At 47.5% G+C, this 72,089-nt stretch overlaps 3 protein-coding genes across 4 annotated transcripts; 1 reads left to right on the top strand and 2 right to left on the bottom strand.

Moving 5' to 3' along the window:
• Nucleotides 1-48,786: 48,786 nt before the first annotated feature.
• Nucleotides 48,787-52,510, bottom strand: LOC109778686 (uncharacterized). Its single transcript, XM_020337243.4, has one exon. The coding sequence runs from the start codon at nucleotides 52,420-52,422 to the stop codon at nucleotides 50,974-50,976; it is 1,449 nt and encodes a 482-aa protein (XP_020192832.1). The 5' UTR covers nucleotides 52,423-52,510; the 3' UTR covers nucleotides 48,787-50,973.
• A 1,736-nt stretch (nucleotides 52,511-54,246) lies between these two features.
• On the top strand, nucleotides 54,247-57,128 carry LOC109778687 (uncharacterized). 2 transcript variants are annotated; one of them, XM_020337244.4, is made up of 3 exons: nucleotides 54,247-54,505; nucleotides 56,115-56,716; nucleotides 56,805-57,128. In XM_020337244.4, the coding sequence occupies exons 1-3, from the start codon at nucleotides 54,411-54,413 to the stop codon at nucleotides 56,870-56,872; spliced, it is 765 nt and encodes a 254-aa protein (XP_020192833.1). In that variant the 5' UTR covers nucleotides 54,247-54,410; the 3' UTR covers nucleotides 56,873-57,128. The 2 variants fall into 2 exon arrangements, with proteins under 2 accessions (XP_020192833.1, XP_020192834.1); XM_020337245.4 differs by having other exon boundaries at nucleotides 54,255-54,505; nucleotides 56,121-56,716.
• Nucleotides 57,129-61,717: 4,589 nt separating this feature from the next.
• Nucleotides 61,718-62,342, bottom strand: LOC141021895 (uncharacterized). The gene is made up of 2 exons (XM_073497748.1): nucleotides 62,130-62,342; nucleotides 61,718-62,005 (listed from the first exon to the last, which is right to left on the bottom strand). The coding sequence occupies exons 1-2, from the start codon at nucleotides 62,340-62,342 to the stop codon at nucleotides 61,718-61,720; spliced, it is 501 nt and encodes a 166-aa protein (XP_073353849.1).
• Between the last annotated feature and the right edge of the window lie 9,747 nt (nucleotides 62,343-72,089).

Genomic DNA, 72,089 nt, shown 5'->3' with positions numbered 1-72,089 from the left:
TCGTCAGGGCACACAGTTCAACAAACCAACCTGTTGGCGATAATGTAGAAGATCTCTGTCGAATACATATTAATAACCGTCTGCGATGAGATTGACAGGATAAACAGAGATATATACAGTCTGCTTAATTTAGTCTTTCTTCTTCTTGATGTTCTTGTTGGATGGCCCCACGACATCGTCTTGGCGAGGACGCTTCTTGCCGCTGACCATTGGCTTTTCATCGCCGCCACCGTCGTCATCGTCGTTGCTGTCGTCGTCCTCCTCCTCCTCGTTCGACCATTCCTCCTCCTCACCATCGTCGTCCTCTTCTTCGTCCTCCAACGGCTCCTCGTCCGTCTGGTTGTCGTCTGACGACTCCGGAGGAGGCATCCCTTCCATGAACCGGATGTAATCGAGGTCTGGGCTCGACGCCGGACTCATGGAAGACGAGCGGGATGATTCCGATGTTGACGTATCATCGGGCGCCAGACTGCTGGCCGAACTGTCGTCCTCGCTATCCCTCGACATGGCTGCAGAGTGTGTGCCAGTGTGTAGCGCGGCCTGCCGGGGACGATGAAGATGGTGGACACTTAAGCGGGGTATGCCAATTGAAGCGGGGATTGAAGCGGGGGTTGACGTATTATCTAACCGCTGATATAATCAACCGCAATTATTTGTACCCAGTCGCTCCAAATTCCCGGGGTTGCGCAGGACTCCTATTGGCTATTTGGTCGGTTTCCTTTTTCAGGATAAAAACAAGGAACGAGTTTTGGGATTCTGCACCGGTACCGGTACGAACGGAGTAGGACAGTTGGCAAGCAATACATTGAGCTCTTCTTATTGATAAAGCGTGTAATACTCAAACTAGAAAGGAAAAGAAAAAAGACAAAGAAAAATATCTGCACGAATCTCCGCGTAACATCAATGGCATAGGACCTAGATGTGCATTACTTAGAGCACATCTAGATGTGCTTTAGCAATACTGTCAAACAAAACCCCTAATCATCATTGCAAACAGCGCATAGAACATGGCTAATGCGACAACCACAACTACACATGCTAGTTCCTTCTTGTCTCTTGCTTTCATCTGTTGCCTGTGATTGATTCTTTCTTGCTTCATCGTACTGATTGTACATTCCATATCAGCCAGTTTCTTCTTCAGCTTTACGTTATCTTCTGCGAGCTTGGTGATAACACTCCGAGCCCTGCCATGCCATTCTTCATCCAGCCAGTTAACAAAGGCACAAGCCTCGTATCCCTGCCAATGTTAAACAGTATTCTGGATGAGCGGTGGCATTAACTGAAGTAAAATGATGAACTTCATTAGCACTAACCTCTAAGGGGCAACTGAGAAACCGCCTGCCAATGTCGAATCCCTCCGTGCATACACGTCGAGCGGGAGTGTGCCCGTGTTGCGGGAGTCTGGAGTCAAGCTCTGGATCTGGCGGCAGATCGCTTTCCTGGGGGGGGGGTCATTCAGGACGGATTCAACAAGGATCTATACTTTGGACATGCTAAAAAAGATCGGGATAGATTGGAACCTGACAGGACGATTCGGATCTGTAGTACACCTGCCTTCTGATGACCTTAGGCAAGTGCTCGGCGGAGACCGCCGTCGTGGCGGCGATACGAGCAGGAGCAGCCGCACCGAAACCATCAGCACCACTCGTCCGCATTCCCGCAATGTCAGCGCCAGGCGAGGGAATTTGGAGGCTATGTAGAGATTTTGGGGAAATGGGGAAACTGTGGAGATAAGCTAACGGTCGGGAACTACTAATGGCACTATATATATGTTGTATACAGCACACTGTTTGTACATGTCGTTTGTGTTGGGTATTACAACATCACACATGATTTCCGCACCAAACCGTGTTAGACACGGTTGCCGTTACATAACCGTATGTGATATACTACCCTGTCCATATAATTGAGTTACGGTGAGATACCGTGTAAACAGCCGCTCCACGGATATCCATAAAAAAATAGCCGCTCTGCATATAGAGATGGCGGCGGTGGCCTAGGCAGCGGCTACCGGAGAAGAGGCCAATCCTCGGTCGGTGGGCGGTGGCGGCGTCATAGGAGGTCAATCATCGGTCTGCGGCGGGAGATAGGAGGAGCTCAACCATCAAGGTCGGCGGCGGCGTGATTCGAGCACATCCATCGCGGTCGATGGTAGGATAGTGGAGGTCGAACTTCAGGCGGCAGCCGCACTAAGCTTTGCTCCTCGACCCTGCTGTCTCGGCGTGCCGCCGCATCGCGCTTGTCTGTCTGCTGGGTGGAGGTCGCCGTGCGGCTAAATAATTAAGGTATTCTTTTCGTGAGTGGCTTAATTAAGGTATTCAATTCCTAAGTGTAGTGTTGTACTAGTACTCTGCGTGTGTAAATTGACTGGCCATTAATTTTTGTCATTGCACGTTTGGATAACAACATGGAGCGCCCTTAGTAATTATTAAAATAAAACCTTGTGATTTATGCATGCATCTCTGGGCAGCAGTTAATCCGTGTATTAATGTTGTTGTTTTGTTTTTAATTACCATTCGTCTGCTGCAGATGGAACAATCTCGATGGATGAAGAATCGGAGAACCGCAGATTTTATCAGTGGCGTGACAGAGTTCACGAATTTGGCTGAAAGTACAAAGAGGAGAATTGGTGATGCGGATTACATCCTGTGTCCATGTACTGATTGTGCCAATACAGAGTCACATGAAGTTGCAGATGTCCAGATGCACTTAGTCTCTAGGGGATTCATGGATGGATATACACGTTGGACCAGACACGGTGAAGAGGAGGTCATGGATGAAGATACCCAGGGCAGCGAGATGCCAAACACCGATCAGTGTCACATGGATGTTGAATCTAACATCGGGGCAGAGGCGTCAAGCTACCAATGGAACACTAGAAAGCCGAAATGCCCACTGGAAAACCAAGACGTCCACACAGATGATGACGATCTTGATATGCCAGATTTTGCTGCTATTATTGCAGATTTCGAGGGCCCAGAAAAGGATATGATTGGGTACAATGATCTGCCAACCATTGATGCAGACTCCTAGAAAGAATTGTATCCAGGTTGCAAAAAGAAATATTCCAGGTTGAGTGCCACCCTGGCGCTTCTCAGATTTAAAGCAGCAAACGGTCTATCAAATAAGGGCTTCACAGAGATCTTAGGTATTTTCAAAGATATTCTTCCGGAAGATAATGTGCTCCCTAGAAGCATGAATGAAGCGAAGAAAATTGTTTGCCCATTGGAACTTGAAGTACAAAAGATACACGCTTGTGTGAATGATTGTATATTGTACCGTGGTGAGTACAAAGATTTTCGTGCATGTCCCACATGCAAGCATGCACAATACAAGCGCAGGAGAGCAAAAGGCAAGTACAAATTGGACGACGAGATCAAGACAGGAATCCCGTTCAAGGTTGTTTGGTACTTGCCTTTAATTCCAAGGTTGAGGCGTTTGTTTACAAACCCTAGAGAGGCAAAGAGGTTGTGGTGGCATCATGATGAGAAAATTGCGGATAGGTTTATGAGGCACCTGAAAGATGGGGCTCAGTGGGAATTAATCGACAACAAGTTTGAAAAATTTGCCAAGGATCCTAGAAGTATAAGGCTCGGGGAGTGTACTGACGGGATGAATCCTTTTGGCAATATGAGCACCAATCATAGCACATGGCCGGTGCTTCTGTGCATATATAACCTAGCTCCTTGGTTGTGTATGAAGAAAAATACATTATGATGTCAATGATTATCCAAGGCCCAAAGCAACCTAGAAATGACATCGACATTTACTTTCAGCTACTGGTAGAAGAACTGCTGACAGTGTGGATAGATGCGCCTGCTCTAAATTGTTATGATGCTTACAGAAAGGTGATTTTTGATCTACATGCAATGCTGGTGCACACCATTCAAGCTATGCCGGCATTGGGCAACACATCGGGGCAGAAAACAAGGGGAAATGTAGGGTGTGTCACATGCATGGATAGGACAGCTAGCAGAAGACTTCCCAACTCGCGCAAAACAGTGTATTTGCGTCATCGTAGGTTCTTGCGGATGAATCACCCATACCGAAAGATGAAAACTGAATTTGATGGTACGGCAGAGGAAGGTGTGGCCCCAAGACCCTATGACGGGGAGGTGGTCCACAACATGGCTAAAAAAATTAATGTTGTGCTTGGCAAGAACCACCCTTTGACGGTGAAACTAACACCGCAGGATCAAGTGTTTAAGAAGAAACCGGTGTTGTGGAAATCACCCTACTGGGAGATTCTACATGTATGTCACTGCATCGATGTCGTCCACGTAGAGAAGAACGTATGTGAAATCATCCTTGGTACTCTGCTCAAGATTAAAGGTAAAAGAAAGGATGGTGACGGTTCACGGCTCGATATGCTTGCTGATCAATCACAACGCAAGAGTGAAGCACAAGATGATGACAAATTCATCAAAGCTCGCCAGAGTTACAATTTCAGTACAAAAGAAGCAACACAGTTCTTCACCTATTTGTTGTCAGTTAAGACACCCTCTTCCTACTACGCAAACATCAGAAGTCTCGTGGATGTGAGCTCAGGTAAAATGAAGTTGGGACACATGAAGTCACATGATTGCCACGTAATGTTGACACAAATCCTCCCGGTGCCCATCAGGAATCTGATGGACAAAGATATAAGAAACACACTCATTGACCTCTGTGATTTCTTCAACAAACTATGGCAGAAAGTTGTAGATCCTGAAGAGTTGGATAATATGCAAGATGATATTGCAAGAATATTGTCCAACCTAGAGATGTTTTTCCCACCATCATTCTTTGATGTCATGGTCCATCTCACTGTGCACCTTGTCGACGAGATAAAGTATTGTGGTCATGTGTTTCTTCACAACATGTATCCCTTCGAGCGGTTCATGGGAATACTGAAGCGCTTTTGTCGGAACCGAAACCATCTAGAGGCAAGCATCCTAAAAGGTTATACCGCGGAGGAGGTAGTTGAGTTTTTCACCGAATACATGAAACAAAGACCTATAGGTTTGCCCCTCTCTCGCCATGAGGGAAGGCTAAAAGGTAAGCCGGTCCTTGCTGGCACGCAAATGGCTGCACCCAGAGAACTGGCAGATAAAGCCCATTTGACGGTACTACTTAACAGCCCAGTTCTCATCGCTTATGCCGAAGAACACTTGGCGGAGATACGCCAAAGCTTCTTACCAATGGTGCCTTCATTAGAAGTGGAGATGAAGGAGCACACTAAGAAGTACACCGAATGGCTGAAGAATCGTTTGGCACAAGGATCCATCGATGACATTGCTACGTGGTTGGCACAAAAGCCATCACCTACGGTGTTGATGTACCAAGCATATGACATAAATGGATACACGTTCTACACTGAGGAACGTGATAAGAAGACCTCGTATCAGAACAACTCTGTTTGAATAGAATGCATGACTGTAAATGAAGCTGATAAAAGGGTATACTGTCGAACCATCAAAGAGATTTGGGAGCTTGACTATGTGAAAGTTAAGGTGGCATTATTCAGGTGCGCATGGATCCCTCTTGGTCAGGTAAGGATTGATGAGTACAAGAAGACCTGTGTTAACAGGACAACGATGGCATATCACGCGAACCCATTCATTCATGTCAGCGATGCTACCCAGATTTTCTTTGTGGAAGACCCCTTGCATAAGAACGGCCATTTAGCGATGCATGGGAAGAGAAGGGTACTGGGTGTCAACGATGTTGCCGATCAGGACGAGTACGATGAACTTGATGAGTTGCCAGCCAAGGGATCGCGCACCAGTGCAACAGGGAAGCGTAAAATCATCAAAAACCCCAAGTTCATTCGGGGTCAACTTAATGATCCCAGTTCCCCCATGTACATGGGAATTAAGCCGTAAGACTAGTCTTTATGCCTACCCTGCAACTTAATTCGTTCAATTTAGAACTATCGCGTGTACTGAATTTGTGAGTTATGCCCGGTTTTCTTATGATGTAAGAACCGTTAATATGTTGACCTTGATATGCTGTCAGCTCAGGCAATGAATATGAACTGTTTTTTGCTGTTATTATTATTATTATATCATAGAGGTAGCACACTCAATCGATCTCACTACAGTATGTGTGAACAAAAATATGCAATCTAGTTTGCGAATAGCACACGGTTCGTTGATGAAAGTTGTGTACCGACCAAACCCCGCCACCCCGCCCATGATCTGAGTCATGCTTTCTGATTGGCCAGAACCCAAACCCCACGGATCATACGTCTGCACCGTTGGATGCTCCTAGATCGAACAGCGATCCTCATCCCTTTCGACAGCACATGCAGTTCCGGTTGTAATTTTATTTTTATGCACAAAATGCACGTTAATCTCAAAAAATGTCTTAAATATAGCTAACGATACCCGAAATGCGCCAGAAAATCAAACCCGTGGTATAATGGTGATAGCGTGCTGTGGAAATTTTTATGAGGCCAAACGATGAAGTCACCGACCACAGGAGTTTGAATTGACACGTCTCCTTTTGGAAAACCATGATCCTTCATGTGAGATGCTCCGGTTTGGAAGGAGCGGTCATCAAAACTTGTGCCAAACTTTACCAAATTTTTTCCACGGGGTCATGAGAGCACGCCACAGGCACACATCGATTTTGATGATGTCCGAACTCCATCTGAATTTTCTGTAATTAAAATACCAACTAGGCCTACGCCAGTGGCCGCACCTCGCGGCCAAAATGTTTGAAACTTCTTCCCGCTTTCTCAAACAAACGGATGAAAACTCACAAAGCGACGCACAAATGATCTGTACACCTTTGCTAGGCTGATAGTAAGGGGGTATCATAGCTAGTATCATGCATGCCAACTAGGCAATTTTGATGAGCTGTCATAGAATTAATTAAATGAAGAAAGAGAGGGTTAAGTATCATATGATGAAACCGTATCATAATAAATGTTATGCTACTATGTGTCATGCATGACAATATAAATAAAGTACTACATATGATACTAGCTACTCTATGATACTATGCATTAGAGCAAGTAAGTACACAATAGAGTGACATAAGACTAGCGACAATGGGTAGTAACATAGAATGTTACTAGTCTATGTTACTACCTCTATAGTGGGGAGTAACATATGTGTAGTAACATGCAACACTTCATTTATTAGGCTATAGACTCATTTTTCCTTGAGATGTGTGATGTTACTCAGACTAGCCACAATGGGTAGTAACATAGACTAGTAACATGCCCATGTGTTACTAGTCTATGTTACTACCTCTATAGTGGGGAGTAACATATATGTGTGGTAACATGCAACACTTCATTTATTAGGCTATAGACACATCTTGCCTTGATATGTACATGTGATGTTACTCATACTACTAGTAACTAGCTACGTTACTACTTTCCTCTCTTTCTTCATTTATTGCTTGCCACATCATCTACTTAATTTATCTAGATATGTGTGATGTAACTACCTATGTTACTCCCATTGTGGGTAGTCTCATACTATAGTAAGACTATACCCACAGTGGGAGTAACATAGGTACGTAGTAACATCACACATATCCACTTTCCTCCATTTCTTCATTTATTGCTTGCCACATCATCTATTTTATCTAGATATGTGTGATGTTACTACCTATGTTACTCCCACTGTAGGTAGTCTGGCTATAAGGAATTGAATAATATATGTGTGCTTGGGCTCTTGGTTAGTAGAGCCAGCTGCAACACGAGACCCAAGACACTTTGTGAGGATGTAAGGTGGGCCAACTATTGATAAACTAGTACGTATATAAAACTTATTATTGTACATGCCCGCTAAGAGGTTGGCTGTATATGACATGGCAACTTCTTATAGCCAACCCTTGGCTGTATTATTAACCATGCTCTTAGTGAGGTAGCTATTATATCATAGACGACTAGCTAGTATCAGACTAGCCACAGTGGGAGTAACTTCAGCAGTAACACCGACTCCAACTCAGCAAACTTGCTTATGTGGCAATAAGTTAATGAGGAGAGAGATAGTTTCAGTAACTTAGCTAGTTACTGTAGCATCACATGTCCCAATGCAATATGAGTCTGTAACCTAAGAAATGAAGCTTTGCATCACACTACACTTATGTTATTACCCACTATGAAGGTAGTAACATATATAGTCTAGGGATATGTGTATGTTACTAGTGTACTACTCTCCATTGTGGCTAGTCTCATGCTCCCTCCTTTCCGGTTTAGGCTGGTTGTAATGGTATTATCATAAGCGGTATCATGCATGCCAACTAGACTTTCTGGATGATGTGGCACACAAGAGAGGATGTGGTATCATATCATGATACCGTGTCATATTAAATGTTGTACTACTACTTTGTGTGATGCATGACAATTAGTAAGGCAACCTAAGATGTTAACTTATGATACTATGCATTACGGAACTAGTATCCTAGCTACACTATCATATATATGCATGCATGATACTACTAGTATATATATATGTATATAATACTCCCCATTACAAACAGCCTTATAGGGCTCAATTCATAAATACGGTCATCTATGATATATACTCCCTCCGTAAACTAATATAAGAGCATTTAGGTCACTATTTAGTAATCTAAACGCTCTTATATTAGTTTACAGAGGGAGCTAGTACTACTCTATGATACTATATATGCACTATGAAGGTACGTATGTAGTATCATACACTAGTATCATATATATGCATGATACTATATATATATAGTATATGATACTCCCCACTATATAAGGCTGGCCATAGTGGTGGTATCATAGCCGACGATGTCATGCACTCGGAAATAGCAAGTATGCTGATGTGGCAAAGAATTAAATATATATAAAGAGGGTTAGAGTAACATATAGTAGGTAGATACCGTATCATGTTAAATGCGATGCTAATTTGTGTCATGCATGGCATTAAATATGATCTATATATGATACTATACTCTATGTATTATACTATGCACTATAATTAATTAAAGGTAGTATCATATGTACTGTATATTCATGATACTAGTATATGACACTCTCCACTATACTCATGATTTCTTACCGTGAAAAAAATTGGAGGCGAAACGATGAACTCATGTTTTCATTCGAACAAAAATATGATGTTAGGTAATGTAAATGTTTTCAAAGAGCACACGGTTCACTCATGAAAGCCGTGTGTCCACTAAACCGTGGCCGATGCACCCCCCACCCCTCTGCCACGCGCGCGATCTAAGCCGTGCGTTCTGATTGGCCAGAACCCAAGCCCCACGGATCGTACGTCTGCATCGTTGGATTCTCCTTGATCGAACGACGATCCTCATCCCTTTCGACAACACATGTACATGTTTTCAAATAGCCCCTCCCAAAAAAATTGTTTTCAAATAGCACACGGTTCACACACGAAAGCCGTGTGCCTACCAAACCATGGCCGATGCCCCCCTCCTCGCTGTGCGCGCGATCTGAGTCGTGCGTTCTGATTGGCCAGAACCCAAACCCCACGGATCGTATGTCTGCACCGTTGGATGCTCCCAGATCGAACGGCAATCCTCATCCCTTTCGACCAGGAAATGCAGTCCGGCTAGGAATTGATTTATATGCCAACATGCACGGTAAATGCCAAAAAATGTCTTACATATAGCACACGAGACCTGAAATGCGCCAGCAAATCAAACCCGTGGTAAAATTGTGATTGGTTTCCGTGCGAAAAATTTAGAGGCGAAATGATGAACTCACGTCTTCATTTAAAATTAGTACGTCTTCATTTCAAACGAAATTATTCTGTTTGTGCACACGAGCGCTTAGAGACAACCGTTTGCATAAGCCTTTCCGCGCGTGCGGCGACCGGGGATATTTTTCACCCTTTTCACCTAGGCCGCCAACACCCGCCACCCTCCACCCGCGTTTCACTCAACTAGTCCACCCAATCTCCTTCGCCAGCTCCCCCTCCATCCATCGCAGAACCCTCTCCGGCGCCGCCGTGCTCACCCCAGCCGTGTGCCCGCTCTTCGGCGTCAAGCCTACCTCCACTGCCGTTAGCAACACGCGGCAGCCCGCGGCTCACCGTCTTCGTTTGCTCTCCAGCCACCCTCGAGCATATTGATGCAGTAACCCTCGCCTCTCCTGTGGTCCGGCCGGGTTTGCATTAAGAAACCTATTAGTTACTGCTCTCCATTGCGGCGAGGCATATTTTCTCGTAATCCCTCTTCCAATTACGTTCCGTATGTTCCCAAATTGGCTATAAAATAACGGAGAGCGTATATATGTTCATTATCCACCTTCCTTACTACATATAAGCTGTGTTTGTTCCAATAAGTTACTGCCTATTTACAGATCACGGGCGCCCGAGTCACACAAACTTAACAAATTAGCCGTACATTTTCTAAATTATTGCATGGCATGTTTAGAAAGCTTGATACCAAGTTGTTAGTTTTATGCTTATCCTCCTTTCCTGAGTTTCACATGTGTTCTCTGTAGATGCCGAGTAGCAGCGACAGCACTCATTCAGACCATGTATCTTCATCTGATTCGGACAACCCTAGGTCTTCAGCAGATTGTGAGGGATCAAGTAGTCTTGAACGGGATAGAGCTGCAGCAATTACCCTTCCGGTCGGGACACGGAGGAACGCTCCAAGGAAGCCCACACACCAGCCTAAAGGTGTATATGAAGCAACCGAGATTGATTTAAAGTCCTGGGCTCCAACTAAACTAGATAAAGAACGCATGAGGTTCAGGAGTGTGTGTGGATTTGTTGGCAGGGCAAGGCTCAACATTAATCTGCCGAGGTTTTGGAAGGCTGGCACGGAAACACGACGAAGTATAGTCCGGGAGATCATGGATCACTTCAACGTTCCAGAGCAGTGGAGAATGCAGGTGGAACATGCTGCACTGAAGAAGGCTAGGGATGCTTGGAGAAACTAGAAGCATGTGATGTACAAGAAGTACTTGAGTGAAGGCAAGGACCCAATCCCCGCATACCCCCAAATTACAAAGGTAGACTGGGCAGAATTCAAAAGGGTCAGGGCAACTCCAGAGTTTGCTGCGAAGAGTTTCAAGCAATCGGAACTGCAGAAGAAGAACATACACCCCCACCGTATGGGTGTGGCAGGATACCACGGCATGAAACTGATATGGGAATAGGAGGACAAAGAAGCAGTAGCGGCGGGTGGGAATCCGGCCTTTAGTGAAATCAAGGGCGAACGCGCTAGAGACTACTTTCAGGCATGTGCAAAGAGGCGCGATGATGGAACTCATTACTTTGAAAACGCACGTGACGCCAAACTGTAAGAAGTGATGGTAGAGGCTTCCAAGATCCCTGGAAGGTTCTACAGGAACTCAGGGCCATGTGACATTCTGTCCATTGCTGTGGACACAAAAGAGCCCCCTGGCCGTGCAAGGGGTATAGGTGTTAATGTCCCGCACAAGAGGGCTTTCACACTCAGCAAAGAAGAGAGGCTCAGCATGAAAAAAGCGAGGAGTGAAATGAAGCAGAATGCATTGTTTGAAAAGTTGAAGAAGGAGATTTATTCGGCTGTTCGAAAGGATGTTGAGGAGTCTATGATGATGCAGAAGACTCTAACACTGACAGATAGCCAACAGATGGGAGGGGAGGCGGGCATGGATGATGTTGCTTATTGCGCGACAACACTGCACAAGAGTAGCTGTGCATCAGCTGACCCGAGCGACACTAAGACTGCAGCTGCTCGTGATGATGCTATATCTGATCTATATGGAATGAAAGACAGACTGAAGGGCGTGCTTACACATTATGAAGGTACATTAAAATGTGCAACAACTTGGGTTTGCCCACCCTTCTTGGAAGATGGCCTCTTCTTGGACAATGTGCCATTGAAGCCGGACTGTGTGAAGTGCTACGTGACTGAAGTAAAGCCTGGATTCAATGAATTTGCCCTGACGAATGTCCTAGGAGACTTTGATGAGCAAAGGACCTTGGGAGAAACACGGTTACATCACATCCAGTGGCCACGAAAGGAAATAGAGTTCATCGATGAGATTCCTGAAGCCGGCCCAAGAGCAACCACTGTTGCCCCTCAACCGGTGACGCTCTCTGACGGTGTCCTGGACTAGGGGGTACTCACCACGTCATCTCCTGACCAGGTGGATCGGGCCGAGGACCCCCGTGGCGGTTCTATTATGGGCCACTTCGGACAGCCCATGCCGCATATAAGGAAGATTCCACAAGACTTGGCGCCCAAGACAAGGACTCTCCTAAACCCTAGGCCTCTGGTGTGTTATATCAACCGAGGCCAGGCTACTCAATAGATAATCTAATATTCATTACTATCATCTTGTGGTAGAAACATGTACTCTGCACTACACCCATATCAATACAATCAAAAGCAGGATGTAGGGCATTATCTCTTCGAGAGAGCCCGAACCTGGGTAAAACCCTGTGTCCATGTTACCATCGCTCCAAGACGCCTAGCTTAGGATCCCTACTACGAGATACGCCGGATATAGAACCAACATTGGTGCTTTCATTGAGAGCATGCTGGGTGTTCGTTGCGGATCGATGGGATGATCAGGTGCTATTTTTTCAGTCAGATCCGTTTCGTATGAATTGATTTCTTTAAGAATTATGGCAGTCGGATTGCTGTTTTATTTCGTAGGTTCTTCCGTGATTAGTTTCAATCTAAGATCAGGCAAAGAGGGTTTGTTTGTCGGTACCCGATGAGCATCTACAAATTTGCACAATGGCGGACCGTGTGGCGGTGGTGGCCAATACCAGTACAAGATGCATTATGCGCATGTCAGAAGAGCGAAGGCCTCATGCTATACGTAGCTGAGGAGATCGCCCAGAACTCCTGCCCACGCGGAGTAGTGCAGGCGGGCTGGCTGACAGGAATTCTGATCTACGGCCGTACACAGGGAGATTCCATCCTTCTTTTTCTCTTTATACTATTGTTTAATGGCAGTCCTTCGGTTAGTGGTCTGTCTTCCGTGCATACTGCACATATTAGATTGATTGATTTTACCCTACCGAGTAGTAGCACTATTACTTTGACTACTTGCTAGCACTTGCGTGAGATGCTAGATCTCGTATGCCATGTTGATTCTAATCTGATGACTAATAGCTACTTCATCCGCTATTGTTACATCAGGTCAAGTCCTTCCTAATAATTTCGTACAATATAAATTATTTGTGCGACCATATTTTCTGCCAGCCTTTCAAATTTTACTTGCAGATCATGGCCGGGATCCGGACAATATACGGACGATTGGCCTAATCCGATGTGTGTTGGAACTCCCGCACGAGGCTGACTGATGGCGGCGCTCCCGAGGTACTGGTCCGGTGTGTTCCTACGCCGTCTAACCCTGCCGATGTGTGTTACTCGAAGTACTCGCGCGAGCGCACCGCACGCAGAGCTGAGAAGATCCCTGCTCGGCGTCATCCACCAGGGAGATCCTCTCGCTTCTTTACTTTACAGTAAATTATACAAGTATCAAGGCGGTTGGCTACTCAGTAGTATTTTTTGTTAAAGCATGCGTGCTCTATTCGTTTGATAGTACATGTTGGCTAAGCTATACGGAGTACTAATCTACATAAAAGTTCTGTGTCAGCTTTTTACTTTTCAGGTGCTTCGTAGGCTACTTGGTTGTGTTTATGTCCACAGTACAGGTGCTTCGTAGGCTACTTGGTTGTGTTTATGTCCACAGTACGGTGGACAGTGCGTCCGTAACTCGGCCAGCCTCCTCACCATAACATGTCATGATGCACCATCGCGCGACCTGTTAGGCTTCTCGTCGGCATGATCCGTACCAAATTCGTCATAGCGCCATTGCATCAGGCCAATATTGTCGCCCTGCAAATTCGGATCATATCACGCGACATCGTCATCCCGTGAATTTGGGCCGAGCTGCGCCAGCACCGTCGCGTCACCACTCCGACAAGAGAACCTTGGTGAACATGCTATACTTCTTAAATTACTTATTTTGCATAGATAAATTACATAAAGGGATTTTTCATTTTCCCATCCTGCACTACCTTATGTATGCAGGAAAATTAATAGTGGTACACTATGCTGCCACCTCTCCAAACCGACGTCGTCGTCCCAATTGGCGTAAATCAGCTCGCGTGATCATTTTGTTGGTCAAAATTGCCATACCAGCATGCTCGGTTGCCTCGGGGACTTCGGCATCATTGAGAGAGCTCTACATCATCGAGTGTTCGGCTCACAGGCCATATTTCTTTTATTACTCACTTTGCATAAATTATTAATTATGCAACATTTTTTTAATTACTATTATCTCCGGCTTGCGCTATTTTCTGTGCACAGGTAAATGATCCGGGTTGGGTAGCTCTGTCACCTCGGCGCACCGACGTACCACGTCACCTCGGCTGGACCGGGGTTTTCGTCATCACTTCATTAACCTACGCCGGGGACTTCGGTGTCATACTGCCGGCCTGCTCCATCGCCTCGGTCGGACTGTGGGTTCCACCTCGCCGCACTGGTCATGCTATGTCGCCACTTCGGAGTGTCGAGCTCTTCGCTCCGCCTCCTCGGGACTGGCTTGGGGGCTGGAACCTTGTCCCGCATCAAGTTCGGACCGCGTCATCAATGCCGAACACATTGACCAGCTAAAAAACTTCCAGTTTTAAATTTTGTTCGGTTCGACCAAGCATTATACTTTTTTGGAAAAAAATTGTTTGTGAAAAACTTCCTTGTCAATTTTTTTTGTGACACACAAATTCAAATACCCCGTTTACTTGGGGGCTTCCTTTATGAAGCCTTTCCTCTTGCATATGATTATACTTGTATGGCTTCGTTCCTTGTTCGTGTATTACGCCACAATATGCACCATGTTGACTTAAGTGTTCCGCAAGCTGGGTTGCCTTGCTCCTGTGTTTACCCCTATGTTCCCGATTGTTCGGCTAGGGAGTAAAGGGAGCACCTCTGCGATTGTCACGATCGGGTCATCCGAGCTCGGACCTCAGACTGGGTGAAGCCGAAAGCTAGCGCTCTTACTGTTTTCAATCATGGTCGGCACACAACGGAACTCATGAGTACAAAAAATCTGTTGCACAAGTCTCATAGTAACAATGAGCAACCGAAGAAAGGTATCGGTGCGGGTACTATTTTCTTCGAAGATGCTTCTTACACTTCGTCAGTAATATAGCATAAGTTCTCTGAGCGCGCTTTGTCTGTTACAACCTTATGGCCTGATTGCCTGGTTATCGGAAACACCGTCGATATTCTCGACAGGTGGAGAACATAACACTTTTCGGCCCTTGACAGAAGAGGGAGAAGCCGATGGTCGGTTAAGACGCGTTTAAAGTTCGGGTGAACACAGATATGATACAAGTACTTCGGTACATAGAATCATTATACATAAATTCTTTTACCCAAGTCACTTGGGGGCTCTTAAATCTATATGAGTTGTTTTATAATAAGTGTTCTTCTTCTTAGTCGTTGCAAAGTTTTTTTTATCACTCCTTTTTCGACACGAGCGTGTGGTCACTAGCCGGGGAGCCTAATTTCTCTCTCAAAGCCGCTAGAGTTTAGTTTGCTAAACTGGCCTAACGAGAAGTACTCCACCTTAGGGATAGGAGGTTGAAGCCGTAAGCTGACCCGCTTGGAGTCTTGAGATAGGATGTGTCATGTTAAAGCACGACAGAAGCATTTTTTTTCTAAGACCAATTTTCGGATTGGCACCGAACACTTGATCTAGTTCGGACGTCAAGTTTCTACTGAAGTTTTTTTGGTTTTCCAAGCCTATGGCACTTTTAAACTATTTGTGTGTTTCCAGCATAAGTCTCGCAGTGCAACGCCGGACACCTTTAGAGATTCGGCAAAAACATTCTCGATATTGCTATATATGCATCGGTTTCGAATTGTGTCTTCGGTCAATAGTTGGGTTGCCCGGCTCCTGTGCTTGCCTCCTATGTTCCGCTTTGTTCGGCTAGGTGTGCAAAGGGAGAACCACTGCGATTGTGCTTCCAGCTAGCATGGTTAAGCGCCTCAGTGGAGAAAGCCGAAAACTGACTATCACAATAAGCGTAAACTGGTCAGCGATCTGATGACTGTATTAAACTATAAGATCGATAGAGGTCACCCCGTGATATACGGTGGGCCTTTCAGAACATTGGCCGAAGTGTTATTGGCTTGACTTTGTTCAGTGCCGAACACGAACCGGGGGCTTCTAGCTAGCTTCCCCAGTTTAAAGCTCCTATGACTAAGTGAAAGTTATATAGCCCGCATATCTGATTGCCTCGTTTCCGCTAACACAACCGCCTTCGGGCACCGAGACGTCGGCTAAGGGTTGTTTTGTTATTGCGGAAACACCCTGCGTAGCATCTACAAGGGGGTGGAAGCCGACGATGGGTCACTTTCAACTGATAAACGGTCGCAACGGAGTCAAAATAAACATATCATCGGCATTTCTATTTAATATACAAGGGCTGCCTTCCGTAATCATCGTTATAAAGCCATACATATCCATCAATTTGACTTAAGATTTTGGCCAAGCTGGGTTGCCTGGCTCCTGTGCTTACCCCTACGTTCCCGATTGTTCGGCTAGGCGATAAAGGTAGCACCTCTGTGATTGTTACTACCGGGTCATCCGAGTTAGTACCTCAGACTGGGTGAAGCCGAAAGCTAGCGATCTTAAAGGATATAATTGGTCGGCAACGACGGAAGTGAAAATTTAGGTTCGCTAAAGACCACACAGTTCGGGAACTTACCCCAAACTAAATCTTCAATATTTTGCTCCCACATTGAACGGAGCTGAGGTCTCATGATCATGCTTAGCATGACAACCCAAAGAAAGGAACCGATAGCGGGACTATTTTCTTTGGAAGATGTTCCTTACGTTAAAAAATAATATAACATATCTCTCCGCGTACCTTTGTTTATAAAACCATATGGCCGGATTGCCTTGTTTGTCGTAAATCTTTTCCCTCATAAAGGCTTTATAAAGTAGGACAAACACTCCTCGGCTACTGGCCGAGGAGGTGGAAGCCGATGGTCTGTCAACAAAGTTTTGTACAATGCGGATCCGAGCATTAATGATGTAAAGTACTTGGATACATAGAATCATTACACATAAATTGTGGTTTTACTTCGGATATCGATCCTTAATTCGGCCACCTGTGCCCACATTAAGGCTCGGGGGCTACTAGGCTTCGGGCTTATCATTTACTAATATTAAAGGGGCACAACGATCCCCTGATCTAGTGTTGCCACCCGACCGGTGTCTCGGGGGCTACTGCATTGCCTATTCAATGCATTAAATTCAAAGGGCTCAGTGTTCGGCTTGAACGAACTATGGGCAAACGCGTCTTCGAACAACAATAGGTACCATCTGGACCTATCCGGCATCAAGCTAATATATTACGGCAACTTCTCAAGACCCTCTCTCAAGGGCCTGTTCGTTGATCACTATTTCCTCTAATATATTACACCGCATTTCTATTCCTAAGTATGCTGTCGAGCTGGGAATTGATCCTCAGGATGATTTTATGAATCGACCTGAGTCTCAGGGGCTACTGGGATCAGCGGTTTGATTTTTTCCTTCAGGTGCATCTCGGATAATAGGCCAACACGCACCTTGAGGGCTACTGGCCATACATCTCAGCAGAGATTACATTGCACAATTTGGAATTAAATTCATGACAATCATCCCATGGCCGAGGTGGTGCACCACCTCGGATATAGTCCGGCGTTGGTGTTCGACTACAAAACATACCTCGGAAGCAGTTTGGCATAAAGCTCAAGTGCAAGTGGCTGGCTCCATAGAGGGCTCCGGCATTAAGCTCGTTTGAACCTTTTTTAACATTTTCAAGATCGAGGTAATCTATGACACCTCGGATATAGTCCGGCGTTGGAACTCGGATACATTCCGGCATTGGAGCTCAGAAGCGGTCCGGCGTTGGTTCTCGGCTGCAAAAGATACTTCAAATGCAGTTCGGCGTTGGAGCTTGGACGCGAGAGGACACCGCCGCACGGGAAACACTTCAAACCCGAGGTGGGCGTAAAAATAACAAGGCATTGATAAAGGCCGAGAACTTAAAGGGGCTCCTCGAATACCCGATGTATAAACTCTTCGGATCCACTTCGGAAATTCTCAAGATCGAAGATGGGAAGATTTGTTGAACCAGTTTTCAAGACCGACGACTGAAGATGAAGAACAGTTCGGAAGAATCGAGCGGCATCCCTAACTTGAAGACCGGTTCAGGGGGCTACTGACGGTGTCCTGGACTAGGGGTTACTCACCACGTCGTCTCCCGACCAGGTGGATCGGGCCGAGGATCCCCGTGGCGGTTCTATTATGGCCCACTTTGGACAGCCCATGCCGCATACAAGGAAGATTCCACAAGACTTGGCGCCCAAGACGAGGACTCTCCTAAACCCTAGGCCTCTGGTGTGTTATATAAACCGAGGCCAGGCTACTCAATAGATAATCTAATATTCATTACTATCATCTCGTGGTAGAAACATGTACTCTGTACTACACCCATATCAATACAATAAAAAGCAGGATGTAGGGTATTATCTCTTCGAGAGAGCCCGAACCTGGGTAAAACCCTGTGTCCATGTTACCATCGCTCCAAGACGCCTAGCTTAGGACGCCTACTACGAGATACACCGGATATAGAACCGACACTCTCCTTGCCAGAGCAGCTCTCGCGGGCTAATACATCAACCTGTGATCAGCCGGACCGACTTTGTGGCGTACGGGCCATGTCATCCTCCGCCCCAAAGCAGCCAGTGGCAAGGCCTACAACTGTTGATGACGCACCACCGGTTCAGATGCCGGCCGCTGAAGCAGCGGGGGGAGATCCAGCTGCAGCACATGCTCAGCAGACCAACCTGGTGGAATAGACCTGATGCTTCGGAACCGCCTGCTAAGCAGTCTATAGGTCCAGAACCGACAGCTCATTAGTCCGTCGGTCCGCAGGCGCGTGATCAGCATACCAATGCGTCAGCACTTCCTGCTCAGCAAACCAACGCGTTGGCACGGCCTCCTCAGCACACTGACAAGTTGGCACCACCTTCGCAGAAACCCGACATAGCTTCAACGCATGGTCAGCAGTCCGATGCCTCTGCTCCTACAGCCCAGCAGTCCGTCACAGCAGCACCGCCAACTCAGCGGTCCGGCATAGATAAACCGTCTGCTAAGAAGTCCGTCCAAGCTTCACCATCTGCTCGATAGTCTACCGTGCAGGCAACCAGACGTTCTGCCAGAAATGCTTCAAGTACCAAGAAGGAAGTGGCCAAAAAGGCTACACCCACGACCACGAGGAAGTGCAGCGGGAAAGTGAAGAGGAAAGAGAACGATTGCCTCTTACTTAAAGCACTTGTCGGCGTTCTGGGAACGGGGGTCCCCAGACTTGCCTGCTTGCGGCCCACGGCGTGGCTAAGCCAGCAGGCCGTACGGCCCATCTTCATCAACAAGGCATCCAAGACCCTCGCGAGGGTCCAAGCCTCGCGAGGCGGACGACGCAAGACCACCTCTGGAGTAGCCTAGCCAGGCAGGCTCACAAGGAGCGGAGATATCAAGGTGGAGCAAAACCTCACGAGGCTATCGTGACGTGAGCCATGACGAACGGCACCAGGCGGGCGCCAGCACGCGCAGCGTCCTTATTTCCTCTTTGGTGCTAAGGAGGCCAGCGCAGGCGAAGAGTACCGAGGCATCAGGCAAAGGTTGCTATATTGGTCCAACGAGACCAAGACCAGGAGGACGGCAAGACGGAGGTCATCGTGGAGCCCAAGGCAGCGTCACCACTAGAGCTTTTCGCAGGCGAAGACCGCTTTTGTCAGGATAGCTTGTACTAGCTGTCCCCCTTCCCGCTCGATATTTGGGAAGAGGACCAGGGCCTATATAAGTAGAGCTAGCCACCAAAGAGAGGGGATCGGCTGGTCTCACCTCATCTCATCTTAGCTTGATCCAACCCGATCGAGAGCCTAGCCACAAGAACACCTCAACCTCAGGGGGTTGTTCTTCCCTTGTACTGTTCATCATCAGCCCAAGAGGTAATCCACCACCACCACACTAGAGTAGGGTATTACACCGCAATGGTGGCCCGATCCAGTATAAACCTCGTGTCTTTCTGTGTTGCGAGTTCGTTGAGTTCATCCGCGAGATCTTAGCGAGCTAGGGCGTAGATCGGTAGGAGGGTAAGACTTCGCGCGCACCCCAGAGTTCGAACCTCAAGGGTTTGCCGGAACCCCACATCCGACATTTGGCGTGCCAGGCAGGGGTGCATCATAGCTTCCCTTCCATCAGTTCATCGCTCCATCGCTCCGTCGTCTCTATGGCGGACGCTCGCCGTGCTCGAGCTGAGCGTCGGGTTGCCCTCACCGCCCGCGTCGCTCAGACGGCTCCCGTTGGCGGGCCACCTTGTCGTTCTCTGTCTCCCGCCGCCAACGCTGCCACCGGCCCAGCGGGGAACGAGCAGCAGGCGTCCTCGCTGCATCCTTCGGTGCGGCAGGACGGCCGCACCGCAACTCCATCACTGACCCCTGCCGGTTCTTCGTCTCACGCGCACCGCGCTCCCATGGAGGCACGGGCCGCGCTCCTCGCGGCGAACGAGCTCCTGCGCTACCGCCCCGTCGACGACCCCTACGAGGAGTGGCTCGACCGCCTCGCCGAGCTCGTCCGCGCCGCAGGGGGCTCTCCGGCGCCGTCCCATCTCTGCCTCCCCCTCGACCAGCCGCGGGCGACGGGGCTCATGGCGTGCCTCCACCACCTCAAGACGGCGTATTGGCACCAAGGCGTGAGGCTCCGCGGCGTGATCTGTCGCGCCCGACGCCCGCGCGCGATGAGAGAAGCTGCCAAGAAATCCTGCGGCCGCGAGAAGCTGCACCTGCGCTCCCCGCGCCACGTCGTCAAGACCGCGCGCCGCCCACAGCAGCGCAGCACGGACCTCGTCAAAACCAAGCTCCGCCTCTGAAGCGAGCCCCGGCAACCACGGCTGGCTGCCGCGCCTTCACCCCGGAGCTGCGTAGCATCGCTTGGCCAGGCAAGTTCAAACCGGATCTGCCTCCTCGCTACGACGGCACCGCCGACCCCGCGGAGTTCCTGCAGCTCTATGAGCTGAGCATCGAAGCGGCCAACGGTGATGAGAAGGTCATGGCGAACTGGTTTCCCATGGCTCTCAAGGATGGGGCTAGCTCCTGGCTCCTGAACCTGCAGCACGGCTCGATCTCCTCCTGGGACGAGATGCGCGACCGCTTCGTCGCCAACTTCCAGGGCACTCGCGACCGCCCGCCGGCCGCGGGTGACCTGCGCCGCATCAAGCAACAACCTGGAGAGACCCTCCAAAAGTACATCCAGCGCTTCAACAACACCCGCCTCAAGATCCCCAAGGTCACGGACGAGGTCATCATCTCCGCGTTTTCCGACGACGTCTGTGACGTCAAGATGAAGGAAGAGCTCGCCATCCACGAGGAACTCTGCACATCTCAGGAGCTGTTCAACCTGGCGACCAAGTGCGCCAGAGCTAAGGAAGGGCGCCTTTCTCTCCTCGATCTGCCAGCCGCAGGAGCGGAGGAGAAGAAGGCCAAGGCCAAGGGCATGAAGCGCAAGGAGGCAGCAGTGCTCGCAGCGGAGCCCGACACCAAGCGGGGCAGAGATCAGCCCGAGTCATCCAAGAACGGCCGACCGTTCTACGCCTTCCACAACCTAAACACCCACAACACCAGCGACTGTCAAGAGCTCAGAGCCATACGGGAAGGACGCTATGGTCGACGCCCCGAGCGCAACGACCGGGGCTATGGCCGCGGAGGAGGACGTGGAGGCGGACGATGGGACGACCGTGGCCCGCGCCAAGAGTGGCGCGACCGGTTTCGTGAGGACCGCTGGTAGGACCAACCTCGCGAGGGCGCCTGGAGGGACCCGCTCGTGAGGATCGCCCCCAGGGCAACACCGGTCTTCCCCCGCTGCCGCCACCAAGAAGGAACGATGACCACCACCAGGACGAGGGGCTGGGGGCTTCCAGGAGCCGCGTGCGATCGCCTGCATCTTGGGCGGCGCACAGGCCCCAGCCTCTCAGCGCATCTTGAAACAGTTCGCTCGCGAGGTGAACGCGGTGCTCCCCAAGCTTGAGGCCACGCACCCGCTCAAGTGGTCCCAATGCGCCATAACTTTCAACTCAGCGGATCAGATCAAGTGCGCAGCCACCGCTAGCGCCCTCCCTATGCTGTGTTCCCCAGTCATCAGCAATGTGCAGGTCACCAAGACCCTCATCGACGGCGGCGCAGGGCTCAACGTCCTGTCCGTCGACACGTTCGACAACCTTCAAGTGCCATATGAATAGCTCCAGCCCACCAAGCCTTTCTCAGGAGTGACCGACGGTTCCACCATGCCGATAGGGCAGGTCCGCCTGCCTGTCACCTTCGGGGAGCGCAGGAACTACCGCACCGAGCTCATCGACTTCGACATCGCGCACATCCGCCTGCCATACAATGCTATCCTCGGGTATCCAGCCCTGGCCAAGTTCATGGTAGTCACTCATCACGGCTACAACATTCTCAAGATGCGGTGTGCTCCCTCGAGCGCGCCTTTCAAGCCGCAGCAATCGACGACCCCGACAGCAGAAATGAAGGCCCTCCGGAGACCATCCCCAAGAAGAAGCAGCCGCGCCATGCAGGACCTCAGGAGGATGGCGTCGCGGCAGGAGCCTCGTCAGGATCAGCGCCCGCTCCAGGGGTGCCTCCCTCCATCGCATAGGAAGGCGCGCCCGGCGCCCTCCTCGGGCAGGGCTTGGTGGCTCTCTTTTGGAGGGCCTCAGACCTTGCCAACCTCACGAGGGAGGCGCTTGGGCACCACTTGGAAGCGTGCTTCGCGGCACATGTTCCTCAGGAGAGCAGAGGGCAAGGAGTGCCCACCACTCAGGAGTTCATCACCAAGACCACTCAGGAACTGCAAGAAGCAAGAGCCATGCGCGGCGACAGCCGCTCGCGAGGCGCAGCTCCGCATCCTGGCGAGGAAGCTGGGCTGCGTGTCTGCATCGACATCCCAGGGCTCAACAGGGCCGCATCTCAGGAGCGCTTCTGGCCATCGCGTGTGGGCCGCTGCGAGCGCCCACCACATAGCTACGTTCGCATGCCCTTCGGCTTGCCGAGCATGGCGTCAGCCTATCAACGCGACCTGCGGCGTATCCTGGCGGCTCAGGAGGCCAGGTACCACGCCGTCCTAGAGGAGATGAAGACGGTCTTCAGGGAACCTCCCGAGCCCCCAGAGCCTCCCGAGGCTCGGGGTCCTGGTGGCTCATGAGGAGTCATTTCTTCAACGCATGCCTTCAGCTGCACCAACTCTACTTCGTCTACAGAACTAAGTGACATCTTCCAAGCTCGTTTAAGCTGGGAGCGCCCCTCGGGCTGCATTATTCCCAGGCCGCATGGGTCCGTCCCTGTGGCGTCTATCCCTTTTGCTTATGTCTTTAGCTTACCTTGCTGGGGGCGCCCCTCGGGCTGCATCATCCCCAAGCCACTCGGGACGGACCCGGTGGCATGTATCTTCCTGCATTTACCTAAGCTGATCTGCTCTCTATGCTTAACCTGCCAACTGCTACCACCTGCCCGATCATCGCCTCCCCCGGGGCCTCCACACAGGCGCGGCGCTGGTGCATGGGTCCGTCCCTGTCACGTCGACAAACCTGAGCGGTCGAGCTCTGGCTCGTGGCACGCCCCGCGCACGTCACCTCACCAGGCCCTCAGTGCCTTCATCTCATCCTGAACAAGCAGCGGCAGGCTGACAGCTGTAACGGCAAACTGTGTTTCTTCTTGTGCCTGTTCACAGGGATCCCGTGGGAAGGATAGCAGGCGGCACCGCGGGCACCTTCTCTCTCATGCAATTCGCTTGCGCGTTAAAAGGGGGGCTCCTGAGCATCGCGACTCAGGAGCTCTTACTGGCTCTCCAGCCCTCGCCCCCTGGCCTTGACCACGGCATCGCGACCTGGCATACCAGCGGCGGCTGAGCTCGCTCGAGGGCCGGGACCTGAGGACGTAGAGCACTAAGGAGAGCATGAGGGGAGGGAAACTCGTATGGGCTGGCCTAGCTATGCCGCACAAGCTGGCGCGCAGGCCTAGTGCACCACCAGGAATTGCCACGAAACCAACAAGATAAGTCCCGCACTCGGATCGGCTAAATGTTTGGGCCTAATGGTCACTCAATGTAACGCCCCGAGACCGACGCTTCAGAAGACTTCCTTATTCTCGTGATCACCGTGTGTTCTTTCTGGTGCTTGCTCTTTTATTTTTGCATTGCATCATGTCATCATGCCATCATGTCATTAATCTTTGCATAAAAACCCACCTAAATAAATTGCATGGATCTTTGATCCATTTAAATCGAGGGAGTTCACATGGTGATTTCTCTTTATAACATATCCTCCTAATATTTATGGAGCTACCATAAATATTCCATTAGTTTGGGAATTAACCGGAACACACTTGCAAATATCCCAATGCCTTTGTTATCTTAATTCTTGGTCTCCAACCTCGCATTATATTTTTTTCATCTTATTCCGGAGCTCCACCAAAAATCCGAACATTTTTGGGCCTTCCCAACCCTCACTTCCTTCAAATCATTTGAATTAAATTCAAATGCATTTGAATTTATATCGTCCAATCAGGCCACTTCTATTTTTCCTGGATCAAGCGCATTTTTGTGATTCCAGGAGAATTGTCCGCATGCGCAAATCCTTTCTCTAACCCTCTCTTTCTTTTCCCTTTTTCTATTTCTTTTCTGCCAAAGAAATAAGGGAGAGACCCCCCCCCCCAGCCGGCCACTTGGGCCTCCTGTTAGCCGCAGCACGGCCTTCTCCAGCAGTCGGCCCAGGTCGGCCCATCCTTCTCCGCAGCCCAGCCAAGCCTCCCAGGCCTAGGCCCAGTCGGCGCCCCACCTAACCCTAGCCCATCTTCCCTCCTCTCGATCTCTCCATCTCGTCCCTCCTCCGCCGCCAGTGCCCGACCCCATCTCTCATCGCGCCCGATCCCCGTCTCCCTCCTCTCGCTCCCCTCACTCGTCCTTCCTCCTGCGCCCACACCTTGCCTCCCATGGCGCCCGAAGCCCTGCTCCCGGTCACCCTCGCCGCCACACACAGAGAGGAGCAGAGCCCCGCGCGCCGTCCTCTGCCGATGGCGAGCGCGACCACGCCGGCTTCTCCTGACCCTGCCGCGGCCACCTCTCCCCGCTTGCATCCCGCTGCCCCACCGGCGCTCCTTCGCCCGAGCACCCATGGAGAGGGCCTCCCGAGTCCTCCTCGCGCCGTGCCAGTGAACCCGCCGGCGACCTCGACCTTCAGGCCACCCCGTCGCGCCCCTGCCTCCTCGACCTCCTGACTCCCTCACGCCGAAGCCGCACGGGAGACGAGCTCCCCGCAGCAGCGCCCGACCCCGTGCTCGTCTCTTCGCCCGGACGGCCGCATTGTCCGCATCTACCTCGCCGGCGAGCAGCCCGCTAGGACAGGCCAGTCTCGCTTGGAACAAGCCTCCTCCACGCGCCAAGTCCTGCGGCCGTCGCCCCTGCATCGCGCCAAGTTCCTGCATCGCGCCCTGTTGCTGTTGACGCCAAGTCCAACAGTCATCGAGCGTGGAATTCGACAAGTACACCACCGGCAAGACTAAAACACTGAAACGACAAGGTCGACTATGTTTTGCTGCCTCTCCGGATCGCCAAGTTCCACAAGACACAAGTACCACGACGACCGTTGTTCGCCAAGTACCCTCTCCGGATCGTCAATGCTCGAATACCGATGACATGTACCGCAACCGTCGCCTTGGGTTTCGTCAAGTTCCTATACGACCCGTGTACAACTACCGTCTCCCCGAAGACTTGGATTCGTCAAGTACCTCTCCGAAAACGAACGTGTGCCACGACTTCCACTACCGTCGCCGAAGACCCGTGTAACGGAACCGTCAAGTTCGACTACCTCCGCGTGTACCGCTACTTCCACTACCGTCGCGAGAACGACTACTTCCTCTACCTCGTACCGAAGGTATAACCCCGAGACGACGCCCGTGAACGAATGCGTGTGTGTTGTATGAGATGCTCGTGGTTGCACCGTTTTCGAGTTATCATTCCATGTTCCTCCTCGTTGCCATACCATCGTACCGTGGGAACCCGGTAACCGGGATCACCCCACCATCTTGCATGACACGCTCACGCCACACTTCCTTTTGCACCGGTATCTCCGTGAACTACCGGAACCGATATGTTGCCGTGGCATCATTTTCGGATTCGTTGCCGTGGCACCCTTTTTCGTTCCACCACGGTAACAAATGCTTCATAACATGCTCGTGTCCACGTTTTATAAAATTGCATATACCTTGCATTGTCATCCGCATCATGATAACAACATTTAAAATGTCTAAAATTGATGTTTTCTTTAAAATTGCCAATTGACATATGGGGATTTTCCGGTATTGTCGTTTGTTATTTCCGGCCTCTTTTAAACGTGCCTAGATAGATAGTTTATTATGCTTCACCTCTTGCCATGGCTAATAACATTTAATATTGTTGGGTCCATAAACGAGAGAGAACTAAATAATTAAATGTGGTGTTTCTTCAATATGCAACGAGTTGCATATTGAGCTCCACTTAATTTGTAGTGTTGTTTGTTGCACTTTGCTATGCCATGCATATTTAAACTGGACATGCATCATACTTGATTGTGCATCATGCCATGTTTATGATTGTCTGTTTACTATGTTGTTTGTTTCTTTCCGGGTTGCTTCTCTCGTTAGCTTCGGTTTCGTTCCGGAGTTGTGAGGACTCGTTCGACTACGTCCGTTTGTCTTCTTCATGGACTCGTTCTTCTTCCTTGCGGGATCTCAGGCAAGATGACCATACCCTTGAAATCACCTCTATCTTTGCTTTGCTAGTTGCTCGTTCTATTGCCATGCTGCGCTACCTACCACTTGCTTTTCATGCCTCCCAAATTGCCATGAACCTCTAACCTTTGTCACCCTTCCTAGCGAACCGTTGTTTGGCTATGTTACCGCTTTGCTCAGCCCCTCCTATAGCGTTGCTAGTTGCAGGTGAAGATGAAGATTGCTCCATGTTGGATTATGTTTATGTTGGGATATCACAATAGCTCTTATTTAATTAATGCATCTATATACTTGGTAAAGGGTGGAAGGCTCGGCCTTATGCCTGGTGTTTTGTTCCACTCTTGCCGCCCTAGTTTCCGTCATACCGGTGTTATGTTCCTTGATTTTGCGTTCCTTACGCGGTTGGGTGATTTATGGGACCCCCTTGACAGTTCGCTTTGAATAAAACTCCTCCAGCAAGGCCCAACCTTGGTTTTACCATTTGCCTACCTAAGCCTTTTTCCCTTGGGTTCTGCGGACTCAAGGGTCATCTTTATTTTAACCCCCGGGCCAGTTCTCCTTCGAGTGCTGGTCCAAACCGAGCAATGTCCGGCGCCCCCTGGGCAACCAGGGTCTATGCCAACCCGACGTCTTGCTCATCCGGTGTGCCCTGAGAACGAGATATGTGCAGCTCCTATCGGGATTTGTCGGCACATCTGGGCGGCTTTGCTGGTCTTGTTTTACCATTGTCGAAATGTCTTGTAAACCGGGATTCCGAGACTGATCGGGTCTTCCTGGGAGAAGGTTTATCCTTCGTTGACCGTGAGAGCTTATAATGGGCTAAGTTGGGACACCCCTGCAGGGTATTATCTTTTGAAAGCCGTGCCCGCGGTTATGTGGCAGATGGGAATTTGTTAATATCCGGTTGTAGAGAACTTGACACTTGACCTTAATTAAAACGCATCAACCGCGTGTGTAGCCGTGATGGTCTCTTCTCGGCGGAGTCCGGGAAGTGAACACGGTTTCTGGGTTATGTTTGACGTAAGTAGGAGTTCAGGATCACTTCTTGATCATTGCTAGTTCACGACCGTTCCGTTGCTTCTCTTCTCGCTCTCTTTTGCGTATGTTAGCCACCATATATGCTTAGTGCTTGCTGCAGCTCCACCTCACTACTCCTCCTTTTCCTATAAGCTTAAATAGTCTTGATCTCGCGGGTGTGAGATTGCTGAGTCCTCGTGACTCACAGATTCTACCAAAACAGTTGTAGGTGCCGACGATGCCAGTGCAGACGATGGCGTCGATCTCATGTGGGAGTTCAACGAGGAACGTGGTCGTTACTATGTGTCTTTTCCTGATGATCAGTAGTGGAGCCCAGTTGGGACGATCGGGGATCTAGCATTTGGGGTTGTCTTATTATCATCTGGATTTTGACCGTAGTCGGTCTATATGATTGTATTTTGGATGATGTATGAATAATATTTATGTATTGTGTGAAGTGGCGATTGTAAGCCAACTCTTTATCCCATTCTTGTTCATTACATGGGATTGTGTGAAGATGACCCTTCTTGCGACAAAACCACAATGCGGTTATGCCTCTAAGTCGTGCCTCGACACGTGGGAGATATAGCCGCATCGTGGTTGTTACACTCAAGCCTTGCCGCAACCACGTTGCGGCCACGTCGACTCCCTCTCTTGCCTTACCATGGCTGCTTGAGTGTTAAGGGGGACCTCTTGAGCATCGTGCCTCAGGGGCTCTTACTGGACCTCGGGCCGCACACCTCCTGGCCTTGACCACGGCACGCGTCCTGGCATACCGGCGATGGCTGTAGCCTGCCTGGGGACCGGGACCTGTCAGCGTAGAGCAACAAGCTATCGCGAGGAAAGAAAGGGGGGACCGAGCCTTAACGGGACATGCGTTCACCAAATTCTCATAACAGGGAAGATAGACACAAAAGACATTACAGACCCTTACATGCCCCCACGGGGTGATTCATGATTCTTTGCAGGAAACAGAAGCTGATACAAAGGGGAATCCTATCTACACCCTTCCGTGGCGGACGCCATCATCAACAGTGGGCCACGGGGGGCCGGCACCAACCCCATCCAGATTAGCGGCGGCGACGGCCGAGCGCCGCAGCTCTGCCCCGAGCGCGGCGAGAGCTCGGGGGCACGTAGCTGTCGTCGCTCGTCTCCGGAGTCTCGTAAAGCTCAGGAGAGCAGCTCGATGTAGGGTAACGCAGCAAAAAGCAAAAAAATTCTGACCTACGCACCAGCCCAGGACCACTATGGAGACTGCATACAAGGTTTGATCTTTTTCGTTACCGACTCGTAGCGCAGCGGGAAGTAGAGTCGATGATGATCGGTGGTGCAGATCCCCGCAGCTAGGATTTACAACCTCCCAACCGCGAGGATGTATACCCTCATCAGCTCCTCAGACAGCCCTCCGGGAGGCGGTTGAACAGCCCCCGGGGCGGTGTCGCGGACAGCCCTTCAGGAGGACCTTCAAAACTCGGACGGTCACATGGACAGCCCTTCGGGAGGCACTCACGAACTTAGACCGATACTACGATCTCTCCACAGAGTTGCACACATACGGTGTCATCTATCCGGCAGAGCTTCGCCGTCCAGAACTAGTTCCTGCCGGAACCCAGACAGCCTTTCGGCTCTACGAAACTATTTCGCTGGGAGGGAGAGAAGAAGCCAGATCATTGCAATGGCATGTATGTGAGAAAGATTGAGTGTGGAGGGCTGCCCCTCCACCTCTATTTATAGGAAATCCCAAGGGGTAGGGTAGTTTCACACAAAAACCCAAAATGCACATGAATGAAGTCCTTCCACAAGGACCTAGGAGTGAAACCAATGAACAAGAGGGTCCCCAAGGGGGGATACCCCATGTGGCCGGCCACACCCCCATGAGGGGCCCAAAAAATGGCTCCTATCCATCCATGTCATCCCCAAGATCTTTTGGAGCAAAGCCCCAAAAGGTGGCTTTCCATAAAGTAACCATAAAGCTGATTTTCACTATTCACGACGACATTTTTCAGCGTCCGTTCTAACTGAAAATATTTGTGTGGGCTTAGAACATTTCCAGTACCCACCAAAATTATTTTCAACGCGTTCTGAAACAATTCCGGTTTAGTGATTTTCATCTGCGAAAAGCATCTGAAGTGGTTCCGGCAGCTCCGGAGCATATCCGGTTATTATCCCGAAAAATTCCAGAATGATTCTGGCACCCTCCGAGAATTATCAGGCATGTGTCGAAACCAATTTGACTTTTGGTATCCCCTGAAACAACTTTTCAGTTTCACCGGAACTCATCCGGTGACCTCTCTCTGCGGAATTTTTCCGCTCTCCGAAACTTTTCCGATGTCCGTAACTTTTTCGGTGATTTTCTCTCAGACTCCCTGTCTAGTATTCAGCAGATAGATGACCCTTAAGCGTGTGACCCTATAGGTTCGGTGAAGTATAGACATGACCTGGAACCCCTTCCAATCAATGATCAACATCGGAGCCGTGGACACCCATATTGACCCCTATACCCACACGAATGAATATTCGAGTGAACCTCCAGTTGTGGTGAGCTATTCCTGTTGCTTCACGATATTTCACAAACACCTGAGGTGAGATTTATTGCATCCCCGTGGACGAACAATTTGTCCACCATGCAAGTTACCTTGTTACCGGTTTTGTTCTCTTTTCTCGTTTCCGTGTTCCGGCATCCCCGTGATCAAATCACAAAGGTGTCTGGCCAGACGATGATGGACACCGTAACACCGAGAGGGCCTGAGTATATCTCTCCATCGTCGGAGGAGCAAATCCCAATCTCGAGCTATCAAGTTACTTAACATGCTTTCCCATGAACCCGTACGCCGCCGTAATAGCCATCCAGTTACGGATGACGTTTAACAAACCCCAAAGTTCATGAAGCAAGCATGAAGAAACTCGATACTCTCATGGTCTAAGGAATTATGCAAACATTAACTATCTCTGTGTTATAAACCATTAACTTGTGACGAATGTATCTCATAGCATAACATCAATTCGGGTCGATTCAACACAAATGTCCTTCCTGACATTGTGCCCTCAAAGTTGCTTGGCATAGACATGCCCATGATTGGGAAAACATAATCATCATGCAACACTTGAGCTAGTCTTAGAGGCACGACTAGGAATACATTTTACCGTTTATTATTCCACACGTGCATCTGGGTTCTCCCTAGAGCCTTTATGGATATACGGGCTCGGGAACCACAGCAGTTATAGCATGGAACATAAACATAATTATGAACAGGGAGATAATCAATAACATTTATTATTGCCTCTAGGGCATATCTCCTATAGACTCCCACTTGCACTAGAGACAATAATCTAGCTTATGCTAATGCACTTCACACCTGTGGCACACCGGTGTAAATATGCTTCGCTTGTGGTATAGCCTGATGTCCAACGGATTTGACGACTTCAGCTCCATGTGTATCTTTGCATGTCCTCGCGTTTTCACGTTTTCACAAAATTCATATTTTGTGTGGACTTGGCTTTGTATCTATGTGAATCACAGGTCGAACCTGGATTCCTCAGACTGAGTTATGGAGCAACTACCTGCAGTAGTGTCCCATTGTCAAAAGCCATCTTGGATCCATACTAAGTTCATGAATGAACTATATGATTCAACATCTTCTTTGTCGCTTCTAAAGCGTCAACATACTTAGCCCTTGTTATAGAATTCGCCACAGTAACTAGTTTGAACAAATTCCAACTAACTGTGCCACCACATTGTGTGTTACACAAAACCCTTAATTTAAATCGAAAATCGCATGGAGAAAAGATGAAGACTGTATCGATGTAACATTTTACAACGAACTCTTCATGATCTCTGCTTGCGAGAAAACCATGTCATCAGTACTTACTCTAGTACTCTGTGACATCTTTCACTGTTGTCCCATGATCAGTAATTTGATCACTTTGGTATCCATACTCGCAACACCTTGGGAGTATCGGATATATCTGGTTGTTTTACATACCATGGAATACATGATTAATCCAAACACAAGAGTGTGTGGAATCTCCATCATGTATTTTACTCATTAGTGTTTTGGGACACCGAGTCTTGCAAAAACTCTTTCCATGTGACTTCGGCAAGAATCACTCCTTGGCGTTTTAAATGCTAAAAGGTTTTAGCATCTTGTCAATATGTATTCATTGCTTAGCCCCATTAGGTAAATCTATCTCCATAGATCATCGTGCCTAATATTGAGGCTATTTAGCCTAAGCACTTCATCGAAAAACTATTTTCGAATGAAGTCCTAATTCATGTCAAGAAATTTATTTCCAATTAACAATGTGTCAAGCACACAAGGTTTTTAGAAATATTATTATGCTCCCACTTACTTTCTTGAATTACAAGCATCTTCGTTACCCATTGATGAAGTCAAACCCCTTTGACCATTTCATCAAAGCACGAAGATTCCAACTCCATTTTGCTCTCTTCTGTCCATCGCTGGAACTCTGAAGTTTGCACCCTTACTAGCATCCTCTGGATAGACAAAATGCCTTGGACTGTAACACATGCAAGTCCTTGGTTTCATTTCCATCAGACGGAAATCCTATTGTCATCCATGTTTCATATCTCATGATTGAAATATGTATTAATTTCTAGTTCAACCCGAACCGACTTTAAGCATCGCTACGATGAAAACAACCTCATCGTAGTCAACTCTTGAACTTGTTATTTCAACAAGTCGAGCTTTATGGATAAAACATTTTTATCCGTATCAGTTTTAAGTTCCATAAATATTCGTTAGACTCTAAGTCTTCCGAAAGGTGTATCAAGGTTTTAATCTTGAATCACTTATATGGAAACTAACTCGGGTTGTATTGGCATTTAGCCAATTCCGGAGTCAGGGCCCATCAACGCTTCCTTGTGTATCGTAGGTATATTGTTGTCTAACAACAATATCTCGTTTGCGCACCTGAGAGGTTTGCACGAGCTTTGCCTACGTGGTTCAGCTGCAAGTTCGACCGAAGTCCATACATTTTATTGTAGAGACTTCCGTATCAGTCGCAGTAGGAAACTCTGAAATTTCTTCCAAGGTCTCTTTCCTTTGATCTGATGAAGATACAGTTTATCTCGTCGAGTTGCACTATTCTCCCACTCACCTTTTAGAAAGAACCATTCTCTTTAAAAGCATACCGTTCTTTGTGGCAAACCTATTTGCCTCGGTATAGTGAGGGAGGAATACCCAATGACTTGGGATAACCTACAAAGTAGCACTTGTCTGATTTGGAATAGGTTTGTAACCTTTTACACAAGCCCCATATTCCAAATGTTAAGAAAAGATACAACATGGTTGGGTGTACCATACCATGGCTTCATTTCAAAGACCTGATGAAGCTCTTTTCAGTGTAAAAGCCGTAGTCTCTAAAGCATCACTCTTTAAAAGGGATAATGGCAAATTTATTTATGTCATCTTTGATCTTACCATGTCATAAATGGTTCGATTACATCTTCACAGACTTTCCACTTGAAGTGGTGTTCCGGGAGGTGCAAGTTTATGAAACCCCTTTCACAACTCATTAGACATTCCCTAAACTTGTAACTCAAACTTTCCTTTCTGCAATCGAATTGTAGAAACATAATTTCCTTGTTACAATAACTTCTACTTCATTTTTGAAAACCTTTCGAATGATTTCAAAAGATCCAGACTTGCGTCTCATCAAGTAAATATCAACATATCTACTTGAGTCATTTCTGAAGATAGATAAATCCACTACTTGCAACAACATTTATTGAACTACACACATCAAAATGTATGATCACCAATAAGTTTGTTACTCGTTCCTTATGGCCTGTGAACGGTATTTCAGTCACTTCACTTTTCGGAGAAAAGTTGCAAGTGTCAGATGATTCAAAATCAAACGACTTCAAAATCCATCACAATGGAATTTTTCCATGCGTGTCTCTCCAATGTGACCAAACACAGTGCCACACATGTGTGGTATTCTCATAGTCTTGCGACATTTAGCGTCAGTGTTATGGATGTATTATATTACCATCAATATTCATAACATACATCCATCTTGGATGGAAGCATGGCCCTTCATGTTATTCATAATACTTAACAACAATTGTTGTTTTTATGAACAACTCTTTTGCAACAAACATTGTGCAATGGGCTAGAGTGTATGAAACTCTAAAAAGAATTATGAAAGTAAACCCAGAGGTATTGTATTATTATCAATATTCATAACATACATCTCATTCATAATGAAAGTATGGCCCTTGTGTTATTCATAACATCGAACATAAAAAGTTCTCTTATGAACAACCTTCTTGCAAGATACCTTATGCAATGGGATAGAGTTTGTAAAACTCTAAATGAATTATGAAAATAAATACAGACGGCAATACACCGATGGAAGGTATAGTAACATTTACTATGTTCCCTGTGTATACCTTAACCTCATTTCTGGCTAGGCTTTTAGGCCATAGTAGTTCTTACATCGAGTTGCAACAGAATGCAATCGAGCGGGCATTTTTTGTGATTAACTCACAATACCCAAGAATTAGTGATTAACATGTTTAACCATAATTCGCAAGAACTATATCTTTGACCAGCCTTCTATACATCAAAAACTTGTATGACATTCATACATGAGCTGGATATTCCAGTCTTCTTTCCTTTTCTCCTTTATACTTCTAACAGTTTAACTTTTAGTATTTCTCCTACTCTCAGAAGAAGCACCCAACTTAAGAGTGGCATTAGCCCCGGACTTCCTAGGCGTGAAAGTCTTACTAACACCCTTCGGACACTTCCTTTCTCTTTAAGTTGTTGTTTTATTCACCTTTCATCATATGGCAGGCGTTCTCCTGGATCCCTCTTTTATCAGTCTAATGCATAGTAAACACTTTTACTAATAGTTTGCAAACAAACATTGCTTTGGATATCTCATATCTTTTAGCTTTTGTCTGTCTCTGAAAATGATTTTCAGATTCCATGAATATCACATAACTATCCAAACTTTTGAAGTTCGGGTCTCATGGAAGCAAACATATTGCACTTGACAGAAACGGAATTATAGCTTTTGGATCGAAGGACGAGAGTCGCATGATCCATAGCATTAGCGGGAGGATACGGAAAGCATGCGATAGGACAAAGTCCTTCTCGGTGCTTTTGAGGACAATCCTCATATTACGTGACTAATCGTAAAGTTTTAACCAGATATTTAACAGCTATTCAATTTTAATAGGGAAGGTGGAAATGCGAGCCATTATTCTACAACTATTATGCAAACCACACTTAGACAGTGTTCAAAATTGCATTGAGAATTAAACATGTTAATTCAACAGTGCGCTCCCACTCAAATCAATATCTCTCAAAATTGATTGTGAGTGATACAAGACCCACATTTCAATTGTTCGCCATTGGTGTAACACCACTGATGACGAAAAATCTCAACCGGTAGGCCAACTTGCCAATCACATCTCTATGTGACTCTTGTTCATCTTTCGATGCGTGTGTTCCGAGCTGATGACGGTCATGCCTGAACGTCAAGACAACCAAGTGATCTCGCTGCGAGGTCTCAACTCACCCGCCTCACACTTCTCTAATCGTTTGTACCCGTGTGACACGGCGCACCCCGAAAAGATAGGTGCCGTGACGGTGCTACACTTGGGAGAACACTAACTACTTGGTATTTTTGTGAGAGATCACCCTAATAAAAAGCGACTACCGCGCAATCAAGAAGGGTGCATCATAAGGGATAAACATCTCAGGCAATTCATAATAGCATGATATGGTATAGCCCTTTCTGACGGAGAAGTATTTCATTTCTTCGTCTTCGGCATTCGTGTTGGTGTCCACCTTCGCGAAGATTTCCACCACCTTGTCGATGCACCAGATAATATTGCTATCTCCATAGCGTATAAAATTAATGCATTACTTAAGGTTGACACGCAGGTCATTAAAGTGCAATCATATGGCTCCAGCCATCATGCCGAATCATGACACGCAGGTCATGTTAATCAAATTACATCATATAGTCATCTCATACATAATCGAATTAGTATGAGCACTGCTATACCACATCACATGCACATCCTGCAAAACCAAGTTAGACGCCTCTAATCGGTTTATGCAAAATTTATTTTACGTGGCTTCTAAGGTTTTGACTTAAACCGCAGCGACCAACGTTCATCATCAAGTATGATAGTTCATGTCGCTAGATTAACTTTGCAGGGTGTATGAAGCACGAGACAATAAAATCTCGAACCCCATACTAAACTTCGTCATATGCATGACCCTCGTGCAGATCATATCTGCATTGCCCTATCGTCTGCGAATTTCATCTTTCTTTTGACTACGGCAGAACCCAAAGAACTGATAGCACTTCCATGATAAATCAGGATCACGGATTGCCAGAACTTTGTCAAATTCCACCATGCTGTCTCGAGATTGAGCAAACGCAAATTCTAGGGAAGCAACAAGAACATTGGGTAACAGATTTCATCTGTCACCCGCATAAATAATTTTCAGCAATAGATCTCATCTACTACCTAATTATATTATGCAATACCCATAAATCTCTATGTATTCTAGATCGCAACCTGCATCTACGCTTAGCACGGCTCATGATGCCACTGTAGGGTAACGCAGCAGAAAACAAAAAATTTCCGACCTACGCACCAGCCCAGGACCACTATGGAGACTGCATACAAGGTTTGATCTTTTTCGTTACCGACTCGTAGCGCAGCGGGAAGTAGAGTCGATGATGATCGGCGGTGCAGATCCCCGCAGCTAGGATTTACAACCTCCCAACCACGAGGACGTATACCCTCATCAGCTCCTCAGACAGCCCTCCGGGAGGCGGTTGAACAGCCCCCCGGACGGTGTCGCGGACAGCCCTTCAGGAGGACCTTCGAAACTCGAACGGTCACTCGGACAGCCCTTCGGGAGGACCTTCAAAACTCGGACGGTCACACGGACAGCCCTTCGGGAGGCACTCAAGAACTAAGACCAAAACTACGATCTCTCTACAGAGTTGCACACATACGGTGTCATCTATCTGGCAGGGCTTCGCCGTCCAGAACTAGTTCCTGCCGGAACCCAGACAGCCTTTCGGCTCTACGAAACTATTTCGCTGGGAGGGAGAGAAGAAGCCAGATCATTGCAATGGCATGTATGTGAGAAAGATTGAGTGTGGAGGGCTGCCCCTCCACCTCTATTTATAGGAAATCCCAAGGGGTAGGGCAGTTTCACACAAAAACCCAAAATGCACATGAATGAAGTCCTTCCACAAGGACCTAGGAGTGAAACCAATGAACAAGAGGGTCCCCAAGGGGGGATACCCCATGTGGCCGGCCACACCCCCATGAGGGGCCAAAAAAATGGCTCCTATCCATCCCTGTCATCCCCAAGATCTTTTGGAGCAAAGCCCCAAAAGGTGGCTTTCCATAAAGTAACCATAAAGCTGATTTTCACTATTAGCGACGACATTTTTCAGCGTCCGTTCTAACTGAAAATATTTGTGTGGGCTTAGAACATTTCCAGTACCCACCAAAATTATTTTCAACGCGTTCTGAAACAATTCCGGTTTAGTGATTTTCGTCTGCGAAAAGCATCTGAAGTGGTTCTGGCAGCTCTGGAGCATATCCGGTTATTATCCCGGAAAATTCCAGAAAGCTTCCAGAATGATTCTGGCACCCTCCAAGAATTATCAGGCATGTGCCGAAACCAATTTGACTTTTGGTATACCCTGAAACAACTTTTCAGTTTCACCGGAACTCATCCGGTGACCTCTCTCTGCGGAACTTTTCCGCTGTCCGAAACTTTTCCGGTGTCCGAAACTTTTTCGGTGATTTTCTCTCAGACTCCCTGTCTAGTATTCAGCAGATAGATGACCCTTAAGCGTGTGACCCTATAGGTTCGGTGAAGTATAGACATGACCTGGAACCCCTTCCAATCAATGATCAACATCGGAGCCGTGGACACCCATATTGACCCCTATACCCACACGAATGAATATTCGAGTGAACCTCCAGTTGCGGTGAGCTATTCCTGTTGCTTCACGATATATCACAAACACCTGAGGTGAGATTTATTGCATCCCCGTGGACAAACAATTTGTCCACCATGCAAGTTACCTCGTTACCGGTTTTGTTCTCTTTTCTCATTTCCGTGTTCCGGCATCCCCGTGATCAAATCACAAAGGTGTCTGGCCAGACGATGATGGACACCGTAACACCGAGAGGGCCTGAGTATATCTCTCCATCGTCGGAGGAGCAAATCCCAATCTCGAGCTATCAAGTTACTTAACATGCTTTCCCATGAACCCGTACGCCACCGTAATAGCCATCCAGTTACGGATGACGTTTAACAAACCCCAAAGTTCATGAAGCAAGCATGAAGAAACTCGATACTCTCATGGTCTAAGGAATTATGCAAACATTAACTATCTCTGTGTTATAAACCATTAACTTGTGACGAATGTATCTCATAGCATAACATCAATTCGGGTCGATTCAACACAAATGTCCTTCCTGACATTGTGCCCTCAAAGTTGCTTGGCATAGACATGCCCATGATTGGGAAAACATAATCATCATGCAACACTTGAGCTAGTCTTAGAGGCACGACTAGGAATATATTTTACCGTTTATTATTCCACACGTGCATATGGGTTCTCCCCAGAGCCTTTATGGATATACGGGCTCGGGAACCACAGCAGTTATAGCATGGAACATAAACATAATTATGAACCGGGAGATAATCAATAACATTTATTATTGCCTCTAGGGCATATCTCCTACACTGGACTCCCAAGGGCTGCTGCTGCTGGAGTAGCCGCGAGCGGAGTGCGCGTCAGTTTGGCGCTCCTCTCCGGAGCAGCACTCCAGGCGGTGGCCCTCGGCGTTGAAGACCTTGCAGAAGAGCGTGGAAGCGCCGTCGTACTCGAAGTGGATCGCGAGGGCGCCCCTTGCACGGCAGACCCGTGCGATCTCCCCCCAGCCGCGGGTCATGAAGATCTTGCCGGCGGGAACCGCTTTGATCTCCGCTCCGGTCGCCGGAGCGCTGCAGTCGGCGTGCTGCAACCAGAGCTCGAGAGGCCCCCTCGGCGGCATCACATCGGAGAAGAACCGCGGGAAGCGGATCCAGGAGCTTGGAGGCATCAGCGCCCATAGCACCAACTCGCGTGAGGAATCCGCGGCGTGGATCCCAGGGGCGGCGGCACGCGTCGCCGCAGCACGGCGACTCCGGACACGGCGTGGGCGGCGCTGCTCGTCGCTCCGACCTTTCGAGCCTTCGGCTCGGGCGTACAAGGGTAGCGGGTACCCCGGAGGAGGCCGCTCGCACCAAGGCCTCACCACCACCTGTATCGCCGCTTCATGACGGTGATGGATCGACCTCTTCTTTGGCGGAAGTGGCCCCAGATCATCACGAGGAGCTTTCCCTTTCTCTTCAGAAGAAAACCTTATGATAGGCGCCATTGTTGTCAGAAGTGGAGCAAGGAGGAAGAAGCAAGCAAGCGAGGAAGAGATGGGCAACGGGGGCTTCGCCCCCTCCCCTTTTATAGCAAGAGAAGGCCAACCGGCGTCTCCCACGATCGCAGGTAATGATGGTTTTCCTTGCATGTTGCAGGGACTTGTCAAGTCGTGCAGTAGCCGAGGCAGCATGGGGAAGCGGAGACGCCCACGTCCAATCAACCGCCACGCGTCAACCGAGGCCGTAGGCTTTTGGGGCCCACGGTGCTCCGAACTTGACCCTTGGCTTCGCCGCGAAGCCAAGCCCGAGCGCACCTTGGGCCCGGGGGCTACTGTCGGCGTTCTAGGAACGGGGGTCCCCAGACTTGCCTGCCTGCGGCCCACGGCGTGGCTAAGCCAGCAGGCCGTACGGCCCATCTTCATCAACAAGGCATCCAAGACCCTCGCGAGGGTCCAAGCCTCGCGAGGCGGACGACGCAAGACCACCTCTGGAGTAGCCTAGCCAGGCAGGCTCGCAAGGAGCGGAGATATCAAGGCGGGGCAAAACCTCACGAGGCAAACGTGACGTGAGCCATGGAGAAGTTGATCAGAGTTTGTTAAGTACTTACAAAATCACACATCTAACAATAGTGGCATCGAGCACGTTGAAGTTGAAGAAGAGATGTAAGTCCTCGAAACTCACAATGATGGAACCAACATCGTGTCGGAAATGGCTCACGTCACGTTTGCCTCGTGAGGCAAAACCTCAAGGAGCGGAGATATCAAGGCTGTAAATGATAAACAGCTAACTGCATTTTATTCCTCTCAGGGGATGAACGCACAGAGAAGACAAAGTGAGAGTGTGTATTTCATAGATCCTGCATTAGCAAATGGCACAACATTACATTGAAAAGGACCGACGGGACTGAGCCGTTAACACGGTCGTCCGTATCTTCGAAAACACGTCCCATGCAGAATCATTTCTCTGGCCATATCATGAACGGTAAGTCAAGTAAACAACCACGCATACACTGATTGTCTTTCAGATTTCGACATCATTCATAAGTTCATGGCTTTCTTAATATGTAGCAATCACTGGATATTGGTATTCATTGTTCCAAACAAGAACACAGTTTACTACATCGATTCTCTCAGAGAGTCAACAAACGCTCAGGATCTGACGCATCTTCAGCAATTCTTGGATAGGTATTGAATTCTATGATGTTGAAATTAATTTGCATTCATATCTGGTTCAATAATTGATGTTGTCAAAATTCATCATCATTTGCAGTGTGCTCGCATTGTGGGAAACTAAAACAGGGAACCTGTACAAGAGGAAACTACCTCTGCAGCACGAGATCGTTTCTCCGGTAACACACCGAAATCCATTATTTTTGAAAAAATTATCCAACAGTCTGCAAATACCTTTCCTTACGCTAGTCAAATGTTCAAGCTTCTAAATAAACCTCTTTCTATTTTGTCCAAAGAAAAAACAATAAATCTAACACCGGTTAGGTTGTTCCTAACAGGATAAATACATGACTAATTTTGTACAAAAATTTTTAGTGTCCTCAGCAAGAAGCAGGGACCAACCTTTGTGGATACTATGTTTGCAGACACATGATCTGCATCTGCAAATCTGCTGATAGTTGTCACGATCCTCGCGAATTAGTACCAGTAAGTCTATCTTAATTAATATCTTCTACTCCACTCATATGGCACATACTGATCTTAAAAATACTGCAGCTCATCTTAAAACCAAGGACCCCTGAACCGCTCCCGGCTGGTGAATTGCTGATGGTTCGGAGATTTATCAGCGACTTCTTCCTGGAGCACTACATCAATCCCACTGGTGATAATGAAGATTTCACCATGCGTTCTCCTGACACATTGAGTAAGATTTAGCCGCTAAACATATAACGCATGGATCCATTGTTTTTCATCTGATGAGGTCTTCGTATTTCGTACACTATGATTAATTATGTAATGCATATATGTGTGGACAAATCATTGGAATTTAGCTACCATATGTTCAATTGCAATTGTTGCGAAATCTAATGAATATTCTTCATGTGGACACTATTTGTTCAATTGAATATTGTGGCGAATTTGCTTTTTGCGTGCCGATTCAAAATGGGATATTTTTGTTTATTTGTTCAATTGAATATTATGGCGAATTTGCTTTTTGCATGCCGATTCAAAATGGGATATTTTTGTTTTAACCTGGCAATTGCTCTGCACACGGTTCAACTAAATGAGTGTGTGCGATCCACATCGAAAAACATACGTCAATCGTAGTGGAACCGTCGGTGATACACAGCAGATCGCAAACGATTTGCAGCGCTACTACGTGTGCGTAGGTTCTCCGGAACCGTCTGTGATATCGCGTTATCGCACACGAGAACTGGGAGTAAATCGTGCCCAATGCAAAATACAATCCCAGTCATATTTTTTTTAGGAAATGTGTGGGATCCCAAACGAAAAGCACACGTCACTCTTGCGGCAACCGTCGGTGATACCTAACAAATCACAAACGGTCTGCAGCACTTGTATGTGTGCGAAGGGGCTCCTGAACCGTTTGTGATAGAACATTATCGCAAACGGTAATTGTTGGAAAACGTGTGCGATGGAGTCTAGCATGGCAGACGGGTTACGCAGAAAACTCGTGTGCGATGGGGCACAAATCGCACATAGTTCATGTGTTGGCCCGTGTGCCTTACATACTGTTTCCCAAACGGTTCATTACGACAGACCGTATGGTTTCACTGCGTCATTAGAAACGCTTAATCACCGATACCACACGTGCGAAAGAATTTAATGTGTGCTGCATCGCACACGATTATATTTTGGAAGGCCTCTGGATCACTGTTCCATATCCCCGACGGTTTCTGGTTCGTGTGGGAAGGACACCCTATCGCACACACTCACTTGGCGACGGTTCTGAAGGCCGTCGCGGAAAGGGGTTAAAAACCGTTTGTTTAGGACCGACGCGCACCAGTGCTAACTAAACCAAAGATTCAAAGAAGAAATACGAGGCTATAAATAATCATGCATATAAGAGATCAAAACTCAAATAACTTTCATGGATAAATAGATCTAATCGTAAACTCAAAGTTCATTGGATCCCAACAAACACACCGCAAAAAAGAGTTACATCAAATAGATCTCCAAGAGACCATTGCATTGAGAATCAAAAGAGAGATAGGAAGCCACATCTAGCTACTGCCTACGGACCCGTAGGTCTACAATGAACTACTCACGCATCATCGGAGAGGCACCAATGAGGATGATGAACCCCTCCGTGATGGTGTCTAGATTGGATCTCGTGGTTCTGGAACTTGCGGCGGCTGGAATTGTGTTTCGTCGACTCCCATAGGGTTTCTGTAATATTTGGGTATTTATAGGGCGAAGAGGCGGTGCGGGAGGCCACCAGGTGGGCACAACCCACCAGGGCGCGCCTAGGCCCCCAGGCGCGCCCAGGTGGGTTGTGCCCCCCTCGGGGCACCCCTCTGATACTTATTTGGCCCATGTTGTTCCTTCTGGTCCATAAAAATTCTCCAAAAAGTTTCGCTGCGTTTGGACTCCGTTTGGTATTGATTTTCTACGATGTAAAAAACAAGCAAAAAAACAGCAACTGGCACTGCGCACTATGTCAATAGGTTAGTCCCAAAAAATGATATAAAGTTGATATAAAATGAATGTAAAACATCCAAGAATGATAATATAACAGCATGGAACAATCAAAAATTATAGATACGTTGGAGACGTATCACGGGGTTGTACCTGAAAAATATTTTGTTTCGAAGCAGGGATTAGAAGGGAAACTACTCCTTTTCCCTTCACTGGAACATCAACCGGATCCTGCGGAGCACCAATCAACGATTCAAGATAGCTGCAAAGGAGTCGTTTAGGAACATCCATAGGCGGCAGACGTACAAATGCTACTCCCTTCATGATTTAGAAGAATGCTTATAAGAGCATCTACAAGAGTACGACCGGATCCTCAAAGTCTTCCTAAACATCTGAACCCAGTCAGTGTTTGAATATCTGAGAGAAGGAAAAAGTCCACCCAACCAGACCCCCTATTTCCTCCCTATAAGTTTGGGGGTGTTCGATAGCCCGGACACATCCTCTATGTTAGCTCAATCCACCTAGCCCCACCTGTAGCCTCACATCTTTTTCCCTTTCCCTCTCATCTCTCTGTTTTCCTGGGCAAGGAACAGGATGAAGCTCACGTGCCTGCTTCCAAAGAGGAGCTCGTGCCCATGGTTAGAGAGAAGCCCGCATCTGTCTGAGGCCGGAGAGGAGCTCTCGCGTACCAGAGCATGCGCCTGCCTCCGAGGCCAGAGAGGAGCTCTCACGCTAGAGCTCGCGTTCGCATCGGAGAGGATCTCACTCGCAATCGAAGAGGAGCTCGCACGCCGGAGCTCCCGCCTGCGTTAGAGAGGACCTCGCCCGCGGCCGAAGAGGACCTCTCGCGCGCGTCGGGACAGGAGCTCGCGCATCGAAGCCCGTGCCCACGTCCGAGGCCAGAGCTCTTGCGCTCTTGTGCCCATGTTTGAGGTCGTAGCTAGTCGCGCGAACTGAATGCGTGCTCGCGCTGGTTACCGAGCTGCATGCTTGTGTCGGTTGTTGAGGAGCAATGTTATACTCACGGAAGGATTTTTACAGTTTTCACCGACATGCACAGGTGGCATCATTTGATTGGGATTATAGAGAGGAAGGGCGTGTTGGGAAATGTAGTAAAAATTAAAAAAATCGCCCTACGAACACCTAGGAACAATATGAAGATGCATAAACGATTTGGATCACGATCTTTACCGACTCCGGAGTGCAGCGAAAGAGGATGAGTCGGTGTAGATCGTACTTAGAGGTCCTCGAACCGTCGATGAGTGATCTCGCAAACCACCCACGAATGATACCTCGAACAGAAGACCGAAAGCACGACCTCTCTACTTGGTTGCAAGCGCACGGTCTTCACGATCTGGTAGCACTTCGCCGTCCAGAGCTAACCATCGCCGGAGAATTAGAGGGAGGATATTGGAACCACACTGGGCTTCTCATTATGAGGATTAGAGGATCTAGGTCAAGCTCTAATTGATCAACTAGAACTAGAACTAGAACTAGAAGACTAGAGGAGGCTCCAAAAGTTGTGTGTTCAAAATAGCCCAAAGCCTCTAGTTATATAGGTTGAGAGGGGAGGAGGGAAGGCTCCCCTCCTTAGTGTGCCGACCTAGGGGAGGGAGGAGTCTCTCCCCTAGTCCAATTAGGCCTCTAGCTCCCACTAGGAAAACGGGGGCGCCTCCCCTAATTTGGCCATGTTGGCGCAATTCTCCTTCCACCACTAGGCCTCTTAAGGCCCATTGGTATTCAATTAATTATAAAAGCCTTCTAATAATTACTAGATCCTTTTATTATTAATTTAACATCTCCAGAAACATTTTCCACCTATATATTATTTATCGGTAATATCCGGTATTGCCTGATAAACTCTGAAACCCTTCCGGTGACCCTGAAACGCTTCCAGTTCCTCTCGAAACTATTCCGAATATCAATGGAACAATTCGACAAATAAATTCTTGATAGGTTCGGTAAATCATAGATATGAACGAAACCCCTTCATTCAATGACCGATAGAGGAATCGTGGAAGTCCATATCGATTCCCGTGATTACACGAACGACGTCTGAGTGAACCTTTGGTTTTCATGTGATGTTTCCTTTGCTTCACGATACATTATAAAACCCGAGATGCATCGGCATCCTCCCGAGTCATTCACATGCTCACTATACCGACATCCTCGTTGCCGGTTTTGTTCTTCTTTCTCGTTGAAGTGTTCTGGCATCCCCGTGACATAGTCACCAATGTCTGGCCAGATGATGATGGATTCCGTCACACCGAGAGGGCCCTAAGAATATCTCTCCATCATCAGAGGAGCAAATCCCACTCTTGAGCTATCTAGTCCCCTGTCAAACTTTCCGATGAACCTATAAGTTGTTGTTATGATCATCGTGTTACAGATGACGTTTGAGCAACCCCAAAGTACACCGTACGGTAGGAAGTGGCTACGATACTCTCATGTCCTAAGGAACTAAAAACACATGTTAACACTTCATGATATAACAATTGATTTCAGACGATATTATCTTAGAGTATAACAAATAAGTTTGGGTCAATTCAATATGAACGTTCTTCTAACGTCATACTCTCAATGTTGTTTTAGGACTATCGTCACACTTAACGATATCCTAAGATCTGGAAAATATGATCACCAACAACACTTGAGTCAGTCTTAGAGGCGAGACTAGGAATCTATTCTTTGTCGTTTATCATTCCACACGTGCATATGAGTTTTCCACTGAATCACATATTCTAGGATCATAGCAGTTATAGCATGAAATATAAATTCTTAATTATAAAAATGGAATGGAAATATAATAATACAATATTATTGCCTCTAGGGCATATTTTCAACAGGTCCCCACCCCCTGAATTTTAGGGGGAGAAATTAATTAGTATTAAACGCGTTCGTAAAACCTCCATGTTTGCCCGTGAGTGTAGGATTATTGGCCGTTGAGCTACTTGCGTGCGTGCTCAATTTTTGGGAGTGTGGTTGTAGAGACGGACAAATACGTGTCGGTTGCTGAGTTGCTTCTCCTATTGGCTGCTGAACTACATGCTTGAAATGTTTAAACTAAGGAGGCAATTTGAGAGAGTGTGGTTGTAGAGACAGACAAATAGGAGCTTAAATTGGACATGCCCAGACACTAATTGTGCGCGTCCGGCGAATGTTTGGGGGCAAAATTAGCCTATCATGGTTGTAGATGCCCTAAATATTGTCTAAAGGCAAACATGTGAAAGTTTGACCAAGTTTGTGAAAACAACTATCTTTTCGAGAGTACGCAAAATGCGTACCTTAGCTTTATAGAAGATAGAGAAATAATTACAAGAGGTTATATTCCGGTGCCCAGCCACAAGCGGCTGTCACCACGACATCCACTCCACACACACAAAGCGACTACTCTATGATATTGGGTTCTCCTCTTCCTCGCACTGCTGCCCACAGAAGGAATTCCTTGTGGACTGCCTCAGCTACTTCCGCTTCTGAAGCCGTGGTGTTGTTGCGAAAAACTCTGTCGTTCCTCTGTTTCCAAATGTTCCAACATGCCGATGTGCATAGGGTATCGAAACCTTGGCGACCCCTCTTGTTGATGCGCTTCCTGGAGGCCATCCACCAATCGCCCAGTGTATGGTCCCTGGTAGGCGTGAGCTCAGTGTCGATGCCAAGTCTCCTGAAACTGAGAAACCATACTTGCCTGGCATACACACATTGCACGGGAAGGTGCTCGACCGTGTTCTCCTCCTGCTCACACAGGAAGCAGGGCGAACTATGCTCTTGCAATCCATGCATGTGCCTACGGTCAGATGTCCAAATCCTGTGTTGAAGTGCTAGCCACATGAAGATCTTACACGTTAGCGTAGCCCAACATCGCCAAACTGCCAAAGCACATTGAAACCGAACGCCTCCATGGCACATCATCTTGTAGGCAGACTTTGCCAAAAAAGTGCCGCTAGCCTCCCACTGCCAGATTGGGACGTCCTCCATGTTTGGCCTTAGCTCCATTTGGAGCATTATCTCCCACATTCTTATGAACCGGAGCAGCTCCTCTGTGTTCATGTCACCCCTAATATCCTGGGTCCAAGCGTGGAAGAGAAGCGCTTCATTGACCTTCCTCCTATTAACCACTTGCTTCCTGACCTTGCGAATGAGAAGTGGCGCGATCTGGCTGATGTTAGAACCATTGATCCAACTATCCCGCCAGAACAGCACTTGCGAACCCTTGCCAACATTCCATTTTACCAAGCCGTCGAAAGCCTTCGTCACATCTTTGCCCGAGTTGAGGTTCAAACCTTGCCAAGGTCGATCCTTATCTGTCTGCTTCAACCACTCCCACCTTAATCTGAGCGTCAGTCCCTGTTTGTAAAGATCCATGATTCCAAGGCCTCCCAACTCTTTGGGACGGCACACCCTTTTCCAAGCAACCGCGCACTTGCCTCCCTGGATCTCCTCAGTCCCAGCCCAAAAGAACGCGCGGCAACCCTTATCAATCTTCTCCAGCACCCACTTGGGTGCCTCAGCCACGATCAGATGGTGCGTGGGCCGCGCGTGCACCACCTGATTAACAAGGATCAGGCGGCCCGGCCTAGTCACCATGCCGCGTTGCCATCCTGGCATTAGTTTCAACACGCTGTCCATAATGCGCTGCTAGTCTGATCTCGTGAGTTGCTTGATCCCCAACTTGAGCCCTAGATACTTGATGGGAAACTTCTCCATCCGCCAAGGCAACGCCTGACGCACCAGCTCCTCATCCTCTTCGTCAGATCGGATCAAAACAGCCGAGGATTTAGTGAAGTTGACCCTGAGACCCGATGCTTCACCAAAGATCGAGAGCGCATGCTGGAGGAACCAAAGGTCCGATCTCCAAGGCCGAATAAACATGATCACATCATTAGCGTGCAGCGAGAGTCTTTGCATTGGCGTGCAACCTGGCATCTTGCTGACCACATTTAATTCATGTGCCTTGATCACCAGGGACGTGAGAACATCCATCGCAATGACAAACAGGAGCGGGGAAATGGAGTCCCCCTGTCTTAAACCACAAGCATGCATAAACTTCCAGCCTGCGCATCCATTTACCACCACTCACGAGCTGGCAGTCCTGAGGAGGATCGAAATCCAGGATCTCCAAGTGCTCGAGAAGCCTTTTGCCCGTAGCACCTCGAAAAGAAAAGGCCACGACAAGGAGTCAAACGCGCGCGAGATATCCAACTTGAGCATTACTCCCTTCGTCTTCCTTTTGTGAAGTTTCCTTGCCAGCTGTCTCACAAGCAAAAAGTTATCGTGGATATTCCTTCCCTTGATGAAGGCCGATTGGTTCACGTGGACCAACTCACTCATACGCGGCCGCAACCGCGTTGCCAACAGCTTCGAGGCCATCTTCGGGATGCTATGAAGCAAACAGATTGGCCTAAACTCATTGATCTGGCAAGCATCCGGTTTTTTAGGGATCAACGTGATCAGCGCCTGGTTGAGCCTCCCAAATCCATGCCCATTGTTGATAAAGAACTTATGCATAGCAGCAATCACATCCCGCTTGACGATCGTCCATGATTTCTGGAAGAAAATCCCAATAAAACCATCCGGCCCCGGTGCGCGATCCGAGGGCATGTCCTTCACCACATTCCAAATTTCCTCCTCTTGAAATACCATGTCTTGGTCGGCCAGGTCTACTTGTTCGATGCCCAAGAACTCCAAATCCAGCGTGTGCTCGCGAGGTGCACAGGTGCCAAGCAACTCGCTACAAGCCTCGAAGAACGCCTCCTCCTTCCCAGCCTGGTCTGTTATAGTGCGACCATCCACTGAGATCGTGGGTATGAAGTTTTTTCCTTTCCTCCCATTTGCCACCAAGTGGAATAACTTGGTATTAGCGTCGCCCTTCTGCGACCATCGTAGACAGGAACATTGCCTTGCTATAGTTCTTTCCAGTGAGGCCAGTCCCATAACCAAAAGCTTCAGAGCTCATCGTAGCCATCGTTCACCATCCGACAGCAATCGCCTCTCTTGAGCGCAATCCAAGCGTAAGATTACCATATTCGCGATCGCAATCTGGATCTTAATGTTCCCGACTTTCCGCTGGCCCCAAGCTGTTAGGTGCTTCGCACAATTCCTAAGCAGCACATCCAACCGAACAAAAGGGTCCGTGATGCTCTCCTCACAAGTCCATCCATCATGCACTGCATCCAAGAATCCGTCCAGCTTCACCCAAAACAACTCAAATCTAAATCTTTTCCTCGGTTGTAGCTGGTCTTCCATTGATAGAAACAGGGGACAGTGATCAGATGTGTTGGTGGAGAGGGCCTGCAACAAACACTCCGGGTACGCGAGCTCCCAGTCCACCGACACTAGGGCCCGGTCTATCTTGGTCAAGGTGGGGTTTTCTCTCTCGTTGCTCCACGTGAACCGCCTGCCATGTAAGAACAGCTCCTTGAGAGCATTGTCATCCACAAACCTCTTGAAACGACCCATCATTCTCCTGTCCAAGAGAGAGTTGTTTTTGTCTAATGCATTCAGAATCATGTTGAAATCGCCCACTGCCATCCACGGCCCCGGGTAGAGACCTCATCTAGTTGTCAGCACCTCCATCATGGTAATCTTTTGCGCATCCTCCTGTGGTCCATACACGACCGATAGCCACCAAGGTTGTCCCTCCCTAGGGGAAACGTAGCCCATGATGAAGTTAGAATCCAGCACCATGTTGGATATTGACACCTTCGAGGAGTCCAAGCAATAAAAATGCCCCCACGAGTATTAGACGAAGGAAGATACACAAAACCATCATAAGCCAGCCCTAAGCACTGCATGATAATGTATGTGTCTACATGCACGACCTTAGTCTCTAAAATACACCATATAGCTACTTTCATCGAGTCAGCGAGCTCCCTAAGCGCATCCTTCTTCGCTGGGCTGTTGAGCCCTCTCACATTCCAGCAAACCATCTCCAGAGATGTGTACGACATTTGGAAGCAGGGGTGCTCCAATGTCCGTACTCGCCCGACCACTCTACATGACCATCACACTCTCCATAGTACCGGTAAGGTTAACCGGCACCGTTTTCCCGAAGATGGCCGCTATCGCCTTGAGCTGAGGCTCGCGTAGCGGCGAGTCAAAGATGACCCGCAGCTGCTCCAACGCTCCATCCTAAACGGCGAGGTCGTCCTCCGCGATGCCAAGAGCTTTGAGCAGAACAGTTTCTGCCGCCGAAGCCCTAGACTTGGTACGGGTTGCCAGCACCAGTGGACCATGTGTTGCGCCTTGGTGTGAACGGGTCTTGTCCCGAACGCACACCTCTCATGGACTCGATCTCCTTTAGAAGTGGTGGCGCCAATTTTTTCAGCAGACCGGAGCAGAAGGATTAGATATTACCCAAAGCAACTTGCTCTTTGTCCGAAAGGCCCGCCTCCTCCCTTTGCATGGCTCCTGACGTGGTCATGTCAAACGCCCCCACCAACTGCATGCGGTCTGGGTCCCGCCCCGGAGATGCCAAAACAATCTCCTAACCGGTCGCCACGGGCCCCACCCGCTCGCCATCCGAGGAGGATACGGTCTCCATCACCGACCCTACCAGAGCCTCAGGCCGGGAGTCAGAGGCAATCACATCCGACACCGGGTCCCAGCCAGTTGCCCGCGTGCCTCCCTCGGTGTCCCCAGCCTGTGCAACCTGATCAGCCTCCTGCCGGATCAAATGTGCCCTGGAATCCCCCAACACCACCTCGGTCTCTCTGCTCGAGCACTGCGGTGACCGCACCGGATCCCGGCCCTATCCAATCTCGATCCGCGCCAATTGTTCCGACTCCTGTGGCTCTACACCCATATCCTGAGCACCAACCAGCACTTTGTCTGCCTCGGGGCCTGCACCACGATCCAATGCCAGCTGGGAGACCACATGCTCCGAAGCCTCCACCTGCGGGGTTTGTCTCTTCTCACCCGTGGCAATCCCAAGACTCGGCGTGACCAGCCCAACTGCTGGCACCACCACATTGGCCACCTGTGGGGCCAGTCCCACCAGCGTAGCCCCCGGGTTTGGTGCATTTTTGAATCTCTTGGTCCTGGTCGTGCCACTGGTCTACTCACCACAGCATTGCGTGGGATAAGCTGCCCCACTGGCACCTCCGACATCATGGCCGGTATCCTCCAGTCAGAGGGCCCCAGCCTACCTACCAGCACCTGCCTGTAGGATCTGCAGCCTGAGCCGCCGCCCGTCGCCGGCCCCTGGCCTCTCTGGCCAGCACCACGGTCATCGCAGACACCACGCGACCACGTTGGTGCACCGTCCACTCGCCGCCCGAGAACGATCCGTCCGCACTGTCCGGCAGCCCGCTCTGCCCGCTGTCTCCATCCGAACCTGCTCTCCTCCAGTTGTCCGGCGAGTTGAAATCCCATAGCTTGCCAATATGGATGAACGCAGGATACTCCAGCAGCTGCCGATGCCTGATGCGACGCGCCGCGGGGTCCAGAACCAACTCCGGCGGCTCCGGCACCCAGAAGCGCCGAAAAACAGGCACCTCGTCAGGATCTACGCACCAGGCACGCAGCTTGAACAACGAGAGATCCTCCCTGCTCTCTGTTTCAGGCGCAAGCTCGTCGATGTGGCAAGAACTGCCAAGAAGCTCCGCTGTCGTGTCCCAAGACCAGGCATGCGAGGGGATCCCTTCAATCATGAGGTCCACTTGGACGCGCATGAGCCTTGATGTTGCCTGCGCCTGCCGAAGCCATGGCCTGAAGAAGATCTTGACGCCCTGATGCTCCACGAACGGCACCGCCAGCGCCCTGTTCCTGAACTCGTGTGCCGCAAACACCACCAGATAGTCCTCCGGGTGAAATTTATGGACGGAAAACTTGTGCCTTGGAATGCCCAACTGTGCCGAAATCGCTTCCGCCGCCACCGCGCAGGATGTTGGCGGCCTGGAGCCACCCACGTACGCCACCACCGCCAACTGGAGCCTCCGCTCTAGATCATCCATGCCCACCGAGCGCTGCACGATGCACACCTCCGCTGGCACCTCCAAGAAGGCAGCACCGGCTACCTCATGGGGGAAGCTGGGCGCGACTGGCGAGATGCGCGTCGGCAGCGCGCTCTGCCTAGGCTCCATCAGCCTCTCCCCCAAAGGTGGTGACCGCCTCGGTGCCGGCTGCCGCCTGGCAACCTTGGCAATCACCGCTCGCCGGAGCTCCTCCTCTGACATAGGGCTGCGTGACAGGGTGCACTGCGAGGAGACGTGCCCGACGTAGCCACAGCGGATGCAGAGGGGATCGTTGTTGTAGTCTTGTCTCCTGTGCCCATCTTGGAAGCATCTGAAACAGAGCCCGTAGAGGTCCGGCGGGATATGTCTTCTCTCCGATGAAGTGGGGGAGTCCGCACCGGTCTGGCCGCCAGCACCCTGCTGGCGACGCAGAGCACGGCGGCGCCTCCACATGTCCTTGCGGGACAGCCCCGGCCTGTTCCAGCCTTGCTCCGGGACCGCCACCTCAGCCGCCGCCGCCGTGCCAGCAGACAAAGAGCGCGCCGAACCGGGCGAGGCCGAGAGCCCCAGCCCCGACACCACGGGCCTCTCCCGCGGGTAAGTGGAGGAGACCGACGGCGGACTGCGCGAACCGTCAGCCATGGGGACGGGAGAGCGCCCAAACCAGGCAGGCCACCGGTGAGGACGAAGGGAGAGTGTACGCCGGGGCCGGAGTGGCCGCCGGCGGGGGAGAGGAAAGGCTAGGGGAGCGGGGAGGCAGGGGTGAAAACAACTATCAACAACCATAATGCCACTAGTGAGGTACAAGTGCATTGCATGCATGAGATTTGGCAACCAAATTATGAATAAATGCCACTTTAGGGCATGTGCAATGTTGACGCTCAAATTGGACATTGTATCTGTCCGCGGACCGGTGGGGATCAGCCCATGAACACTGATGCGGGAGCCAACCATCCAACCCTCCCCGCATACATTTCAAAGCGAATTATGAACCGAACGAAATTCATGCAAACTGGATGCTTTTCATATAAATCGAACAAAAACATTTACATTTCAGACATATTTCAACTACACCATAGCGAACTAGGCTAGGCTATTCTAACCTTGTCTATCACCGGCCGCGGCGGAGCCCGTTTCCCACGAAGCAGTGTCGCCCGAGAGGCCGCGTCGGTCAGAGCCGCACTCCCGTCCGATCACATCGCGCAAGATCAATGTTGGGCGCTGCATGCTCTGGGCCGACATGAATGCGACGCGGGAAGCGGCGCGCGCGTAAAATAGAAAGCGTAGGAGAGGCGGGAGGGGATTTGGGTGGGGTCAGGTTGTCGGACGCGTGTGTGGCAGTGGTCCGGACGCCCGCAACGACCCCCGGTTTGCTTTCGGTGCAGGAAAAAGACATCTGGTGTTGCTAGCGGACGGATACATGACCGCATTGGATGGCAAAAACGGTCCGGACGTATGCAGGCGGTTTGAGGGTCCACGTTTGAGATGCCCTTATATCATCTAGACATGTAGATGTTTATTTAATTGTCGTAGTTCATCCCGTTCAAAATCAAATTAATGCTACAAAATATCGTAGACTACATAGTATAATGCTACATGATATTGTAGTTTTGAGTGGCTGGCATTGCATCTTCAAAGACAAATAGATTATATGAAAGTGTCATAGCCTTGAACAAAAACGTTATAAATTAATGTGTGGATGGTAGTTATTTTAGAACAAAAGTTTGAAAAAAAAGTATGAAAGAGTCTAGAACAAATGAGAAGTGTATATGATGTGGTTTGTGCATATTGTTCATTGCAAATACTCTCTCCATCCCAAAATGAGGTTTGTGCATTATGCTTAAGCTCAACCATGAAGTGTTTTACTCCCCTGTTCCTAAATATTTGTCTTTCTAGAGGTTTCAAATGGTGACTACATACGGAACAAAATTAGTGAATCTACACTCTAAAATATGTCTATATATATCAGTATGTGGTGACCATTTGAAATCTCTAGAAAGACAAATATTTAGGAACGGAGGGAGTAGATCGTACATGTGTCAGAATCTAACGGAGTGAATATGGTATCCAATGCCCGGATAAAATACAGAGATAGTAGCTATTATGAAAATACAAATGATACTAATTTGGTGTTGTAGGTGTCGATATTTTTTTTCCATAACTTGATCAAACATTGTGTAAATTTGTATGCGATTCTTTTCAAGCACCTAGGAGTGGCATAGAGATCCGTTCTGTTTAGATGGCATATAATTGGAGCATTTGGATCTGTGATGGTCCGTCGTACTACTCTCTTCCATTGTTCTCTCGACAGCATGGGCTTCCCGTGCGCGTCACGTGGGTGCCAGGATCGTCTGTGATCGGACCTCGATCTCCGGCTGTTGTACTTGTGTAGAATGAATGAAAAGCACACACCAAACAGTGCCCCTCCAACTCAGCTCCGCAGCATATATCCCGACGCCCGAGACCCGATAGGCATCGCCGAATCGGCGGGGCCCCGGTGACATGCGAGCGGCCGCAGCCAAAACCATCGACGTGTGTGCGCAGTCCATTCTCCTCTCCATTTCCTAAAGCCACACCGCCACTTGAGAAGATACTACCACACCCCTGTCCTCTGCCCCACTCTGCCTCAAATGGATCACGGCGGAGGAGGTCGTGGGATGGCAGGGTACGAGGCGGCTGCGGCGGCGGCTTCCACCAACCAGAAGACCGAAAGCTTCGGAGGCTGGTGAGTGAGACACCCTCTTCCTCTCCTCCATCCTGGACCGGCAATCAGCTCGCTGTGCTGATTCGCCGGCCATTAGTTGGAGCTCATTGATCTGTCCATGTTCGCTGTTCCTTTGCTTCGGTTAGCAAGTAAGCTCATAGCTAAGGCAGAGTGCTTGGATGCGACCCGGGCGAGATACTGAAATTTTCATCGGAGAAAATGGGGGATCGATTATGAGGTTCTGCCACTGTAGCTGATTATAACCTGTGGTCTTGTCTAATTCCAAGTTCAAAGTGGAAAGCCAAGTGTTTCGCGTGTTTCTTACTACTTTTGGCTTGCTAGTTTGCGTTTAAGCTCACGATTGGGTGGATCGGAGGAGTGCGGGTGAACTTTGCCAAGAAAATATGTGGGGTCTGTGACGGAGGTAGCTGCGCAAGGTTAGGCAGAATTTGTGTTACGGTGGATAATACTGCAACACAAATAGGTTGGAGTTAAGCCGGCGTACACTGAAAGCAAGCGGTTAGCATTCCCTATTGAATGGCCAGCTGATAAGGTTTTCCCTTTCTGGATGTTAGTTACAGTACTTTCTCTGTCTCTTTCATCTCGCTTCACTGGAAAGAGATGGCAGTTGACACTTCGTAGCAGATAGCACCTCCAACTTTATATCTAAGGTGTTGCGTGCATGTAAATAGGCCTATACTAGGTTGGTCATACACAAGGTTACACCGGAGAAAGTCAATTTGGTAACTGGGATTAATCGTTCATGGTCTAGATGACATATTACAACATTGGTATGGTTCGCTGGTCTGCTGTGACAATGCAAATCTTCACCAAAATATCATATTTTTTTCTTATTTTTTGAGAGATTAACCAAAATATCTTGCGGTATAAGATGTTGGATAGAAATTCATGTAAATATGTAGAGATGTTGAGGTACATGAACCTGGCGCATGTAGCAACCTGAAATTGTATTCGATAGATATATGGATTTGTTTTTTTCTTTTCGAAAAGGGGATTGCCCGGTCTCTGCATCATAGGATGCACACAGCCATATAGATATGGAGTTGTATGCATGTGAAATTGGCAAGGTGTAGTTCCGATGCCTGCCATTCAGATTTTTCATATCTCAAACATGCATAAAACTTATTTAGCCAAAAGGTAAATAGCCCAAAACTGGTTGAAAAGCTAGAATGTCATAATACACCGCAATGCCGGATGCGGCCTTACCTTGATCAGAACTATTGGACATGTTCGGAAATTGGATCATTAAAAGAGACTGAAAAGCTAGTGTGGTGGCTGAACGAAATGAGAAAATCATTTGTCAAGTAGGAAAACTAGTGCATTTAAGTCTGGGCCTCCACCTCACATTGTGAGTTTCATATTGGTTCTGTAAAACTGGTTTCCAGTTTTGCTTGGTAGGAATATTTTTAGAACTCTTAAATAAAGTACCGACCAAAATGGGAGAGTGGGAGTGATGAATCACACTTGTTTTACTTGTAAGTGCTGATAGATACTCTTGCTTCTCACAGATAGAGAATATTTTGTGTTGGCTATTTGATCGGTTAATGCTCTGTTATGTGCAAATAAAATTTAGGTTTGTAATATCTCATACTATAATGCTATTGTTTAGTTCCAGCTCCAACAGCGTGAAGAAAATTTACCCCATTGACAGTCCAATTAAGAAAAGAAAGTCGCAGTATGACCTCAGTGACACAAGGCTGTCATCGCTGAAATACAAGTTTCAGGACCGACGAACTTCACAGGAGGATGAGACTGCAAGAACAGAAAGCTTAGGAGGTGATGACATTTTCATCAACAAGAACTGTAATGTGGACATGGCCAATGTTTACAAGGAATTGGACTCGTGTGAGAATACTCAAAGCCTTTTAGGTGGTTGCATCGAAGTTGACTCCATAAATGGAATCGAGAGCCGGTCTATGAGAAAACGGGCATCTGCATCCAGCAGCTCAAGCAACAACATTTCATCGGACACTTACAGTTCTTTTCATAGCTATGGCACCAAAGAGACTGACAGCTGGGTGAGGCCACACCTGGAGCATGATGGCTCAGGTTTGCTGCTGCAAGCATACGATGATGACATTGAGAAAATCTGCAATGTGATGAATGAGCTAGCAGGTGGCGGTGTCGATGGTTCTGCTGATCGTATCATGGATGAGACGCTTTACTCGAATGGCATTGATGATTTCATGATTTTGCCAGCAAGCAAGAATGGTAAAGCACTCGCGCATTTATTTCTGCTTGCATCTGTTTGCTGCCTATATGTGAATACTAACACTGTGCATGTGGCAATCAAAATCAGGGGAGAAGAAGAAGAAGCTAACCATCGATCAAGAATTCGAGCAGTACTTCTCAAAACTCATGCTTTAGCGTGACCGTAACAGATAATTTGCTTCCTTGAAGTGTTGAAAAATGTTCTGCATCCTAACCTATCATGAATGAGCAAATTCAAGTAGGGGCTACCATTGGAGTCAATTCTGTATTTCTTAACCTAAGTCTTGACACTGCAATGTATATATATGTTTCCTTTTCAAAGCCGTACCTTGAGTGACCATCGACTCTTGGCTTCAAATCTGCCGTGTTTGTGTATATCTTATGAATAATGAAAAATCTGGAATTTTAAGCAGCGTGTTCCTTTCATCTGCTGGTGTACTGAATGGATCTGTAAGGAAGCCATATTCCAGAATTGGACGTCGAACTATAGATTACGCTATTGGTGATCACCCGCCTGCCTAGACTTGTTGCGAGTGAAAATAGCAGTTACTAGGAAAATATTTGGAAGGTTGAAATGTGTCAATCTTGAATTCTTGACGACATGGCCTATTTGGGAGCGTGCATATCAGCCGGTGTCTTCTATCTCACCATGTTGATTCAGAGTTGTCCTTTGGTTAGGTGGCCTAATCTCCTGCACCCACGCCGCCGGCCCAGGGGCCACGGCGGACCTCCCACTCCTCACTGCGCCGTGATCCATTCCGGACACAGCGGCCACCACAATGTCCTTCGGGAGGGCGAAACCCTAGCTGCCATTGTCCCCACCCTCCTTGTCCTCCCGGCATGCATGGCACGGCCCGCGCTAATCGTGCGAGGCCCAGGCACGGCACGCGTGCCACGCCCTCAGGCCCACGCATTGCCCCATCGACACGCCATGCACGTTAGGCCTGGGTGCTGTTTTGGGGGCATTTTTTTTTGCCTATTTGGGTGTATTTTCAGGCCCAACTTCCATACCCGCACGACCCGTTTAACCCATGTCGTGTCGTATTTGGCATGCTAGCGGGCCGGCCCTGCTAGCACATCCCAGATGGCCAGGTTTGCTTGTTCCCGCCACAAGAGTACACCTCTGGGTGAAGCTCGCTTGGTCAACAGTGGCGGCGTGGGTTGTTAGCGACCCTAACTGGTGGCAAATGATTGAAATCGGCTGACCGATTTGAGAGACACATCGGTCACCTCCAACGCTCGCACTCATCATGTGGGGCCCACGCACAGATTTTCCCCTTGGGTTGCACAAACCGCTTTTCTGGAAAAAAATTGGACAACCCTAAGAATACAACACTAAGTGTTGCAAGTATACAACAGCCGCACAACTACCATGAAATCTTTAGAGCAATGGGGGACCACGCATGACCACAAGAAACGACTATTTACATGCGCATCGAGTCGCCTCTCCTTTTTGTCCACGCCACCGCACAACAAGATTGCCACCGCCGATTGTAGAATCGAGAAGATAGGTCTAGAGGGGGGGGGGGGGTAGACCTTAACCAACCAAAGGTGCAGTTTTTAGTTTTCTTGAAATTTAGGCAGATTTTGGCACTAGTTAAGATACACCCAAAACTTCCTACACATGCATATCTAGAGATAGAGCAGCGGAAAGAATGCAATATGCAATTGTGCGAAAAGTAAAGGGGTAGAGATGGAAAATCAAACGCAATGAAGACACGGTGATTTTTGGCGTGGTTCCGATAGGTGGTGCTATCCTACGTCCACGTTGATGGAGACTTCAACCCATGGAAGGTAACGGTTGCGCGAGTCCCCGGAGGGCTCCACCCACGAAGAGTCCACGAGGAAGCAGCATTGTCTATTCCATCATGGCTTACGTCCACGAAGGACTAGCCTTACTCGGGTAGATCTTCACGAAGTAAGCGATCTCCTTGCCCTTACAAACTCCTTGGTTCAACTCCACAAGATCTTGGAGGCTCCCAAGTGACACCTAACCAATCTAGGAGACACCACTCTTCAAAAGGTAATAGATGGTGTAGTTGATGATGAACTCCTTGTACTTGTGCTTCAAAAGATAGTCTTCCCAACACTCAATCACTCTCTCACATATTTGGCTTGGGTAGGAGAAGGATTGGAATGGAAAGTAACTTTGGGAGGCTAGAAATCAAGGTTCAAATGGTTGGATTGGAATGCCTTGATCTCAACACATGAGTAGGTGGTTCTCTCTCAGAAAATGAATGGTGGAAGTGTAGTTTCGTTCTGATGGCTCTCTTAAAGAGATGGTGGGGGTGGAGGGGTATTTATAGCCTTCACCCAAAATACAACCGTTACACTCTTTTGACTCAACTCGGTGACACCGAACCAAAAACTCGGTGAAACCGACATGTGTAAAAGATATGAACGTTGGGCTTTTCAGTGAGACCGAACTGGAAATCTCGGACGGACCGAAATGCGGTGACCTAGGCAAGACTTCATTTCGATAATTCCAATCGGTTTAACTCGGTGATTCCGAAATGAACAAACTTGGTTACAGAAACTTGGTCAGTGCAACTCGGTGAAACCGATCGTCATCTCGGTGAGACCAAAATTCTAGGGTTTGGCTCTAGCAGTGTATAGGATCAACTCGGTGAGTCCGGATGGGGTGTTTTCGGTTGGACCGAGTTGGCTATTTAGGGTTTGGACATATATGAATTTGGGAAAGTGGTTGAGGGTTTTTTGAGAAATATCTTCAAGCACTTGACCAATTGAGTCATGATCAAAACCTCATCCCGTTTTAATAGTATTGGCTTTTCTATGAACTCAATGTGATCTTGGATCACTTAACCAAAAATGTAGAGTCTTGAAGCTTTGCCAATTCATGTCCTTAGCATTTTGAAGGGGTCCACATCCTCATGTCCTTGTCATGCCACTGTTGAAATTTTCTGAAATATACGAGATAAAGGTGTTAGTCCAACAATATGTATGTTGACATGAATTACCAAAACCACCAAGGGAGCAAATGTACTTACAATCTCCCCCTTTTTGGTAATTAATGACAACATACAACAAAGCTTAAACTAAATAATTTGCAAGAAATGTATGAAAGCTTTGAGAAGAACATGTAACATGCATATGCCCCCCTACAAGTGTGCAGCTATTTAAATGATGATAACCTATGGAATGTAGATGCACAATAGGAAGGAATTTGTAATGTCTTACATGTATCTTGGCTATATGCATCAGAGCAAACGAATGAGAAAGCAGTATCTTCATGTTCATGATTCTTTCTTGCAAACAATATGTGCAACAAGCAAGAGATCATCATGCACATGAGAATGATGCATATACTTACCTTGAGATGCTTGAGCAAATTCCTGAAGAAATACACTTGAGAAAACAGGGTTAGATAACACAAGATAATTTCTTCAAAGAAGGTAGACACAAGACCAACAAGAATGCCAAGATTTGGGATGAGATGTATAGAAGAGAGTATCACTAGGTGAATACTTCTTTTAGGTGCAATCATTTCCCCACAAGATCAAACAAGATTTGCAATAGAATTCCAAGGATTTTTCTCCCCTAAACTTGAGTTCCTCTCCCCCTGAATCATTAGAATTTGATATTGGGAGTAGGTAGGGTGGGGTAAAATCAAAGCATAAACCAGAGCAAATAAGTAACTTGATCAAGTAGGATCAAATACATGTATCTCTCCTCTTAGACACATGTAGAATTCTCTCGTCTTATAAAATGCATCTCCCTCCCTTTAGGACATTCCTTGTGTTATAGAAGAGATTAGTAAATGAGCTTTGATGTGCATCTCTCCCCCCTTTGACATCAATTTCCAAGAAGGGTTAGCATCAAGGATGTTGATCAAGAAGGTATGGTCCTTGAGAGGCACCACTAGCCATAATTTAGCTTTAGATGCAGGTAGAGGATAAAGAATCATTGAGTGGAGCTGGAGAAGAGTGAAAGATAGAAAATTTTGACAGCAATTTCTTTATGTAGTGAAATCGGTGTCTCCGAGTAGGATCAGTTGGTGAGTCTGAGTTGGAAATGACACAAACTGATCACATCGGTGAATCCGAGTTTGTCCTCTTCGATTCTACCGATGAACATACATGCAATGGTAATTGCGTTCCGATGAAGCTGATGTGGTTCGAGTCGGAAGTACAGAGTTCGCGGTAGAGAAAGTTTTGTCAACTCAGCTCACTTGGCAATAGGCTCTCACAAAGATTTTCAAGGAATTCGAATAGGATTTGCAATGAATTGTCTTGAAGAAAAGAAACTAATTAAAGAAAGAAAAGGAAACACTACTGCAAGATGGTCCAGATACGACAGATGAATCAGAGAACCTTCGACCAAATTGTGTGCGATGCATTAATCTCAAACGGTGTTGTAATAAAACCATCACTAATAATACGAACCGTTTGCAATCGCGGAGACATCAAACACGATTCAGATTAGAGTTGCGTGTGCGATATGTGGCATACAGTTGATCCATACGAATTGTTTGTGATGACCAGAACAATAGAAATGGTCAGCCAGTGTGATATACGACATACAGTTCACTCGGATGAACTATTTTCGATTAGACAACACAATATAAACAGTCAGCCAGATAAAGGTGTGTACGATCGACGGCATACAATTCAGTCGGATGAACTATTTGCGATGAGCGAAAACAACAGAAAGGGTTCAACTTAACAAGATGTGTGTGATCCGTGACAAACAGGTCCGTAATAAAAAAATGTGCGCGAAGACCGATAATAACACAGACGATTACTGCTAATATGTTGTGTTTCTTTTGGGCAAACACTTGCTGGTATACAATTGTCAGCGATTGATGAAATCATCACCGACGGGTTCCCTAGTTTACACCGTGTGCGATGTGATTTGCTCTGTCTATAGAAGAACAACATATATAACCAAAATAAACATGCAATTACATAAGTGCCTATATAAAGCATTCGAACACATCTCAATAAACAATTACATGTATTCTAAACTAGGAGAAATGTTCATCTAATCATCTACTTCTTGGGACGCTGCCGCCACTGCTCTGTGGCTCGATCCCCAGTCTGGGGCAGGACGAAGGCACTTCCCCATGTCAACAATCCTCCTGTACATCTCATAGCTTGTGTACGCATCCTTGGCCGCGTACTTGACGTGTTCTTCATCCAGTCTCTGCTCCCAGGCACTTTGCCAGGCAATCTTATCCTTCTTGCTCTCATCCTTCATCTTCATGTAGTAGGGTTCGATGATGTACGAGGCAAGGTCAACTGGGGAGTCCTGCTTGTTCTTCGTGCTGCCCTAGACCGTGTAGTGGTCACGGATGTCGACAAGATTCCGGTAGGCCAAGCCCGAAATCTTGAGCGCTTTTAGACCGTTGTTGGTGTCCACTGTAGCGAAACTGTAGTCGAGGTTGTTAATAAACCTGGCGAAACACTCGCAAGGCCTCAAGATCCAAGCCGACCACTTGGTACTTGTCCTCGGCAAGAAACTGCTCCATAATGTGAATGGAGCTCTCCACCGAGACCAGCTCGTTCGTATACACCACCGAGAGGTCCTTCCCCCTCATGTGGGTGTCCACTATGTGAGGCATGGTGAACTGTCGCTCGTTGTCATCGTCAGCCGCTGGGAGCGCCATTGGAGCCGCTGGATATCCTCTCTGTATATGTCGTCATGGGTGTGCTTATTGTGTCGTGGGGCGCGAGACATTAAGGTAAATGGCCATGGGAATAAATGGGGGCCGAGTGGCCTGGATTCTCGGCACGTCCGCATGGCAGTTTTTGCAGTGGGTAACTGCATCATGGCGCCGCGCCTGACGCAACCACATGCATAATGGCAGCACGAACGTACGTGATCGTTGGCACAGCGCGCCGCGGCCGCCTCAACTGCAAGCAACCACACACATAGAGCAGTTGAACACATAGGGAATGGTCGTCTACAAGCCAGCCGACAGTTGCGAGCCGGTGGCATCATGTGAAACTACGTCACGTTCCAAATCACATGGTGGGCGAACAATCATTCGCGACGCTGCGTAGAGAGCGGCTGTGTGCTAGGTAATTAAATCGCAAATGTTTTTTTATTAACCGTATGTGTACGTGTCATTTGTCCTTGTCTCGCACATCTTGTCACCCCGCTACCGCAGAAACCTTTGAGCGCAAGCTTCAGCACCAGACAGGTGTTCTTTTGGCCAAATGCTGGCTCGAAGAGGCGCCAATGAATTATCGGTGAGCCCATTCCTGCGCAACTGCGTAGGTTCCCGCGCACAGTCGCGCAAGCTTCCCATCGGACTCGGCGAAATCCCCAAAACCCCAATGCTTACCGGCCTGCTATATAAACCCTCACGGTCGACGAGTCCTGCGTCGCATTTTCCCCTTCCTCCCCGTAACTTATCTCGTCTACTTCTCCCACAATCGCCAATGGCACCGGTCTGTCGTGATCGCTCAGCCACTCCGCCGCCATCGAAGGACAGCTCCAGCTGGGAGGCTACACCGTGGCGGCGGCGTAGTCCCCGACGTCGTGTACTGCGCGTGGTGTCCCTGTTGGGTGTGCGCACAACACCCACCACACACTCCGCCGCAGCCGCCCATCGACAGATGTTGTCGGCTACCGTTGCCCCACCCCACCATCTGCCGCCGTGGCCGCCACACCACCGTCGAAAGCTAGGGCCATCGCCCGATCCATAAATTTATAACTGGAAGTAGTGTGGGCATCAAAGTCAATGATGATGTAGGACATTACTTTCAGGCAAAAAAGAGGACTACGACAGGGTGACCCCATGTCCCCAATGTTATTTAACATTGTTGCTGACATGTTGGCTGTTCTGATTAAGCGCGCCAATCAGGACGACCATATTGCAGGAGCAGTGCCACACCTTGTGGATGGTGGCCTCTCTATTTTGCAATATGCCGATGACACAATTCTCTTTATGGAACATGACCTTGACAAGGCTCGAAACCAGAAACTCTTGTTTGTCAGTGTTTGAGCAAATGTCGGTTCTTAAAATTAACTTCCATAAAAGCAAACTTTTCTGCTTTGGAGAAGCCGTTGCGACAGCGACCGACTATGTTGGCACGTTTGGTTGCGCACATGGCCAATTGAAAGTATCGAGAATAGGTGTCTAGAGGGGGGTGATTAGACCCTCAACAAAGAAAAGTAGCAGTTTTTAAATTCTTCAAGTTAAGGTGGAGTTTTAGCACAAGTTTAAACATTCACAATACATTTCAAGCAAGCATGGCAAGAGTATATGAGCAGCGGAAAGTAAAGCATGCAACTTGCAAGAAAGTAAAGGGATGGGATTGGAGTGTGCAAACGCAATGTAGACACGGAGATTTTTGAAGTGGTTCCGATAGGTGGTGCTATCGTATATCCACCTTGGTGGAGACTTCAACCCACGAAGGATAATGGCTGCGCGAGTCAACGGAGGGCTCCACCCACGAAGGGTCCACGAAGAAGCAACCTTGTCTATCCCACCATGGCCATCGCCCACGAAGGACTTGCCTCACTAGGGTAGATCTTCCCGAAGTAGGCGATCTCCTTGCCCGTACAAACTCCTTGGTTCAACTCCACAATCTTGACGGAGGCTCCCAAGTGACACCTAACCAATCTAGGAGACACCACTCTCCAAAAGATAATAGATAGTGTGTTGATGATGAACTCCTTGCTCTTGTGCTTCAAATGATAGTCTCCCCAACACTCAACTCTCTCTCACAGATTTCGATATGGTGGAAAGATGATTTGAGTGGAAAGCAACTTCGGGAAGACTAGAGATCAAGATTCTTGTGGTCGGATTGGAATATATTGTCTCAACACATGTGTAGGTGGTTCTCTCTCAGAAAATGAATGTTGGAAGTGTAGGCACGTTCTTATGGCTCTCTCCTCGAACGGAGGATGGGTGGAGGGGTATATATAGCCTCCACACAAAATCTAACAGTTACACACAATTTACCAAACTCGGTGGGACCAAATAGTGAAACTCGATCAGACCCATTTAGTTCAAAATGTGAACGTTAGGCTTTTCGATGGGACCGACATGATCAACTCGGTGGGACCGATTGTGTTAGGGTTAGGGTAAAACCTCAACTCGGTTTGACCGATTACACAAACTCGGTGGAACCGATTTTGGTAATAAGGAAAACAGAGAGTTGGTCAGGCAAACTCGGTGGGACCGATTGCACATCTCGGTGGGACCGAAATAATTGCAACAGGCAACAGAGAGTTTCAAGCCCATCTCAGTGAGACCGAGATCCCATCGGTGAGACCGAACTGATTAGGGTTTCTGGCAGTGGCTATGTCAAGTGAACTCGATGGCGCCAGATAGATCAAATCGGTGGGGCCAAGTTTGACTTTAGGTTTACGACATATGTGGAATGAGAAAGTGGTTGAGCGCTTTGGAGCGTATCACTAAGCACTTTGAGCAAGCAAGCCATTAAGCAACACCTCATCCCCTTTTAATTGTATTGGCTTTTCCTATGGACTCAATGTGATCTTGGATCACTAAAATGAAAATGTAGAGGCTTGAGCTTCTGCCAATCTTCTGTCCTTAGCATCTAGAAGGGGTTCCACATCCTCTTGTCCATGCCACGCCTTTGTTGAAGTTTCTGAAATATACTAGATGAAAACATTAGTCCAACAACAGATATGTTGACATTAATTTCCAAAATCACCCAGGGAGCACTTGTGCTTTTAATCTCCCCCTTTTTGGTAATTGATGACAACATACATCAAAGCTTTAGATAATGATATGAAGAATAACAAGTAAAGCTTTGGAAAGACATGTAACATGCATAGGCTCCCCCTACATGTATGCAATCATGTGAACATAGAATATAAGAGCATGTGAATGCATAAACATGTTAGAGCAAGCAATGAGTTACATGGATCCTGGCTATATGCATCAGAGAAAATGATGTGAATATAGGAAATGTACCTCCATGTTCATGAGTCCTTCTTGCAAACAATATGTACATCAGCAAGAGATCATCATGCACATGAGTGTGATGCATATACTTACCTTGTGGTCTTGAGCTGACTTAGGAAGAGATGAACCTGAGAAAACAGGGTTAGGTAACACAGGAACATCTACTAAATAGAGCAAGAGCAGATAACCACAAGAGTACCAAGATTGGGATGACATGTAGTGAGTGAGTACTAGGTGCTCTATTGGATAGTAACATGTCCCTAAGGAATAAAGATATGCAATGAATTCCAGAGATTTTCTTCCCTTGGATGTCTTTCTCCCCCTGAATTTGATGTTGGATAATGGGAGAAGATAGGGTGATAGAAAATCAGAGCAAAGAAACAGAGCAAAAGACACAAAGAATCATCTACTAACATGTTTTTCCCCTCTTAAAGACATGTGGCTATTCTCTCCTCTTTGAATACCAAGCATTTGGGAAGACTAAGAAATCTTTCTCTCCCATAGGGTCTCTCTCTCCCTTTGATGTGATTAAGCTTTGATGTGATCTCTCTCTCCCCCTTTGACACCAGTTTCCAAGAAGGGATCTTCTGGAGTATGAGTCAAATAGGTTTGGTCCTTGAGTCACATGACAAAGCAGCATGTAGAACGTGATGCAGGTTGAGGATAAGAATCATTGAGTGGAGCTGGATTAGAAATACAGGGTGCAAATGGCAGAATTTTGCTCAGTCGTGAAATCGGTAACACCGAGTCTTTTGCTTCGGCGCCGCCGAGTGGTTTCGGTCTTGCCGATGTGAAAAGATCGGTGAGGCCGAGTTCAACAAAGAGAAAATTTTGTCATCTCAGCTCACTAGGCAAGTAAGATCTCACAAAGATTTGTAGGGAATTAACTAAAGGATTTGCAATGAATTGGATGCAGGGAATGAGAAAAAATAGAAGAAAAGAAATCTAGATAAAGTTTTTTTAAGGGGAAACAAACATGCATGAGACAAATGCAAGAACACAGAGAAACACTAGAGAACTTCATCTAGAATTGGTCAGTGACAAAGTCACCTATGTTAGAGTATATTGACTTAGGAGTCAAGTGAAGGCACTTGATCATAGGTCATACTCATCGTTTAAGCTCAAAATGGGGTTACCATTTTTCGTTCAAGCATTTTGATGTATTCACATCTTGTTGAGTTGCTTTGACCCATGACTTGGGGTAAAGCTTCCCTAAGATGGAATGACATACCTTGGGTGGTGGTGTTGATCTTAATCATGTAGTTGAACTTTGGTAGGATGCTCAAGGTTGATGTAGCTCATCAATGGTTCGGAGCACCACTTGTAATTTGAGTTCATCTACCTACATGGCTTAGCTTTGCAAGGAAGAGAACTTGTGTATCCAAAATGAAAATCATGAAGTTTGATACCAAATGAAATTTGATATATAGAATTTGTCAAAGGATATGTTGAAGGGTTTCAATGTTCCTTGTCTTCAACCACCATATTGTAGAGACTTGGTGATGTAGAGATTGCACAAGATATGAGTGAGTTGCAATCTCATAGAATTAGGCTTATCCAAGTACCTACAAGGGTTAGATAACATGCAAGGGTACAAGTATAGATCCATGACATATGATCATCATCATAAGAGAAATATTAAGGATTAGTCAAAGGCTCATGGCTTGCATGCATCCAAATGGAGTTTCTACTCCAAGTTTGAGGCATCAATGATGTTCAATTAACCTCTCAAACGGCAAAATACTTTCTCATCAAGCGGTTTGGTGAATATATCCGCCGATTGCTTATCGGTATGAACATGCTTAAGATCAATGTCTCCTTTAGCAACATGATCTCGAATGAAATGATGACGAACTTCAATATGCTTAGTTCGAGAATATTGCACGGGATTATGAGCAATCTTAATAGCACTTTCATTGTCACAAAGCAAAGGAACATGTTTCACATAGATCCCGTAATCTTTAAGAGCTTGGGTCATCCAAAGTAATTGAGCACAACATGAACCGGCAGCAATGTATTCCACTTCGGCGGTGGATAAGGATACCGAGTTTTGTTTCTTGGAGGACCAAGACACAAGAGATCTACCAAGAAATCGACAAGTACCCGAAGTGGACTTTTTATCAACCTTGTCACCGGCATAGTCCGAGTCGGAGTAGCCAACAAGATCAAAAGAAGACCTCTTAGGATAGCAAATGCCAAAATTTGGTGTATGAATTAAGTATCTCACTATCCTTTTCACAGCCTTAAGATGACATTCTTTGGGGGCCGCTTGATATCGTGCACACATGCACACACTTAGCATAATATCGGGACGGGAGGCACATAGATATAACAATGAACCAATCATAGAGCTGTAAACCTTTTGATCAACCGGTTCGACATCCTTAGTCAAGTCAAGATGTCTACTAGTAGGCATGGGTGTATTCATACCTTTGCATTCTTGCATGTTGAACTTCTTGAATAAGTCCTTGGTGTACTTTGTTTGAGAGACAAAGGAACCCTCCTTAGTTTGCTTGATTTGCAAACCAAGAAAGCATTTGAGTTCACTCATCATAGACATCTCAAACTTCTCCGACATTAGCTTTCCAAACGTTTCACTAATGAGGGATAGTCGAACCAAATATGATATCATCAACATAAATTTGGCACACAAATAATTCACCATTAACCCTTTTAGTAAAAAGAGTGGAATCAATTTTTCCAATCTCAAAGCCTTCTTCAATAAGGAACTTGGTCAAGCATTTATACCACGCTCTAGGAGCTTGTTTAAGACCATAAAGAGCTTTGTGAAGTTTGTAAACATGGTCGGGTTTCTTAGGATTAACAAAGTTGGGAGGTTGTTTAACATAAACTTCCTCCTCAATTTCACCATTTGGAAAAGCACTTTTAATGTCCATTTGGTACAAGGTAATATCATGGTGATTTGCATAGGCAAGATGCGAATGGACTCAAGTCTAGCAATGGGGGCATATGTCTCACCATAGTCCATACCTTCGACTTGAGTGTAGCCTTGAGCGACGAGACGAGCCTTGCTGCGTACAACTTGTCCATCTTCATCTTGCTTGTTGCGAAACACCCATTTGGTACCAATGATGTTGTGATTGTTGTCGGGCTTCTCGACCAATGTCCACACTTGGTTCCTCTCGAAATTGTATAGCTCTTCGTGCATGGCATTTATCCAATCCGGATCTTCCAATGCTTCTTCAACCTTCATAGGTTCAATGCTAGAGATGAATGAATAATGTTCACAATAATTAGCCAAACGAGTTTTAGAGCAAGTGATTCTCCCGGTTTGGATATCATCGAAGATTTGTTCGACGGTATGGTCTCGTGAAACTCTTGCTCTAACTCGTGAGAGCTTTTGTTTGGGTCGAGGTGGAGCATCTTCTTCATCATGCTGTTCTTCATCTTGGCCTTCTTCGTTGTTGGTGTTGTTGTTCTCTTGTGGAGGTGGAGAAGGAGGTCGATGAGGTTCATCTTGTTGTACATCCTCGTTCCCATCGTATTGATGCGTTCCACTTGTGGATGCCTCCGTGCCAACTCTTGGTTCACCTTGTCGTGAGGTAGAAGCTTCCACTTGGACAGACGAGGTACTCTCCTTCACCTCCGTTGGGCGTATCTTGCCAATAGACAAGTCTTGGATTGCTTCCGAAGGATCTTTGTCACCTACATCAATTGGCAATTGCTCTACTTGCGAGCCGTTAGATTCATCAAACTTCACATCTACCGTCTCTTCAACCTGTCGGGTGAAATTGTTGTAGACACGGTATGTGTGAGAGTTTGAGCCATAACTGAGTCGGAAACCTTCATGAGATTTAGGAGAAAATTTTGAACGATGATGCTTATCGAGAATGTAGCACTTTGAGCCGAATACTAGAAAGTATCCAACTTGGGGTTTGTTACCGGTGAGAAGCTCGTACGCCGTCTTACCGAGTAGCTTGTGAAGATATAGACGATTCGTTGCATAGCAAGCTATCTCAACCGCTTCCGCCCAAAAGTGTTTTGGCGTCTTGTACTCATCAAGCATCGTTCTTGCCATCTCAATAAGAGTCCGGTTCTTCCTCTCAACAACTCTGTTTAGTTGAGGCGTGTACGTAGCCAAGAACTCGTGTGAAATCCCTTCTTCATCAAGAAAGGTGTCCACATTGGCATTCTTGAACTCCGTTCCGTTGTCGCTGTGAACCTTCTTGATCTTAACTTCAAATTGATTTTGGTTCTTTCTGGCGAAGTTCTTGAAGATCTTTTGGACCTGCGATTTATCATCAAGAAAGAACACCCACGTAAATCTTGAAAAGTCATTGACAATGTAACATCCCAAATTTTCAATTTGGAATGTTACACATTAGATCATCATGCATAACATATTTTATTGCATTTTGTTTTGCGATCCTAGAAATTCTACGCAACTCAAGGACCCACGGAGAGAGTTGGGGATTTCGTTATTTTCATATTTGGGTTTTCTCAAATTTTGAAAATAGGATCATTTGTTTTAATTATTTTCTCTCCGAAAATATTTCATATCAAATATATGAGAGGGGATAATATGACTTCTCCAAAAATAATGAAATATTGGAGGAAAAATATTAAAAACAAATATTTGATTTTATTTGGGTTTTATTTGATTTTATTTGAATTAGGAAAAATATGCATTTTTCAAAATTGCATTTTAGGCCCAAATAAATGTTCATCTTGTCCGCCTTATTTTTAGAGGATGGGGAAAATTTATTTCGGGATTTTTGGAGTCCGTTTAGTATTTCTTTTCTTTCTTTTTCAGCACGTCCGATTAAAAAAAACGAACCGACCTACCGGGCCGTATCCGGCTAGGACTCTGGCCCGGCCGGCCTTTATAAGCCGGGAGGCCAAGCCCCGCAGCCCGAGCCGCCCGCCCGCCCCGCGAAACCCTAGCCGCCGCCGCTGCCCGCCGCCGCCCGTAGCCGCCGTCGCCGGAGCTCCGCCACCCCTCGCCGGACCTCGTCGCCGCCAGAGGTAGCCACCCGCGCCGCCGCCGGTTTTCTTCGGAAAACCGTGGGTTTTTTTGGAAACCGCGGTTTTTTTTATAGATCGGTTTAGTTTTTTCGGTTTATTTATTTTGCGGACGTTCGTCCGTACGTTCGTTTTAACGGACTGTTTTCGTCATTTAACCGCAGACAGCGAATGTTCGTTCGTTAGCCTGTTCGTCAGTTTTTCTTTTTCTCGGATTTTTCGCGATTATTTTCGATCGCGATTTCCGATCTGTTTTTCGTTTTAGTATAACTTTTCGCTCGTTTTGTCTCGAAACCCTCTTTCTGATTAACCAACTCAAACAAGTTTTTGCTACTGTAAAATTTGACTTAGATCTAGATTAGTAAACGAAGCTTGTTTCTTTCGCCGTTTGAGTTTCGTTGCTTCGTTCGATTTGATTCTTTTTGCAAACCGGAGTTCTTAAGTTGAACTTTTTGGTTAGATCTCTTATTTTTTAGTTTTACCCGTGCACCCTTGCTTGATTGCTTATGTATGTATTGTTTGTTTGCGATAGAGTACCCGAAGTGCGAAGCGTGCTACTACGAGTCTCTAGGTTTCACGGATCATCAGCAAGGCAAGTAACACTTTGATCATACCTCTTTACCACCCAGTTTTATTGCATTAGATCAACCCTCAAACTATTGCATGATTAGGATCTGATTAAAATGTGGGTTTTGGGAAGTAGATGAGGTAGTACCTATTGCCCTGTTTATATCAAACCATTGGGAGTTACTTCTACGTTTGCTTATATTGCTATGCTATGCTCGTAGACGTGGATTGGGTTTGAGTGAATTTTTCCATGATAGATGTGAGATTGTTAATTAAATGGTTCAACTTAAGGTGGCTACTTTAATTTACATCTGGGTGGAATGAGGCACCTGGAGAACCCAGTGTTGCCTGTATTTTTGGATATCCCGGAGTACCCGTGTGATCATCCTATGGACCGCCACCCAGACTCAAAGGGATCATGAGATTTTTCATGCTAGAAACTTCCATGTGCAGCCACAAGCTATTATGGGATCTAGCATAGTTGAGTAGGTTACATGACCTCTTGAAGAGGTGGGCTAGCAGATGTAGGGGAAAGTAGGTGTAACTGTCCACCCGGAGTAAAGAGTATTGTTTCTGAAATACTGTGTCTCGGTCATCCGTTTCTCAAACACCATGTAGTGCGAGAAATCAAGCGGAGGCGATCGAGTCTTGTGGGGAAAAGTGCGCAAACCTCTGCAGAGTGTACAATCTAATCATGGTTAGCCGTGTCCCCGGTTATGGACATCTTGAGTATCTAGTTCTTGGATTATCATGTGAATCTCATCATCATGTTACTTAATTTAATTTGATTGGGTTAATCACGTTCTTAATTGGGATTGAGTTGGAGGTACCTTCTCAATGTTTAACAACCACCATGATAGTTAAATAAAATTTATTCCTTTGTGGTAGGGAAAAATTGGCTTTTCGCAAAATTGTAAC

Source organism: Aegilops tauschii, chromosome 4 (assembly GCF_002575655.3).
Source record: "Aegilops tauschii subsp. strangulata cultivar AL8/78 chromosome 4, Aet v6.0, whole genome shotgun sequence".
NCBI classification, from domain to species: domain Eukaryota; kingdom Viridiplantae; phylum Streptophyta; class Magnoliopsida; order Poales; family Poaceae; genus Aegilops; species Aegilops tauschii.
Note: the sequence above shows the minus strand (reverse complement) of the source record. Positions and strands in the feature narration are given on the sequence as shown.

Bases quoted from the DNA above. Each gene is read 5' to 3' on its own strand.
- LOC109778686 (XM_020337243.4), bottom strand. From the start codon at position 52,422: ATGGCTGACGGTTCGCGCAGTCCGCCGTCGGTCTCCTCCACTTACCCG.
- LOC109778687 (XM_020337244.4), top strand. From the start codon at position 54,411: ATGGATCACGGCGGAGGAGGTCGTGGGATGGCAGGGTACGAGGCGGCT. The intron at 54,506-56,114 runs GTGAGTGAGACA...GCTATTGTTTAG, and splicing joins ACCGAAAGCTTCGGAGGCTG to TTCCAGCTCCAACAGCGTGA. The intron at 56,717-56,804 runs GTAAAGCACTCG...AATCAAAATCAG, and splicing joins TTTGCCAGCAAGCAAGAATG to GGGAGAAGAAGAAGAAGCTA.
- LOC141021895 (XM_073497748.1), bottom strand. From the start codon at position 62,342: ATGGCGCTCCCAGCGGCTGACGATGACAACGAGCGACAGTTCACCATG. The intron at 62,006-62,129 runs GTTTATTAACAA...TACACGGTCTAG, and splicing joins CCTTGCGAGTGTTTCGCCAG to GGCAGCACGAAGAACAAGCA.